A 72089-nucleotide genomic window follows, 5' to 3' on the forward strand; every position below is an offset into this window, starting at 1 on the left:
GTTTAGCCTTTGAGAAAACAAAATGTATTTTTTTTACTGCCACACTGAGGAACTGGTTATTTCTCTGCATCATGCTGTGATACTGCCTTCAGTCACATCACTCTGGAAAGCACCCATGTGTTTTTTCTCTATTATATTAAGACATAAGAAGATTAAAGTTATATATTTCATTTAAGGTGATGTTTAGTTTCAGATGTTCCCAATCCAGAGTGTTTATGCCCAATTAGATACTCAGGAGGGCTTATCTTTTAAAGCTCTTTCCACTGGCGTCAGAGGAGTAATGTTAATTTTTTAGAAGTAGCTAAAATTAAAGTCTAAGTCATTGCGAGCTGTTTGAACAGTGAATCACAATCTCCATGACTGGAAGTTTCCAGATGTACAAGTTCTGAGTTCTCCTTCGGAGCTTTCTGAAAGGAAGAGATGTGCATTTCATAGCTATATACAAGTCTGCATCAAAAATAGCCCGCAGTACAGGAACGGTAGTGAATGGTACTAGTATTCAGTGTGATGCCTTTGATCGAAATACATAAAAATAAATAAGCCATGCATCCAGATCTTCCCTAAATTAAGAACACAACTGATGCAACAGCATAATAATACTGTCATCTAAGCTGGCCTTTTGTCCACATAACACAGGATTTTCAAACAATATCTAAGGATAACTAAGTTGCAATAAATCCTAATACCTTTTAAAAAATACAAAATTCCATTCGTATTTCCTTTTCATTCTCTTAACTGTTTGGGGGATTGTTGATCTGAACTCATATGAGACATAATTGGCACTCTTTTGCATAAGTGTACAGCTTCTGCATCCTCTTTAAGATGTCTATCTTCCTTAACAATTTCAGTCACACTAAGGGCTGAACATACAAGAACCAATTTCTGAGACTTGGTAGGTGTTTGTGGATCTAAAGCTTATGAACTTATGAGACACATGACATTTTGCCTGGTCCTTGGTATCAGTGGGAGTTAGGGGCTGACTAGGATTCCTCTCTACTGGTTTGTTAATGCTTCCTCTGCTCTTTCCTACAATCCTGTGCAACATAACGAACAAGAGGAAGCCTAGGCCATAACAGTAACTCATTTAAATCCCTGGAGCTTCACATATGCTTTAACAAGACTCCTTTTCAACATAAGACAAACCAAGATCTGGACTCAAGGCAGGCAAGAACCACCCTTGGGTTCCAGAACACCATTTCAAGAGCATTGTCTTTAATCCCTGCTACCTCCTGTAGAGACTGGCGTCAGCATGAAGTCAAATCAGCTTTCCTTACGCCAAAACAGATGAGCATGTTGCATTACCTCTGTCTTACAGAAAGATTAAGTTTGTTGTAGTGAAAGCAGAGATTTGTGACACCCAGAATCCAAGAGTGCACTCCTTAGGGTATATAACGGGTCTGCTGGCAAGGTTTTGGTAGCGGGGGTGTTACAGGGGTGGCTTCTGTACAAAGCTGCTAGAAGTTTCCCCTGTGTCAGATACAGCCAATGCCAGCCGGCTTTAAGACGGACCCGCCGCTGGCCTAGTCTGAGCGAATCAGCGACAGCGTTTTTCGCCTCTGTGATAACGTATTTAAGAGAGTGAAAAAGTTGTTGCGCAGCAGTAATTGCAGCGAGTGAGAGGAGTGAGAATATGTGAGAGAAACATCCTGCAGACACCAAGGTCAGTGAAGAAGGAGGGGGAGGAGATGCTCCAGGCGCCAGAGCAGCGATTCCCCTGCGGCCTGTGGTGAAGACCACGGTGAGGCAGGCTGTCCCCCTGCAGCCCATGGGCGGTGGGGCAGATGACTGCCTACACCCTGTGGAGGGCCCCCACGCCGGAGTAGGTGGATCCCTTTGGAAGCTGTGACCCCGTGGGAAGCCTGCACCGGAGCAGGCTCCTGGCAGGACCTGTGGCCCGTGGAGAGAGAGAAGCCCACGCTGGAGCAGGTTTGCTGCTAGTGACCCCGTGAGGGGGGCTCACGCTGGAGCAGTCGGTTCCTGAAGGACTGCACCCCATGGAGGAGACCCACGCTGGAGCAGTTCATGAAGAACTGAACACGTGGGAAGGCTCACGCTGGAGAAGTCACAGAGGACTTTCTCCCGTGAGGGGGACCCCACATTGCAGCAGGGGAAACGTGTGAGGAGACCTCCCCCTGAGGAGGAAGGAGTGGCAGAAAACAACAGTGTGATGAATTGACCCTAACCCCCATTCCCTGTTTTCTCCCTGTGCCGCTGGGGGGAAGGAAGGAGGAAAAAAATCAGGATCAAAGTTAAGCCCAGGAAAGGAAGGAGGGGTCGGGGAAGGTGTTTTAAGATTTGGTTTTATTTCTCATTACTCCTCTCTGAGTTAATTGGTAATAAATTACATTTCCCTTCAATTGAGTCAGTTTTGCCCGTGACGGTAAATGCTGAGTGATCTCCCTGTCCTTACCTCAACCCCACAAGCCTGTTGTTATTTTTTTTCCTCTCCTCTCTCCTGTCCAGTTGAGGAGGGGGAGTGACCCATTTTGGCCAGGGTCAACCCACCACAGAGTATAACAAACATTAGCTTACCTTGAACCCAATATAAGCTTACTGAAAAGTGTAGCAAATAGCAGGATGTATTTTGTGCCATTGTAATAGCACAGCCACACAAAATGCATAAGCATTTTACATACATGTCTGAGCAATATGACCACCAACAGGGGAAACAAGTATAGATAGATATAACTGCACACAGGAAGCATCCAACCAAGGAAAGTTGCCAAAGCACAAGCTAAATACAAAAGGCTGCAGTAGGCAGGATATCCTGCTGCATACAAATGAAGGATGACTGACAAACCCAGAACCAAAGTAAGCCATAAGAGAAGCAGATGAGATCCCTCTTTCAGGAGGTGGGCAAAGAGCATATAAACATCAGGCAGGGAGAGGAAAGACAGAGAAGGAAGAGGACAGGCTTACATATGATCAGACTTCCCTTGTCAAGGAGCTCTCAAGTCTGATTGCCTCCACCTCCCTGACCAAGGCCACCAAGGAGACAGCCATCAGCCCTGACTTCATGGCATAAGCTTTGTGGTACCACACATACAGAGTTGATTTAGGATATCAGTGTTATGGACAAACAGCTTTACATATGTAGTGAAGATGATTAATATTGTGTAAGTACTAACTGTTAGTACAAAATGAGTTGTTAATGAATGAATTTAATAAAGGATTTTGAGTTTAAAATTGGCCTCCTTTATTAGTCTGCTAAAAACTCCGATCATAATGTTTTTTAATTCCCTATATGTAAACACATATTTAGTTGCAAGATTACCCTCTTTTTAGCTTTAATGATCACAAAGTATAAATGTGAACAATTATCTTTTACGGGTGCCAGGGTCCTTGACCATAAATTTTAACTCATCCTTGCTATGTGGGTACTGTGACTGAATCCTACCAGCACATGTGCCTCTTTCTCAGTGAAAAGAGTTAAATAGAGGCAATTCATACAGCAGTGTGAGCATCTTAATGATCAGAAAGTGCAAAGCTGACTGAAACTAGTGCTATAACTACTACAGTTAAGTGAACTTTTAACTTTTCAGTGTAATCTGACTGCTGAAATGTTTGCAGGACATGTTCTCTGGTGTAAATTGGCCAGCCTTCACGGCAGTCCATCAGATCCAGCCAAGATACTGGTTCCACCCATGAAAGGTACTGCTTTGCAATTTGATCACCTCTCAAATACTTGCTAGCAAAATGTACTTGCTGAAAATTTCAGTGACTAATCTGCCTGTGTCATTTTTAAGGTGTCACTGCTTATGTATATAGTATGGAATCTCCTGCTGCTGTCAACACATGTTCTACATAATTTTTCATCATCTCTAATTTTGCAAAAGCATACTCTTTAGCAACCCTATAATTTCACAGGAGATGTGTGCATCTTGCTGTCCTTCACTTTACAAGAATATAACTAGAATTTCACCTCCTCTTCCTGTTCTGTGGTATTTGCCTGAAGACCTTTTTTCTTTTAACTTCTGTTCATAAACTTCAAATGGAAGTAGTAGTGACTGATTTTATGTTTAACCAGCAGTGCTGCCCATTTGCCCAAAGCATTTGATTTGCATATTCTTCAGTTAGATGCCATGTCTTCTTCAATTTGATATCAGAAGGATATACCTTGCTAGTCTACATCAGATGCCACTGTTGTTATGTTTCTGCAGCTGATGCTGTAACTGAAAGCCTTCTCTGCCTGAATGCCGGGCTTACCATTTTTTTGTGTTTATCTGAAACATTGTTTAAGCATGCCTCTAACACTGCATACAATTGATAAGTTTTGTAATTTTCATTTCAAAAAATATAGAAATTAAAATTATACTCCACTAGGTATTACGACATTGGTAATATCTTAAAATATTTAATAGTGCACCAAAATTCAATTAGAAGTACCTCTGTGACTTTGCAGGCTGAAATAGAAGGACATTATAAAAGATCCCCCAATTGGGTTTCTATGAAGTAAAGATTAAAACTAGTTATGCAATACTAGGCAAAAGAGAGTTTGTTTGAGTTTATAAGCTGATTACACTGCTCCCTCACTCTGACTAAAGTGCCTTGGCTGTCCCACTTCAGAATGCACTGACAGTCCAGACAATTTTCAGTTCCTAAAATACATATTAGTATATGTAATGCCACCAGGAACGCACCTAACTTCTCTGAGCATGCATTAATCATAATTTCTGAGACTTGGTAGGTGTTTGTGGATCTAAAGCTTATGACTTTGTGAGACACATGACATTTTGCCTGGTCCTTGGTACCAGTGGGAGTTAGGGGCTGACTAGGATTCCTCCCTACTGGTTTGTTAATGCTTCCTCTGTTCTTTCCTACAATCCGGTGCAACGTAATGGACAAGAGGAAGCCTAGGCCATAACAGTAACTCATTTAAATCCCTGAGGCTTCACATATGCTCTTCCATATCTCATCACATGCCAGGGTAGCCAACTGAGTCCCTGTGAGGTACTTTCGCTCATTCCAGGGATAGCAGGTGTCAGACCAGCCCGCTCTGTTACCTACTACATTTACTGGGTTTTATACACATCGCTAAGATGGCTCATTTTTTTTAGTTTTTCAGATTTACCACACCACTGGCCCATATAAGAAATGCTTCACTTGTTAGATAGCTCATTTAAAATAGCCCTTAAAATGAGGTAGCTTGAAATGAAAGACAAAGTAGCATCATAACTTCTAACACAGCATCATTACAAATGTTCTTTAAAAAGTAAGCAATCAGAGTTGGGGCAGGCAGTTGTTAGAGTGGACACTGAATGTGTCTGCATCACGATCATAATTAGATTCCTTAAGTTTCAGGCTACATGCATTAGAGAAAACCTCCTGATGGAAGAGCTTCCTGCTCACAGCTAGCTCCATTAATTTCTTTGGGCATGGAAATGTCTTGTGACCGGACCACAAGACCTCCACTCTGTCTATGCAACTTTTTGACTCCTTGATGTCACGTAAAACTTCTTCCTCCCACCTGGGTGACTAAGGGTGCTGCTTTTGCGGAGTGAAGTGTCTTCAACTGTTGAGCATAATATCTAACATCATTTGCACACTAACAAAATACTCAACAGAAATATTTGAATGGGAAAATGCAAGTGGCTCATTACCAGCTCTTGACTGAGATTAGACATGACCATAATTAATCTCTGTGGGATGACTTTAAGCTTTGTGTGGCTGACCAACTCCACAATTTCTGAGAGAGTGTACAAAACGTAGGTAACAACATGGTGCGGCTCCCTGTCTTATCTGTGTTCTGCACCTTTAGTATTGTTTACAATTTCATATGATTTCTTCTATCAGCAAAATAACTTAACTCGCTTTTACATGTGCCCTGTTTTTATAAGATAATTTTCTCAGATTTGCATGTCAAGATTGGACTCATGCTTTACATGAAAATACCTGGACAACCTCCCATTAATACGGCTGTAGAACTTATGGAGCAAGTGTCATCAGAGTCAGGATGGTCAAGGATACTAATTATTCGATATACCACCCCTCACCATGAGAGATCAAATACAGCAATCTTCAGATCAACAGCATACAAAACTCTATTACACCTGAAGCTGTAAGCGGCAATCAAAGGACTGGTGAGTTCATATCATCCCCAAAGACGCCATTAACACACTGTAGCTGTAACACACTGGTAAGCACGCCAAGAGGGACCTACCTGACTTCATTCAACAACTTTCTGAATGTTACCATGTTGCAGAAATTCTTAGATTTTTTGAATCAACTCAAACAACTCTGCCTATTCCCTGTCAGATGTGTGGGGGTCAGGTAATATAGCAGGGGGTTTTTTGGTGTTTATTTTCAATATACACTCTGAAAGATGCTCTGGAAACTGAACTTGTACCTTCAGAAGAAGCTTAGCAATAAGCATGTCTCAACATTGTTTGAAATGTCATCTCATAGTGAAAGCTTGTAACTTGGTCACAGTCATGCATATTTAGGCTGCCGGCCGTAGATGCTGGTGTTTGACACCTAGCCATTGGAAAACCATGCTAGGCCACATGCGAGGCTAACAAAGCCACTTCACAGGCAGCACCAAAGGAGTAGATGAGAGCAAATGGAACACTCTTGGACTTTTTGCTGAGAGCCCTGAAGGTCAGTAGGACTCCACCTACTAACTGGAGACTGGAAATCTCTGCAGAGCAAATTACAGTGCCCCTTGTTCAGAGAGCCTGGCACTAGCCTCCTGTACTATAAAGGGCATATCAAACGAAACCACTGTGTTTCTTCTAAATGATCTTCTTGCCACAGACATCTCAAGCATATGAGAGCTGCTAAAGTACAAGTGCACTTTATAAAATTACATCAGTGGCTCCCAAGCACTTGGCTCACATATGAACTTCTGTGGCAGAGATGCTAGCTCTCCGCTGTCATTTGTTCTGCTGCATATAAGATCCCATGGCATCTGCCCAGTAATTACAAACACAGATTCAAACAATTGATAGTGGCAATGTTACTGAACATACCTTTGACTTCTGTGTATTCAAAAAGGCACTACAATTAAAAAGTGTCTGCTTATTTGAATGGAATTTGAGCAGCTAGGAAAGGTATGAGTCCTGGAAGCGCTGTGGGGCTTGCTAGCACAAAAAAATCCTAAACAATATTTTTTGTTCTTCCCTAGATGAAAAGCATGATGCAACCAACAGGTCAAAACACACTGTTCCCTACTTCTTTAGCTCACTGCAGTACAAGACAGAGTGCACTCAAATTCCCCAAGCCCTGAAACAAGCCTTTGAATGTCAGATACTAACTGTGCAGTGGGTTGACCCTGGCTGGATGCCAGGTGCCCACCAAAGCCACTCTATCACTCCCTTCCTCAACTGGACAGGGAAGAGAAAAAGTAATGAAAGGCTCCTGAGTTGAGATAAGGACAGGGAGATCACTCAGCAATTACTGTGACAGGCAAAACACAGACTCAACTTGGGAAGATTCCTTTATTACCAATCAAATCACAATAGGATAATGAGAAATAAAACCAAATCTTAAAAACACCTTCCCTCCACCCCTCCCTCCTTCCCGGGCTCAACTTCATTCCCAATTTCTCTCCCTCCTCCCCTGCAGCAGTGCAGAGGGATGGAGAATGGGGGTTGCAGTCAGTTCATCACACATTGTCTCTGCTGCTCCTTCCTCCTCAGGCGAAGGACTCCTCACACCCTTCCCCTGCTCCAGCGTGGGGTCCCTCCCATGGGAGACAGTCCTCCACAAACTTCTCCAACATGAGTCCTTTCCACAGGCTGCAGTCCCTCAGGAACAGACTGCTCCAGCATGGCTCCCCCACAGGGACACAAGTCCTGCCACCAAACCTGCTCCAGCGTGCCCTCCTCTCTCCACGGGTCCACAGGTCCTGCCAGAAGCCTCCTCCAGCATGGGCTTCCCATGGGGTCACATCCTCCGTCGGGCATCCAGCTGCTCCGATGTGGAGTCCTCCACGGACTGCAGGTGGATATCTGCTCCACCGCGGACCTCCAGAGGCTGCAGGGGACAGCCTGCCTCACCATGGTCTTCACCACAGGCCACAGGGGAATCGCTGCTCCCGTGCCTGGAGCATCTCCTCCCCCTCCTTCTTCATTGACCTGCAGATTTCACTTCCTTCTTTATCGTCTACAGACTTGTTGCTCTCACGTATTGTCATTCCTCTCTCCAGCTGCAGTTGTGCAGCTTATTTGCCCCTTCTTAAACTCGTTACCACAGAGGGACTACCACTGTCACTGATGGACTCGGCCTTGGCCAGCAGTGGATCTCTCTCGGAGCCAGCTGGCATTGGCTCTATAGGGCACGGGAGAAGCTTCTAGCAGCTTCTCACAGAAGCCACCCCTGTAGCTCCCCTGCTCCCTTGCCACGCAAACCCAATACTAACTGCCATAAAGTGCTGTCACTTACCCACCTCCCTTATGTATCCCTTAGCAGCCGAGCTGCTTTGAACTCATTAGTGAGAGGCATGTTATTTGCAAAGACTGTTAACTCCTGCTACAGATTCCGATCTCAAATATTTATTTCAATAAGAGATTAGCTTGTTCCTTGCCACTTTTGTTACATTTTCTGATAGAACACAGTAAACATATAAAAAGGTGTCTTCCACGAGTATTTGACTGCAGATTTAGCCTTGCAGTATGTTAAGTTTCTTGTAAACTGCATTATTAGAAAGGGGAAAAAAACACAGGGCAATTCTCCTGTCTCGCTTCAGTGGCCATGATGACTGATGGATTACTTACATCTGTCTGTGAACAGGAAAACAACTTTCAAGGTCCTTAATTTTCTTTTTTTTTAAAAAAAGCAGTTTCTGATCTTACATGGTGACTGATTTTGAATAACAAATGGAAATGACAGCCTTTTAATCCTTACTTCCAATATCAGTTTACTGCCTCTGCCGCTAATAAATCCAAAAAAAAATGAAGCAGTGTTGGGGAAAAAAATGCATTGCCTTTTCCTCATCAAATCAATGTTTCTTTTAGCATTTGTTATTATGACAATAAAAATGACTCTATATTCACTCATTACTTCTCTGAAATGTGTTTATTCATCAGCACCTAAACTTTCATTTCTCATATTTTAATATTTCTTATTTCTTTTACTCATTTTCGCCCAGGACACCAGCTACTTTGTCCTGCATTTCAGAAAGAAAACAATTATTAACCTCATCACTGAGAGTGCACAGGGCTTACACTTTGCTTGAAAATTTCAGTGACATACTGGACAACATTCTATGAAGTTAAGTGTTGCAGAAATGATAAATCCTTGTAACAAAGTGGCAAAGATGACTGCTCTTAGATCCATATTTCTAAGCCACGAATTTTATTGCTCCCTGGCTGCATTACTATTTTTAGACTAATCTACACTACTTACTTACTCAGGCAAAACTCCCTCTTGAAGTTCCACCATTCTGACAAAGCAGAAAGAATGAAGAGGAGCCCTGGTTTTGAGTCGTGTTTCTCTTTGCTTGTGAAGAGGAAACAAAAAACTATATGCACTTCATTGTTGCTATCTATCTGAGTATTTTGTTACATTTGATAAATATAAGCATTTGTTATACTGGATATAGTACCTCACTGCTATAATCAGTCCTTAGAAATTCAGAATTTTGTCTGAAACTGCTGATTATTTTCAGCATCATTTAAAAGTACAATTGCTTTTTGCAATGAGGCAATCACACATGACGCATTAGGCTACCCCCCTTGCATCAAGCCACACTGCAGAGTAGCTTTAAAATGCCTGACAGGACTTTAATCCCAAGCGGAAAATTAATAGCAAGGAAAATGGACAAGAAAGTAAGGATAAGATTCTTCAGTGACAAGACAAGAAACATTGAAAGCAGACCATAGGATAGTTTGTGTTCTTTAGATCTTTTCAAATGTTGATACAAGTAAATGTGGTGGACAAGAAATACCTTAGATTGTTAACATCAACAGGCAGGAGATAACCATAGGGGTGAGGAGGTCAACGTCCACAACTAAGCTTCTGAATTCTCAAGCACAGGTCTGCTATTTGCTAGCTACAGCCTGTGAGGGTTTGTTGTAAAATGTAGTAACACCTGGACTACACAGAGGTGACATACACTAAATCCTTCAATGAATAAAAAGGCACATGCCATAACATGAGGCAAAATCCTCAATTAAGAGGCAGATCACATGTGTTGCTATATACTGAATATTTAGATGGTGAAAAGGAGGTTTGCAAAATTGGAAAAGTCCCTGGAAATGGGGGAAGTTCCTTGGAAATGCACCTAAAACAGCCCAGGGATGCTTGGGGACTTGGTCACTGACACCTAAGATCAGTAACAGCAAGCACCAGAAAAGCACAAAACCAACACTCTCTCCCCAGCACTCCAGGACCGAATGCAATCTCCCCAGTGAGAAGGAAGTGACGACTAACTAAATGTGACTTTGAGAATGAGTGCCAGAGTGTGTTTGTGAAATTATCAAGGACGATAACAGTGCCAACACCACCAGTTCTTAAAACTGCATTATCAAAACACACTGTTTTCTCTGTCATGCTAATGACAGTAAGATGTGAAAATAAAGTAGAAATAAAACATCTAATAAAAATGTTACTAGGTTACATAGACAGAAGCTTCTGTAAGACATAAACCCACCATAAACCGCTGCAAGTTTAGCCAGTCAAACAACCACTAAAACAAATATTTGATGAATCATATTTTTTTGAGTATCATTCAGAAAGACTCTCTCATATTTGAACATACCAAACAAGATAATCAAGCCTGAAAGATGAGGACAGAGAAAATAAATATTGAAGTCAAGACAGAATGCCACAGACGTGAAGCGTGAGTCTGTGTGCAACACTTCACAGCAGGATCAAATGAAAGGAGGGGCAGAAAGCTACCAAACCTGTTCTCCACTGAAAATAATCATCCATGTTACAAGGCAGTGTTGAATTGTACCCACACCGTTGTTCTAAGGTAAAGCTGTTGTTGACAGCTGCAGTAAAAAACATCCTGTGCTGCCTCAAGGCTAGATTCTCCTTTTCTGGAAATCTAAAGGCAACTTTTGTCACTGATGCCAGTGGAAGTAAAATCAAATGCAGAGAAAGCAAAAAGATGCAGCAAAATAAGAACATCTTCCACACAGATTTATTCCTGAAGACCTCACTGATACTCAATATTTGCCTGTGTAACATGCCAGCATTTGGCTTAACTGTAAGAGATGAATGAGTATCTGTAATCATTTTAAGTATCATGAAATCCTATTTGTATTTCTAAACTGACATCATATACTGATCAGAATTCTTTACATGTATCTCAGAGGGCTTGCTGAATGCGTTTGACATGACTGCTAGCCAGCTGTGTGGTTGCTTGAAGAAACCTAGTCACCTTCAACAGTCCTAAAATCTATGCAGCCAGCGGCCCCCTCATCATGTGGTTACATACTTGGCTTGTACCTACTCATATTGACAGACACACACTCTCGTGTGGCTCCTTCCAGCTGATGATAAAGAGCTGAGCCGTATCTAGATTTTAAGTACTTTCCCATATAGAAAGGATATGAGACTTTGCAACTCCCGTGATCCTAACCCAACCATCGTTTTTCTTCACTGCCCAGTCCAACTGTCTATAGGACTGGCTCCTGAGTCACGTACAGCTCTGGGACATTCAAGTGCAGTATTTGTACCAGAGCTACAGCCAGTGATGGCAGCAAGGCAACAGAAGGACAGGGTTGCTGTGTGTTTAAAGGTCATTTGGATGTGGTGCTTGGAGATATGGTCTAGGGGTGTACTTGGCAGAGTAGGGTTGCTGTTTGCACTTGATGATCTCAAAGGTCTTTTCCAACCTGAATGATTCTATGATAACCCTGTGTCTGACTACAAGAGTGAGAAAGCTGGCAGGGGATGACAAAGGTGCCAGTTCTTCATGGCCTTGCTGTCTAGCTGAATATCCAGCTACCCCTCAATGAAGAACTACTTCCACTATCTGCTTGTAAATTTCTCCCAGAGCCGCTGCTTGGAGGTAGATGCCATGTGTCTCGAGGCTCTGGGAAGACTTGTAGTCTGGCTAATTGGAGTGGAACATACTTGTTTAGCTTTGGAGCTGTAGGAAAATAACTGTAGCAATTTTGTTCAGCTCAAGAGAAGGAACAAAGAAGTTTATGCACCTAGGAGTTGGCAAGAATGCTTTGCATAAAATTCAGCTGAGGTGTCTTCTGACACACATGGATGGAAAAGCAGCAGAAAGATAAGCATGCTGCTCTAACAACACATGAATTTTGGATATCAAAATATTTTTGTCAGAAGCAAAAAAATCAGATTCATCAACACCTGTAACTGCCATAATAATGGCAACAGAATTGTAACGTTGAGATTAAAATGATCTAGCAGTGAGACAATGACAATAACTACACAGGTTGGTAGACTAGCTCAACATTCAGAGCTCCATAAACTTCTGATCACCCTTCACCTGGTGCCATTTCAGGCACAGAACGCACCAGTGTCACTAAGACTTTTTCCAAGTATTTTCACAAAGTACTGCATGTTCAAAAGACTACCAGAGCACCAAAAAGACATTCTGTAGCTTGTAGGAAATGCCCCCTAACCCTTTTGAACAGGAAGTTCTGGTTACAGTTTATTTTCTAGTAGAACTAGGAGTTCTTAAATCAGTGACAGGCAGACAACCTGATCTGGCCATGCAGTATGGGTAACAGTAATGCTATCCCCAATTAGTTGTTGGATATTTAATACAGAATGCTATGTCAGGCATCTAGAAGGGAGCAGTGATCAGCACTGTACGTGTGGAAGTGTTTTCCACCTGGAAACCAAAGCCACCGTGTGTTTCATCCAAAATGCATGCCTGTCCTTGTTCCAAGGTTCCATGCTCTGGTTTTACTTTTAGAATGCATTTAAATGTCTGGCAAGTTACAAATACGCAAGCAGACAGGACAGAATTTGGCTTTTCCAGCTCCTCACCCTTTCAGCCACAAAACCATCTTTCTATGGTTAATTCGCTGCTCAGATTTCTGATAGCTAAAGACAGTCATTGTCGGGATGCCTGCGAGGCCCTTCTTCTTGTTCAAACAGTCAGATAACAAGAGCGGATCAGATAGATAGGGACATCAGCGCAACAGTGAATGGGACACCCAAAACTGTCTCAGGGTGCGTTTGTCCAATGCTGATAATGCTAAAGATGAAGATGACTATCAGATAGATTAAAAGGTAATCAGGCAATTAAGAAAGACTTTGGGAAAAAAAAAAAAAAAGAGTCAGGCTGAAAAGCAGTACAAAAGCAGCAGAAACACTTGCAGCAGTGGGGAAAATGTCCGAGTGCAGCAGAGCCAGAGCAGCCTTGGCACACACGGAGAGCTGATGGTGCTGGGGCCAACAGAGCAGCCTTGCTGCAGAGCACCGCTGGGCACCTGCACCCCATCAGTGTGACAGACGGAGAGATGGGAACCCCCGTTGGCATGTGCCTATGGGACCTTGCAGTGGGCTCCCTCAGTAGCACATGGGTCTGGGTTGCAGGGGTGGCACAAGCACAGGTACAGCTCGAGCACCGTCACACACAGCAGAACTCAAAAGAGGGGACAGGAGCTTGTGACCTACACACCAAATCATCCATTTAACTGGGGGGGTGGGGAGGCAGCATACATGGATGTCATTGTAACCTTTTGGGATTACAGACAGGTGTATAAAAATTTGTTAGTCACTATCCATGTTTTGCAAGCATTTAGTACCAGTTTATCCATTGTATTGCTGATGGCATACCAGCTGTGTACATGGCTTTAACATGTTGTAGAACTAAGAATATATAGATGTAGCCAAGGTAACAAGTGAAAAGCAAATGGTTTCTTATTGGAAAAACATTAAAAAGCAGCTGCGTAAGTCAGCGATTCAATCAAACTGACTGACTACAGGAAATTGCATATACAGAGAATTCAGCAGGAAGACTTCTGCTGTCTGCTGTTGGTGGCAGTTGCAACCTTGGCTGATCTCTGACCTAATTTGAGCACTGGGTCTCAAACTGGACAACAGTAGGAGGAATCTATGGGCTGCTTTCGAGTTTGGGTCTGACCTTGGATGACTCCTGAGGAAACTTGCTTGTCCTCAGAGACCTTTAGTTTACAAGAAGTCGTCTAGAAACTGCTTTTACTTATGGAGTAAAGTCCCTTGGTGACACTAAGTAGACCCAGTAAGGCTGCATCAAAACAGTGGTGATATCAGAATAACCCTGCTTTCCCTCAACACAGACCTTGACTTCAGAAAACCCCTAACATTTTCCCTGGAAAAGCTTGCACCAAACCTACGAGCATTGACCTCAGATACTACATGAGAAAAATTTTTACCCATTTTGGGCTCGTTACCCACCTCCCGACAAACTTCTGCTGACTCTGCAGCAAGTCTCTGACTCATTCCAAAGCTAAAATAGAAACTGGATGTTGTCATGCTACTTAGAGTGTGCGTTAATGTATCTTGAGAGAACATGATTGTAAACTTGTAAAAAGTTACATACTTCCTTCAGTAACAATAAGCACTCCCTACACCCATCACAGTATAGTAATACTTCTGACAGCAGTAAGGCAGATGCCTTTAAAATCAGTGATCCTTTTTCAAGAGGAAATGACATTGGAAATAATGGTGAAAACCAATGTTTTTAAAAAGTATGTACTTTAATATTCCGATAAAAGTGGAAGAAGTCCTTCAAGTACAGAAATACTGTGTCTCAAACGTTTTTGTGTCAGGGCTAACGAAAATGCTGTGTATCCATTGTACTGCAAAATACATGAAAATCTAAATTCAAAACTTAAACAAACTAAAGTCTCCATTTTAAGTTTTAGTATGAAAATCTTTGGACTTAAAAAAAAAAGAAAAAAGGATTATAAATTTTCTTTGCTGGCTTTCCTGATGTCCCTTCTCCAATGAATAAAAGTACCAGTATGGGAATAAACACTAGGGCACGGAAGTACCCATCAAACTTCTCACTTCCTGACTAATCCATTCAGCCTTGCGTGACTGAGAAGGGAACGCAATTCCTTAGCACAACCTGCTCGGTGATGGCAGGTACCTGGTCTGTTTTGCTGTCCAAAGTCCCAAGAGTTCCTTTCATTGCAGCTGGAAGGTTCCTCAGAGGGCTTTACACTCTTCTGGCTGTTAGTAGACAAAGCCTAATGCACTCATACAGATGATTTTAAAACATTTCCCAAACCTGCCTGTCCTAACGGAGTAGTACTGGGCCATTTTCATAAGCCTTAGAGGAAATGACAAGATTTCCTCTGTCTGAAAATCCTTTAAGATGTCCCAATTGCCAGCAACAAGCATGGCCATGGCAAACTGCAGGAGCTATCTATGGCTTTTAAAAACAGCAAGTTCCCACAGATGTTCATCAATACATCTGACAGTCTTCCCCAATAAGAGAAGTAAAACTCAATGGTAGAAGTGAAATTGCGGAAGAAATGGTTCACGTAACAGTCCTAACAAGAAGTGCTGCTATGCTGCTATCACAGGGTCAGATAGGAGCCCAGCACTTGTAAGAGTTGTCAATGTGTTTAAAAACAGACAAAAAAGTGAACCTTGAACTGCCCTTTTGGGATAAGGCGGGGGGGGGGGGGGGGGAGGGGAGAGAAAGAAAGAGAGAGGTAGTTTCAGTTTTTATTTATTCACCAACATCTAAGAGTTCTCCAGGGTCTCATGTCACTTGGACTTGACTTTGGGAAGTCTGTCTTACTACGATTTTTTTTTTCAGTTGTTTTCCTTTTGCATATTAAAAGATGAGATCAGCTGTGTTATGTATATAAATACATATATATTTTGCCACCACTCACTAGTAGGTAAAATTTTCATGTCAGAAAAAGGCTCTTCAAAGTTAAAAAAAAAAAATGAGGGGGAGAAATTCATATTTAAAACATATGATAGTGTTTGCTTTATTTAAAACATATAGTCCTTAAATTTGTGTGATCCAGTGAGACTAGATCTAAGTTTACTTTAGACAGAGCATTGGGTATGAAGTCGGGCAGCAGAACTGTTAAAAAATTAATAATACTACTACTACTACTATAGTTTCTCCTGCCTTTTTCATTTGTAACATGTATGGAAGAAAGCTTTTTGTTGAAGTTACTTTTCTAGCATCTTTCAGACTTGAAAATTTGCCAACATACATATCTCCTATTTTAAAATATGGTCTTGGGTTATGACCAATTTTGTTTTATTGTTACAAAGCTTAATATGACATAATGATATATATGCTTGCTTCTGTACAACATTATTCCCAAAGTCAGGTTTGCCTGCCTATCTACTGAAACAAAGAAGAAACTGGTTTTCAGACCAATGAGCCTGATCTGTTGTACAACCAGGTTGTATCATCACACAAATGTTGATATAAGCAGAAAAAGGAAAGCGGGAACACTTACCTGGGGTTGGGAAGAGAGACCAGACCAGACCAGCTGTTTTCAACAGCTCTGTGATTTAGATTTGACTTGTCAGCTGTGTAACTGTACCTGAACAATGCCTTTGAGTCTTAGAAAGACATCAAATACATCTAGCATAGTAACTTGGACCATGGAAACTAGCCTTAGCTAAGCTCTTACTGATACAAGAAATTTGGTTTTACAAAGCACATCTGAGAGAGAGACGCAAATCACAGGACATTATCTGTTATTCCTTGAAAGTGATGTACCTCCACACTCCAGCTAAATGCTACACGGATTGCTGTATGTCTGCTTTAACATCATTTATTATCTTATTGAGACAGTATCCTCCTTCAGTGCTGTTAGAATAAAACAACAGAGCTGGGTATACCTCAGTGGTGGACTGTCCTTGAGTTTTGCAATTTATTTATTTCTAATTGATGCCGCAGCAATGTGATGCAGACCCCACATTCCTACCATTTTGCCAAGTCAAAACTACTGCTTATTATAGCAGATCCAGTCTCGCTGCATCTGGAAAAGAACGCTGGAATCAACAAAAAACTCAGAGCTCACACAACCACTGTTCCATCATAAATAAAACAGTATCACCTTTGGAATTTTTTGTTATAAGCATTTCTAATCAATGTTAGGCACATCTTTAAAGACACTGAATTTGGTTTTCCATTTTTTAAATTTGTGGCAGCTTAAGAGAAACTGACAGTGTAATTTCAGCAGCCAAGCAAGAGTTAATTGTTTTTACTGCCTAAATCCAGTCTGTCTATCCAACCTGTAAAAACCTGAACTGCTGTTGTGTAAAACCTAGTGGCATCTGCCCAGACAGAGGAAGCCCATGTTGCTCGAGCTCCAAAGCAGCTATTGTCTGAAAACCCTTTAGCCATGTATATTCTGCCTCCCACCACCCATCTACATAGATCTTTTGTTGGAATTTTTTGTCGTAGGCCTGAAAAGATAGAACACTTTTCTTTAAGAGATCAGAGCATCCTTTCCATGTATAAAAGGATCATTAATGCAAAAGAAAAGTCATGGGAGCCCTCTTAGGATAAAATATCTCAGCACTCAAAAATTGTGGATCCTTAACTTCCATCTGAAAATTGTTAACTTCCACTAGCGCGGCTCTAAAATTGCAGGCTGCTTTCTGTCACAGTAGTGATCTGTAAAGTGTTAACACGACAATGACAGCAGCCTGGGTTAGCATCATTCAGGTACAAACTCGTGGGATGCAGCTCGAATCAATACTAGAAGTTGTGTGAAATTAATTTATGTTCACAGGTCAAGCTCAAATTTGCATGGGCCCTAGCACTTACTAAAGCCAGTGTTTATAAAAACCAAGTTAAAGCTAGTAAAAAGAAACTCCACAAACATGACACTGACAGTGCAAGCATACTTCACAGGTTTTAACATGGATGTGAAACTATAGCCTTGAACCATAAACCCGAGATACTGTGGAAAGTTCCACCTTTCCCCTTTTGTAGAAATTAATAGCTGGGGATAGGAGTGCAAACTCTGTTTTTGGTGGAGCTAAACTTGGCTTTATGTAGCTTATATGTGCATAAAGCATAATCTCAGCACTGATTTCTGCACCACCACCACCAAGTGTTCCTGCTTCTTGCAACCTCAACCAGCCTTTCCCATTTGCTCTCTTTTATCTTGTGTATTAATTTTGTGGGAGTCTTACCTGGCTGGAAAACAGTAATTTTATCACCATGAAATTAGCCTTCTCCAAGATCAGTTTTTTGCAGTGGTGCAAACTCACGCTGGCCTGAGTGCACACACGATTTCAGTGCAGCAGAGTAGCTAGGTAATACCTTGTGTTTTCACAGCCTTTCTCCACCAAGCTGAGCAGCTGAATTCCACTATATTTTGTTTCATCTCGTTCCCTTTTTGCCTGTGTAATCCTTTATTTTAAAGTATGACATCAGTTACAGTGATGATTCAGGATGCCATACAAAAACATAAATAAATAAAATTGAAAAGTGGTTTTGCTTGAGCTCAGAGCCTGAGCTCGTTTTTCTCTTCTCTGTGTTCCAGACTCTAATTAAATTTCTTTGCAGATGCGCAGCATTAGGCTTCATAGCCAGATGTATTCTCTGTCAGGAGAAAAAAAAAAAAAATCTGCTTATGCTGCAGCCTGTCACCACTTCTCTGATGTGTCCACAAAAGGCACCTGCAGAAACACTGTTAGTCTCTTCAAATCATGTGCAATAGGATTGTTACTCTCTCCTCTGCCTAAAGGGACTATGAAAAACCTAAGGAAAAAAAAAAAGAAAAAAAGACAATGATCAATACTGCTACAACAGGCAGAAAGTTCACTGCCAATAACACCACTGCGGCAATTACAGAGACTCATTACTGCACGAAAATAGAACAGATTTTTAATTCACACTAACATTTCTTTGCATGTAACATGGTTATTTGGTTTTACATGTAGAACTCTCAAAGCAGTTTCTAACAGGAAAGCTGATGTAGCAATACCAAGTGTCTTATGAAAGCCTACACGACCATTTGGTAACAAAATAAATCCTACTTCCCATCCCTGGAGCCCACCTGTCCTACACCCTTACTTACCTAAGATCAATGCACTTTTCTTACCACAAAGCTTAGCATCTGCAACTACATGAGAAGCAGTTTACAGTCATTTATCTTCACTGTTCGAATGTAAACTACATGCACAAAACCTGCTTTTTTACAAACTGCATAATTTACATTTAGACAAGAGATAAGTAGTGAAATTCCACTGACTTTGATGCCTAAACTTTGAACTCAGCAAATCAAGTATCAGCAACTTTTAAATCTAGAGTTTAATTCTGCTGTTCCTCCAAACTCTTGTATAATTGTAACATAAATTTTGTGTCGTTTACTTTTATTGGAGCTCTGCTTCTTAGAAGCTAGAATTACAATCCAATACAGAGATGTAAGTCATTTTAAGTTCAGTGTTTGTTTTAAACATCGTTAGTAAAAGAAAACTAAAAGGCAAATTTTAGCTGGCTGAAAATTACATTATTCGATGTGATGCCTAACATCAAAGGCTTTTTGAGGAGGGTGATTTTTGTGGTTAAATTGGGGGGGGGGGGGTATGACGAAAAAAAAAAAAAAAAAAAAAAAAAAGGCACACTTCAGGTCTGTTGTGCCCTGTTAAGAATTCCTACGTGGGCCTGCTGAAGCTGTGTAAGATACAACTCCTCAGGGTACAGCAGAGGTGAGGGGGCCTTCGTGACTAGAGCTCTCTCATCACATCAGTGGAGTCTTTTTTAGGCTGTACATTAATGCCTCTTACATGCAAGTGACTACGGCGATTTTCATCCAGACTAGTTTGCCGAAGTAACAGGATGTAAACGTACTTACCACATACCTGTAAAACTAAATGAAGCTCTAACAAGAGCATCTTCACTGTTTTGCATACAGCATGTTTGGATACTAACCTAATTCTGTCGTTATGAACGTCCTTTTAAGCTTAAAAGCCCCTCCATAAAAAGATGCACCTGGCGCAACGCAGTTTCCCCAGCTACCTGCAGCCCGGGCTTCTTCTGGCTTCCTTCATAAGCTGCACTGGGTTTTCGTGCCAGCCCGCGGGGGTGGTTTAGGGTCGCTCACTCCCATTCCCACTCCCGCAGAATGACGTACACTACGTGCACCACTCTTCCCAGGCCGCTCCAGCACCGCTCTGCCCGCCGCCGCGGCGGAGGCAGCTTTCCCTGCAGGCCGTGCCGCCCGCCGCCATTTTGGGTGCGCGGCCCGTGAGATAACACCGCCTCCCTCCTGCTGCTGCTGCTGCCGCCGCCGCCGCCGCCGCCATCAGCCAACGCAGCCCTTCCCCGCCGCGCCGGCAGCCGCTGGGGCACCTCCGCTCCCTGCTCGGGCAGCGCCAGCCGCCGGCACCGCCCGCTCCCGCCTCCCTCCCGCCGACGAAGCGCGTCGCCGCGCCTGCGCGGGAGCGCTGCCGAGGCCCGCCGCCGTCTGGGCAGACGGGAAGGCGGTGGGCGCATGCACGGGGCCGTGGCTGGCGCGCAGGTGAGGCGGGAGCGGGGCTGGGTTGTTGCGCTTTCCGCCCCGGGGGCCGCCGTCGTCCCCTCCGGTTTGCGGAGGGAAGGAGCTGGGCCTCGTCGTAGCCTCCCAACCGCCTCCCCGGAAGGTGGGTCCTCACCGAAGTTCAGACCAGATCTGGAAGGTGCGAAACGGGCCTGATCCAGGCTGTGAGCGCGGTGGTTCAGCCTCCGGGCGGTCGCCGTGTGCCGCCGCTGCCGTGGCGGGCCGGCGGCTGGCTCTTCTGGAAAGGCTGCGGTGGGAGGGCGTCTCTCGTCAGCCCATGAGCGGAGGGAGGCAGGGGTGGCTGACGCTCTCGTCTTCCCTGAAAGCCGCGAAGTCACATTTAGAGCCTCAGACGGCCTCAGCGTCTCCGCTGCCGTCCGGGCTGGTCACCGGCTAGCGGGGGAAGGCCTGGTGGTGTTCAGTCGGGCCTAAGAAGTAGCCGGAGAGACAGGTGCTTCAGCCTCCTGCTGTGAGGAAATGCACCTGGACGATCGTGCTAGGGACACGCGCAAGAAAAAAAATGGTTGAGGTACAGAGGTCTGGCGAGTTACAGCTGTGTCAGTGAGATGGGTGTTCCTACTCCTTTGATACTGGGGGGGGGGTCCTGTCTGCTATCTTGGAGTGTTGCAGGCAGAGAGGAAAAGAGAACTGAGTTACGGTCATGTGAGGTTTTGTCATTTTATAGCTTTTATAGTTTTCCATCTGAGGTTGAATTTGTTTGCAAAACTTACTTATTGTTTTCCTGTGACTCTAGCATAACTTTAAGGGAATGTGAAACTTCCTGTTAATCTTCTGCAGCGTCATCAAATGGGGAATCTGTAGAGTTGTTGGAAACTGCTGGGGAAAATGTTTAAAGATTTGTGTCTACGCAGTATGAAAAGTTTTCCATTAATACATTCTATGAAGTGCTGAGCATTTGTCTTGTAGTGCAACACCCTGCACGTTACCATGATGTGAAGGATATATTTATCGTATGTCAGTTTTCTTACACGAGCTGAATGTTGTGCAGGCTCATCATGCTTGTATAGTGAGTAAAGGGTATTTGAGGTGTGACTGACTAACATTTATTTGTATAGCGTACCCCTTCATTATGTGGTAGGTATGCATATACACTTGCTTCTTGAATGAAGTCTACAATGGAGTCTCAGGTGTAGAAGTCAGGTTGTCTCTTGAGGTGTTATTAGGAAACAAAAGAAAATGAGGTAATAATGAGTGCTGCTCTAATTTTTTTTTTCTGTGAAAACTGTTTTTTTAGATAATGTAAGCATTTCAATTACACATGAGAGAGGAAGCAGGCATGTCAGCTCTTTGTCCACCACCGTCTCCTGCAGTTGCTAAAACAGAGATATCTTTGAATGGAGAGTCACCTTTATTAGCTGCCACTTTTGCTTACTGGGACAATATTCTTGGCCCCCGAGTGCGGCATATCTGGGCCCCAAAGACAGAACAGGTACTTCTCAGTGATGGTGAAATAACTTTTCTTGCTAACCACACCCTGAATGGAGAAATACTTCGGAATGCAGAAAGCGGTGCAATAGATGTGAAGTTTTTCGTCTTGGCAGAAAAAAGGGTAATCATTGTGTCATTAATCTTTGATGGAAACTGGAATGGAGACAGAAGCACATATGGACTATCAATTATACTTCCACAAAGTGAACTTGGCTTCTACCTGCCGCTTCACAGAGTATGCGTGGATAGATTAACACATATTATAAGAAAAGGAAGAATATGGATGCATAAGGTAGGTTTATTGTGCTTTACTAAAAACAGTTGTCCAAGTTGACTCTAGCAAAAGCAAGAGTTAAGATTCTTGAGACCTGTTATGTAGAAATCCGGGCACAAAATCTCCAATGAGGCTGACCACTCTACAGGTATACAATCTTGAAGGTTAAAAGTTACCAGTATGTCAGCAAATTCAAGGCTGTGCTTTTTAGCTACATGATTCATCCTGGTAATATTACGTAACCCATACCAGGCTATCTAGGTGAAATAGGTATTCTGTACAGTTTCTCGTATCTCTGAATCTGATATAGATTGTTGCTTTTAACTGTGTTAATTAATATGTTTAAACTAGGTAGAATTTTAAATGTACTGTGTTTCAAATAATTTTTTCCACTGTTGAGGTCCAGAAAAGGGAACTGGTACAATTAATGTTGTCATAGTGGTTACAGTTCTATTTTTTCAAAAGAAAGGGTACCAACGAAGAGTTTGGCAGGTGTCAAAGTAATGGGAGGACCACAAAAATACATCTACTTTAGTGCAAATATATCTACTTTTGAAATGCAAGAAAGGAAAATATGCTAAATTTTTCTGAAAAGTTGCAGCTCTCACCTTTGGGTACGTTATGGGTATTTCCTTATTAAGTGAAAATTGTTACGTATTATTGTTTAAAATAAATAACTTTCTAATAATAAAACTTAAAATTTCTGTTGTCTTCATGGAGTAACAGTTGGCCTAGAGCAGCAAGTTGCATGTCAGTTGCAATACGTGTGATGATGCATGTCTGTCTGATAAAGTTTTTGTTCCTCTTCTGTTTTGTTCCTCTTCTGACCTCTAGTCAACGTACATTTAACTTCCTATTTGAGTGCTCTTATCTGAACTAATTAAGAATCCGGAAATAATAAGCTGATGTTAATTTTTGTGGTGGTGTTTCCTTTTTGCTACACGAACAAACTGTTTGCTGTATTGCCTGGTGATGGCTGGCAGAGTTTTCCCTCACATTGGCTCTTGATACTTCTGATGTTTATTTTTCAGAGGAAGGATAGGATGTAAAGTTCATTTTCAATATAGTAGAAACACAAATATTTCAGTCCTAATGTAGACTTTTAAAAGCCTGCTGGCTGTTTGTGCTTTTGACATAAGTGAATGCTATTTCATGTTCTTGATTACATTGCTTCTCTGTCATTTAGTGTCCTCTGTACTGACTTTTAATGTGAGTGGTCAAATAAGAATTGTCTTATCATTCTTCACTACAGTATATCTCCTCTCTTTTTGGACATCAATCCATATCAGTATGTTACCACAGTTTAAATACCCTTCAAATGGCATTGAGAATGACAAAAAAATGTTTTCGACTAGTTTCCTCAGAAATTATCATCAAGTTCTGAATTCTTTTTCAGCTGTTCTTGAAGCAGATAGGTCACTTGTGTTAGCTGAGACAGTGATGCATTTTGAAATATGCATTTATTGTCTTTCTTTTCTTTTTTCTTCTCTTGGAGGAAGATCAAAGATCCCTGCATATATCTGCAGTTCTGCAGCCTTACCTAGAAGACAGAAAACTGCTTTGAAAATGTAGATTAAAATTTAGGCATGGGTGGTAGAATGATAATACTGAATTAAAACAGGCTCATTTTGTAGTTTTCTCTTTGAGGCGGTTCAGCAACTATGGCTACAACAGAACAAAAAATGTTGGAAGTCATATCTGAAAGTAACCGTGCATCTGTATCTGTTCTGAAATTTCTAATGGTTGTGGTTATCAGCTCTCATGAGTTGTATGTGGAACCAGACAACAGTTCCAGCTAGACTTCAGAAGAGAAGAAACCTTCTGGACTCAAGGACTAGGACAAACATGGGACAATGTTCAAACTGGCAAAGAAAGACAAGCAACTCCAAGCAAGTCATATATATAGGATTAGAAACCCCTTTTATCTACTTCAATTTTATGTTCCAGATGTTTGTCTAATAATTTTGAACAGTTATATTTCTAAAAAGAAGTGGCTTGCACCGTTTGTTCAGCCTTATCTTCATCGAGACTGGCTTCTTTTAAAGCAAAGGATCTTCATTGTCAAGGATGTCTTACTTCACTGACACCTACTCGAGGACGGAGGTGCCCCAAAGGAATCTGCCTCGTTCCAGTATTGTTTTTCACAGATGCTTCTTTTAGATGGTTAGACAAGTTTTATTACTGTTTTAGGGCTGTAGCCTGTCACCTGTTCATCTGCCCAAAAAGAGTTATGTAACTCTTTTCCCACTTGAAGTTAATCAGCTTTGAGTAGTTCAGTCACAGGAAACTAATGAGTAACCAATAAACATACAATAACCTGTCAGCATCTAGCAAAAGATATCGTCAGTTTTTGCAGCATCTTCCAATTTTTGTGTATTGTATTGATTGTTCCAGTGATTAATGCCAAATTCTCTTTGTGAATAATAACTTGATTCTGTTGTAAGTTGCATTTTGAATGCGGTTTGCTACTCAGCTGCTGCTGAGACTGTTTTGAGAACTTTGTCCAGTCTCTTGTACATTGTGTTTTGTGTATTTTGAGGTTTCATGTCTCCTGTACTTGGTTATAAACAATATTTTGAAGACTTGTCAGTGTCTCAAGATGTGGAAAACAAAAAGTCCTGTTTTTCCAAACCTCCCCAGGCAAATGATTTTTCTCATTCTGAGATCTCATTTTTCTCATGCTGCATCAGGAACCATCAGTCTGTACCTTATCCATTTGAAAATAAAAATCCATACGTAAAGTGGAATTCTGTACCATAATCTGATCATTTGGCATTTTCTTGATCTGTAATGAAGAAACGTAATGTTTTGTCATGGTCATCACACCCTTGCTTTCCTGCCCAAGCATGTGAGAGGTTTGGTGGGGGGCAGAGCAGGGAGCATTGATCTGTTTAAAACGACATCACTTCCTGCTAATGTCGACTCTAAAAGAAAAAAAGACTTGATCATCAAAATTTGAATCTAAGAAGCCTGACTCCACAGGGAAGAAACTGTACCATTTGACTGTTGTGTGCATACATATAAAAACAAATACCAGAGCGTTTATATCTAACTGCTTCTCTTGCTCAGGAGAGGCAAGAACATTTCCAGAAGATTGTCATGGAAGGCACGGAGAGAATGGAGGATCAGGTAAGGGACATCTGGTTGATGCATATGGCACAACATCACAAAACTATTTGACTGCATCTGGTGACTGTAGAAGTGGTGCTGCTTCTTATTTTGGGGATCAGGAAGATACTTTGGAGTGGCTGGTGATTTGCCATGCGCAGGAGGCAAAATTTCTGAAGATAGGATGATGGAAGCCATGAACAAGTTGAAGGAAAATACATTTCATCACTGTGGGTAAAGTGGAAATCTATGAAGAATATTACCTTTCAGAAAAGGAAAGTCATTTGCTTGAACTTGAAGCTCTGTAAAGGTAGTAGCTTCCATAGATTCATGCTCGCCTCCTGTCAAGGATGGTTTTTCACTAGGTCATTACCTTTTCGAGTTACAGAGACGTATGAAGTCTGTCATGTTGGAATGTGGTATGGATAAGACTGTGAAAAGGATTTGACTTCTGAAACTGTAAATATGAAATTGTGACTTCAGTTTCTTGTGATAGATAAATCAGATAAGTAATTTTGTATATTAATAACTAATATGCCTTGTTTTGGTTTTCTGTCATTAAAACATCAGACTTGACTCTAAAATGCTTAATGGTAGTTGCATGTAGTATGGTATGATCAAATTATCTCACTCCAAATGCTTCTTGTCTAGGCCAACAAAACTGATTGCAAAAATTAGCATAGGACCCTGGAAATACATTTTAGACATGATGTTGAGAAGCAAAATGTATGTTTCTGGTTCATGATTATTGATGAGCAAAGCCCAAGTCTATGCATCAATTTCTACTCATACCATATTTCCAAACAATAGGAAGTTAAGGACGTTTAGTATGTAATGTTGCAATGTGAGTAGTAATTTCTAATAATGCACAATGGGCTTTTACTTCAAGCATTTTATTTATTGTGCAGGGCCAGAGCATCATTCCAATGCTGACAGGAGAAGTCATTCCTGTAATGGAACTCCTTTCATCTATGAAATCACACAGTGTTCCAGAAGAAATAGATGTAAGTCTATTTGTGTGTTCTTTGCATTATGATTAAAAAAGTGTCTTTGCCACTCTGATTTGGTACTCTTTTTGGCAGACAAAACTCCACAGTTATCATAAATTGTTGTACACTTCAGTTGTTGCGCATCAGGTTCTCCTAAGTGGTGTAGCAGTTCAACTCAACTGTCTAAGTTCAGTAAATATAACAGTACAAGCAGTGGCTTTTATGGTTAGCACTTAGCAAAATCAACTGTGTAGTATGATACTGTTTTTAACAGTGGAGTGGAAAAGCTATTTGATGCAAAACAAAATGAATGGGGAGATAAATGGTTTTAATATTGATAACATGGTTTAATGTTCTCGTGGAGGAAGTAAAGTGATCTCACATGCACTAATTTAAACTGTTCTGGACAAGGTTATAGAAGACAACACTGGGAGGAATCTAACTTCGTACTGGTGAAGAACGTTTAGTAATCAAGTGACTTTCTCATTTTTAAAATGCTTTGGCTGAAGTCAGGTCTTTTTAAGGTCGTGCTTTTTTCGGCCATCTTACAACTTAGCTTAGATAGTTCCCAAAAAGTTACCACCTATCATTAAAAATAAAAAGCAATTAATTGGAAGATGGGTGTTGCAGATCCTTGTCTAACCTTTCTTTATATTTACTTGCATTTCAGATAAGTGACACAGTGCTAAATGATGATGACATTGGAGATAGTTGCCATGAAGGCTTTGTCCTCAAGTATGACTTTCAGTTTTGATTTGTGCTGTAGTAAAGTGGTTTAAACTTGTGTGTGCGCATCTATCTATCTATTTCTGTATGTGCATGTGAACATGTATTAGATTCATTTTCTTTATAGGAGGGGGAGGATGACATGTACTTGGATTTTTTATCTATAAAATGCTGTAGAAGTTGCTCTCTTTTTAGAAGAATGGCTCTGGGCTAATAGCTGCGTGTCTATAGACTGTATTGTCGCAGAGTCATTTGCTTGATAATAGAATTCCTATCAAATGTAACTTTTCTTTGATACTTGCATTCAATTTTATGAGGATATAAGTCAAAGTCTTACATTTTTATGAAACAAAAAAGCCTGGATGTTGTTTACTGCATAAACTGAATAAGTAATAGTATGGCATATAGAATGGTTATTATTATGTATTTCTCTTTTTTCACATTTTTAATGTGTAAGTGAAAGTAGTTGCACTCAAGAGCAACTTGGTCTCTTCCTGTGGGGAAGCATGTTTCATGAATTTAGACTGATGTTCTGTTAGATTTCAAAATGTCTCCGGTGTAACTGCAATCATTAATGTAGTGCTTGGTGCTGTCTATTTATACAGCGTCACGTACACTTTCACTACTACAGAAATTCATGTGTTCAATTAACTAATTCTTCACAATAATGTAGTGTTTAGTTCCATAGAGAATTTGGCAAATAATGAACTGAATATCACGGAATGGATTATTGTCAACAACTAGAGCCATTGATCCTACAATGATGAGCTATTCTCATACCAGGTGGAGTTTTATTGGGCAAGTAGTAGACTGTTATTTCTTCTTGCTACTTCTCCCTGGAAATTCTGTCCTGAAAAGAAAACAATAAATTGGCCATTCGTGTGAAAAGTCCAAATGTCTGGTTTTTAGCTTATCTGCAAAACTTCGCAGCTCATCTAGGTTTGAATTTCGAGTCTTAAATATAGCATTGTATGGATTTACACATCATTGAATAAAAAGTGGATTAAACTAAATAAACTGCTATATCAACAATACCAATCTCTAAAATAAGCAGTCATGCTTTCCTAGTAACTTGTAAAGGAAACTGAACATCTATTTCTGCTCCAACGAAAGAATTCATAAGTATTCAGATGGCCTTACATTTAACTCCTAGAATATACTTGATAAGACAAATAGTAGAAGGTCCACTATAAAGTCCATCTGTAGGATTTCAGAGTCTGAGCCCTTACCTATTAGGTAAGGAATAGTCCTGAGATATTATAGTCCTTATCAATTAGAAGTGTTTATTAGAACCGGTTAATCACATAGAAGGCATCCTTCAGTAAGTTAGCATAAATACAGTTTTGTATATTCACAGATATTGGTTAAAAATTTGTAATAGTGTCTAGACTTTCTAGGGTATCTAGGCTTTTTGAAGCTGTGGGCCAGGTGTTGGTCTGAGAAAGTGCAGGGAGAAAGGGAGGATGAGAATAAGAAACCTCAACAGAAGTTTCCTAAGGGCAAGTTAAGAGTTGTCAAGGTTAGTCCAGGTATATTTACTGCAGCCTCCAAACTTAAGATAAACTAAATCAGATCTGTGCTGCTGGCAGCTCACAAGATCACTCAGCTTCCAGCATGCCTGTGGGTATTCTGAATGACTCAAGCTTGTGATGGCTCTTGCCCATGCAGTTACCAAGAGTAGAACAGTTTACCTGCCAGGTCTCCCAGAACTGGCTTCTGATCCACAGTTTGAGAAAATGAGGACAACCATGGAATAGATCTTCTGTCAAGAGGCTCTCAAATCCTTCATTATTAATATGTCTTCTGTTACTTTAGATGAACTATTTTATACAGCTTCTGTAATACGGTTAGATAGTAGCAGTAGACAGTTCTTGTTTGCTCTTTAACTGGTGTTTGGAGGTTCTGAGTGGCAGTCTTTTTGTTCATCAAAATGAAAATGTAGATGCTGTCAAACTTTTGGATTTCAGTAGTAAACACATAGCTATGTGAGGCCCTATGGGTATAGGCCTATAGGTTTAGGCCTGTATTTACACTAAGAGCACTTCATTGTTCTTGTGAAGATGATAATTGTTTTATTTGAAAAATCTGATTAAATGTGTTAAGCTATGTTTATTTTTATTTGCAGTGCAATTAGTTCACACCTGCAGACCTGTGGTTGTTCTGTAGTTGTAGGAAGCAGCGCAGAAAAAGTTAATAAGGTAATGCACTTTCTAATAAACCAAACTTAAATGCTGATTATTAAGAGCATTAGTGTGTTATTGGAACAAGGTTTATCTATAAACATACTTGAAGTTGAAGGGAATACTGTTGCCTAGTTTTCTGACTTCAGCTGATTGGTCTAGCAGTTGATAATTCTGCCTGAAAATTGCCTTATCAGTTGTATTCTGGCAACTGTAAGAAAACGAGTGTATTTAATTTAATTGATATTGTATATAAACAAGTAGTAAATGAGTCTGAGCTTTTGAAGTTAGATTTGTTAGCTAAAATATACAAATTGAAGAGGTCTGATGTGGCTTGCCCTGTTCAGCTATGTCAATGGGTATTATATGTCTACTCTTCAGAAATTGATTTCTGCATAATTTCTCTTACACTGGGGAATAAGTGTACTTCTGCACGATGAGCTGCTTGTGTTTCGTGGAACCTCAGAGCTGTTGAGTCCATAGTCACACACACTGTTCAAATAGGCAAGCTTACTAGGACCTTAAACCATTCCAGCATTTTTTTCTTCATAGTTGTGTTTGTGTTGACTCCATCTTCAGTCTGTTTAAAACTTAATTGGTAAGTAAGTGTACAGTTTAACTGGTAGATGTTAAATTAGGTTTGATTCAGCTTTCCAGAAGAACCAGAAAGAGGCAAAGTACAGATATAAACCCCTAAATCTGAGTCCTGTAACAACAAAACACTCGGTGTGTCATAGTTCCTGGAGCACATCAGTAGGGATGGTGTTTGGGAGCTTTCAAGTCTAGAAAAAATAAGCAGCGTTGGCTGTACCTCTTAATGGGGAAAAGTATATGCACCATTATTGTCTATTTGGGAGGGAAAAAAGTCACTCTTGGAATCTGTCATTTCAGAACAAGAAAATTACATTTTTTTTCCCATGCTGTTTTTATTTTTAACTCTCTTGTAAGCTGTTGCAAAATACTTAATTTGAACCAATATGAAACTGTCACCTGTACTGCTTTTCTTCTAATGTTTTGGTGTAAAAGGAGAGTTTATTGATGCTTATTTTAAGGATGTGAAGGGAAATTCAAATGAGGATATTTACTTGTCCAGAATTCTTTGAGTATTTTTTTTGTTGACAGCTTTTTGATCATACCAAAATGCTAGTTTCAGAAGCAATTGAAAGCAGTGTCTGGAAGAGATACACATGTGTTTGTTGTCCATTGAAATATTTCTTAAAGCGTGTTTCTTTTCAGTGTAATGCAGTGTATCAGCGTTTTATTCAGAGAGATTGCCCTTGAACTTGTATTTAATTAGGATGTTACTTCACTGAAGTTAATTTTCAGTTAGGATATTCAGAGACAAATCATGAAGAAAATGTTGTTTTCTTTGTGAGAAAATTTATTTCGCTGAATCAATTGCCTCTCTACATTCACAGCTGAGACATCTGATTCAGAACATCCCTGCAAATGAGAATTAAAAGAAGGGTTTCATAAAAGTGTACAGTCCTAGAGCCTTCAGGTATTAGGCTTTGGGCACTGCACTTAATGAGTATACGAATACTGCTGTGAGGATACGGTTCTGTGTAGTCATGCAGCATAGTAAGTTTTCAATTTACACTGGGGCCGCTGGGCTATACAGTAGCAATAATCCTGTGTCCTAAGACCATGACAAAGTCCGCAGTGGTACATGTGGAGAAGCAGTATATTCAGATCACTGAATAGGGAATGTTTGTCTATATTGGGCCTTTCTGCCTGATTATGTTTTTAATTGTGATGTACTTATTATCGAGCTCTGGTTTATTTTGTGAGACTAAAACCTTCCTTTGAGGAAAAATTAATTTTAATTCTTGCAGTTGATCCCCTTTTGAATATGTATGTGAATGTATCTGTGTGTATTGCTTCAATGTGAAGTAAAAGTGAAAAACAGCCTGTTGAATATATTATATATTAATTGTAGACTATACATACTGTATTTTATGTATTTTGTAGTACTTATGGCTCCTTGCTGCAGTGAAATATAATTATCATCTTTTTAAAAAATTCCAGGCACCTTTCATAAACCTATGTTTTGAAATAAGCAGTTCATGATGCTTTATAAAAATTGGAGGGGGGAATGGATTGTTCCATGTGGATTGGCAGTGATGGTAAAGCACCTCTGTTCAAATCAACAGTAAATGCTGATACTCAAATTAAAAATAATCATGAGCAACAGGGGAACCATAGAAAATAAAATTCTCTGTTCTTAGCTGAAATCAGCTAACCACAGTTAATATGTGTTGTTTCAGGGATATAAGATTTGCACATGATTAAGTTAGCGTGATAGAGGAAATGCTAAAGACCCAAGTAGTTATAAAAAGTTTATAGTTCCTAAAATAATGAATTAAAAGTCTTTCAGGTCTAAATGGAAGGAAATTATGAGTACGTAAAATAATGTATTGATAAGCTAGATGCTATAGGAAAAAATAAAACAGTCTAGAAGAATGTGAGTCTCAAGATACATCTAGGGTAAATTTAGTAAATTCTACACAGGTTCTTGCCAGCAGCGTGCTCTTTGTGTCATGATGCAACTGTTCTGAAGTAATTGCTTTCTTTATGGCCTACTTTCCTTAAAGTAGAAAAACACCTATTGCATCTTGCTGAAGTGGCGAAAAGCATTAGTTAGAAACTAGATTGTCATTCGTTTAGGTACTGCATAAACATATTTTGCAAGGATAGAGCCTTCTCAAACACTTTACAGACACAGATAGGACACCACAGGTTAAGACTGAAAGATGAGCAGAATGGAATACATGTTTGTATTTGGAGGTGATTATTTGTAGCTGTTGCAGCATAGGAGTTAGAAAATGGATAATGAAGTACCTTTCTTGCTTTTAATGGAGAGTTTGAGGAAATTACTGAGGAAATAAGCATGGATACTTATTTAGGAAATTGACTGTGCCTGATTGGAGACAATAGCTGCTGTTTCAATATGGAATAAAGAAAATAAGAGGCTTAAAAGGCTAGGAAAGTAATCACGGTAATTCATGTTTATATAATAGAAAGAGGTATCAGAAGGCAGAAGTGATGCATTCTACATAGTTGGATAAAAAAAACCAAACCACACTTTACCAGAAAGTGTTGGATTTTTTCCTTCATTTGACAGGCTGGATCAATGTGGCCTACGGCTTAATAATTCGAGTGTGTCACTGTTCTGTGACCTTGGTAAAGTTTTGGCTTTTCTAAAAAGCATATGGACTTTTTTATTCATGATTTGAAATGGCTTATACATTCTAGTTAGAAGCTGCTTTTGAAGATCAGTTAATTCCTTACATTTTCATGTTTTTCAAAACTGTTCTTTTTAATGCAGATTGTGAGAACGTTGTGTCTGTTTCTTACGCCGTCAGAGCGAAAGTGTTCCAGACTCTGTAGAAATGAATCTTCTTTCAAATACGAGTCAGGACTTTTTGTTCAAGGCTTACTCAAAGTAAGTACGCGTAGGAAAGTTCTGTTCTTCTGTAGTTTAAGAACATTCTTCAATTTATGTAATACACACATTCATGTTCAAAGAAATGTGTCATCTTCTCTTGATTCCTTTCTAGTGCTATAGCTTTCGTTGTATGTTAAAATTCCAAGCCAGTCTTTTGACTGACACATCTACTTCTTGAGTATTGTCCAGAATTGTTCCTATACTTTGAGGTACAATAATAATACTCTTTTGCCTACTTGAGGCTAGAATCCCAAAAGGCATTAAGTTTTTGTTTTATACCAAACCCAAAAAAGAACAGTCCACCAGTCCTACAGTTTCCAAGTATTTTAAAAGAGCTGTAGCAAAGAGGTGAAGGTTAATAGAAAAATAATGCTTCTTGCTATAGGGAGCAGTCTAAACTTACCAGATAAATACAATATTGTAATGTTAATGGGCTCTCAAACCAGATGATGCAATACTGTAATACACAGGTTACCTCAGTACCTGTTTTCACTGTTCTATTAATGGAATCGTCCCGTATGAAGGACTGTTCACTGGGCTACAACCACCAGTTCTCTCAAATATGTCTAAACAAATGGGATTTAAAATTTAGGCATGATACTTTAACATTGTTTTCTTCCAATATAGCTTGTTTGTTTTTTTAAAAGTAACTAGAAGAATAATTTTTTTTTCACTGAAACAGGATGCAACAGGAAGCTTTGTGTTGCCCTTCCGTCAAGTAATGTATGCCCCATATCCTACTACACATATAGATGTAGATGTAAATACAGTGAAGCAGATGCCCCCTTGTCATGAGCACATCTATAACCAACGACGGTATATGAGATCTGAGCTGACAGCATTTTGGAGAGCTAATTCAGATGAAGAAATGTCTCAAGATCATATTATCCACACAGATGAGAGTTTCACACCTGATTTGTATGTACTCCTCTCTCATATCTCTCAAAGTTACTTGATTTGGGACAAGAGGGTAAAGTAGTACAAAGTATACTTTCCAATAAAGTACATGAGTTTTTTTTTCTTTTAAGAAGCTCCTTTGGCGCTGGTAGTTGTATTCATTTTGGAGAATTTAGCAGTTCCATCAGTACATTTGTTGCATTAAATATTACTGAAACTCATTTTCAGTGATACTTCAGACTGTGTTATGTTAATTTTGTTGCCTGTTTTAATTAGGATTATAACAGAGCTAAGTGTATTTGACAGGGCCCAGTGACTTTCCTGGGTTTAGTTAATTTCATCTGAAAGTTTTGCTTTAAAATTCTATATTAGTTTTAAAACTAGCAGGATTATAATTCACTAAAATTTTAAATTCAGTTTTCATTTCTGCAAGATTGTAAACAATAATGCTATTGCTGTGCACAACTGCTAGACAGTTAGTGTCCCTTCATGGCATGACCTCACATGTTTGCTTTCTTTCCTATAGAAATGTCTTTCAAGATATCCTGCATCGAGATACATTAGTAAAAGCCTTCCTGGATCAGGTAATTGTTGCTTTTTCAGAAAGAACAAGACCTAAATGAGCCCTAGTAACAGATAACATGAATAGATAATTTGTTGGCTTGGTAGCCCTTTTTCAAACTAGTGCTATAATATTCTCTGCATAACTAGAGAGAAAAATATTTGGATTATTTGTAGTATTAGTATAATACTGAAACTCCTTCTTACTTATGAAAAACAATGCGTATTTCCTATTGCTGTGCAACAGTGTCTACAGTTACAGTACGGAGAAAGCTACCTGGCTGGAACTAATGTCAGATCGTTTTAAAAAGGAAAATAATGCTTTGTCCAAACAGACTTGTAAAACAGCTTAGTTTATTGCGTCTTAGCAGCTAGAAAGCAAAAACTGTTGAGTATACATACAAATCTGCTGTTAATGTGCTTGCTTTGCTATAATCACGGATATAGTATATGTGTATGCAATGTTTCCCTGTATTCCACATTCTTAAAATTATTCTTGACTTTCCATGTCTGCTTAATTTTCTGGTATAATTTTTAACAGATCTTTCATCTGAAGCCTGGCTTGTCTCTAAGGAATACTTTTCTTGCACAATTTCTGCTAGTCCTTCACAGAAAGGCCTTAACTTTAATAAAATACATAGAGGATGACACGTAAGTGAACTGATAATACAAAGCAGGCTTTGAGAAACTTCCTCTCTTCTTTTTTACAAGACCTTTTTTTATTTTCTTGCAGGCAAAAAGGAAAAAAACCTTTTAAGTCTCTTCGTAGCTTAAAGATAGATCTTGACTTAACAGCAGAGGGCGATCTTAACATAATAATGGCTTTGGCTGAGAAGATTAAACCAGGTCTACATTCCTTTATCTTTGGGAGGCCGTTCTACACTAGTGTGCAAGAACGTGATATGCTCATGACGTTTTAAAGTTCTCCACTGCTAACGTGTAATATTGCAGTCTTGCATGTCACGAAAAGAAATCTGTGAGTGTGACCACCACACTTACAACAATCGTTGACTTGATGGAGGATGGAGCATTAAGAGCACAGTAACACTACCGTCTGTCCAAAGCAGGAGAGGGTCTTGCTAGAGGGAATATCAGCTTAGCTAGACAAGCATGATTTTAATTAATCCATCTCTTACGTGCACTTCTTTTTAACAGTAAAAGTAAATGTTACCAGAGGTTCCTTTGCCATGTGGACTTAGGTAAATTTGAACATGTATTGGTGTACGATAAAGGGAAGCGTTTTAATTTTCTTTCTCCAGAGACTTCCTTCAGGTGTGTGTCCATTTTTCCCTGTTCTGCTGTGTCGGTATTTTTAGTGTTTTTACAGAAAACAATACATATGTCCTCTCTAATCATGGAGGCTGCAGAATAGCAGCCTTCCAAGAGTTTCAAAGAGTTTTTAAAAGTGTTTGTTCTTATGTATGTGGTACAAATCTGAAATATGTCTTCCCTTATCTCCCTTTTTAACACTACTGGATCCTGCATTCAAATTATTTTTAATGTACTACTAAGTGCTGTTCTTGTGTGCGAACTGTTCACTATTAGCACCTTAAATAGCAGCACTCTGCACGTGGGAACTGGGTCATTATCTAAGCAGCTTTGTGCATGTGAGTGCCAACAAGGATACTCTGTCACAGATTGTTGGGCTATCCTGCAGTGAAAAGTGTTCAGTGATCCAGCATAATTGAGCTGTTTTAAAACGCAAAATGGAAAACTTGTGGCGTTCAGCAGCAGTTGTCAGCCTTCCTGTCTGTAAACTGCTGCTGGATTTTCCATTGTCCGTTAGAATAAGCTTCAGATTAAAGTATTAGGCCTTCCCAAAGAACACCAAGATGATAGCCAAACTGAAAGGTAAAACGATAATTTTTTTTTTTTTTTACATTGCCATTAATGTATTTAGTAACCCTTAATTCAGAGATGAGCACAGCTATAAGCTCATGTGATTAGCATTTTACTAAGTGAATTCTAGTTAATAATCTTGTCAGTCTTCTCAGTTCATCTTAGGACATCTCCAACTTTGCTTTACTTGAAAATAAAACCACGTTTTCTATTTGTATGCCTCAACCTATCTTTCTCAGTAGTATGTTGAGCAGTGTGGTGTCAGGTTAACCCAGACCCATTTTTTTGAGTTTTGACATGTGGTTGGTGTGTGTTACATTGAAATCTGTGGTACATCTGTCTGCATGTTGTTGTATTTCTTCTCTTTTTGGACAAAAACAGGAATATATTTGTGTCATGTTTTAGTGTAACCTCATAATTGAATATTCATTTGCACTTGTGATTGGAGAAGCCATGGTTGCTTTATTGCTTAAATTGTTTATAACACTTCTTGGTGAACAGGTTTCTGTTTTCAAGATAGCTTTTTAGTGTCTCTTTCATGCAGCAAGGCATAAAAGTTAACAAAAGTTAGATTCACAACTTTTCCTGAAGTGTCCAATACCCAAATTTTAAAGGGAATACACTCCCTTATTTAGATGTCCAGAATTCCCTTACATTTTGTGAAATCACAATTGAGTATTTAAAGCTTCTGAAAGATGTGGAATTGAGCCTCAGTTGCAAACCATTTTTGTGAATGAACATCATCAGTGTTACCTGGTTGAATAAGTAATTACATTTTGTGGAGCTGTGTTTTTTCTGTACATGTGTGTAGGACTCTTGCAATGAGCTCAGCACTTCATCAAAAGGACTTCTCAGAATTATGCTGACATAAGTTACTTCTGCCAAGGTTCTGTTTGTCTTCCTACCATTATTTCCTTCTGTGTTTTTAGTCAGTTGATACATTAGAAAAGAGCCTGATTGTGCTAAGTTTTTACTGTCACATGTAAAATTGTGAAAAAAAAAATGTAATAAACACAGCTGAAACTTCCAGCGTAGAAGTTGTGTTGAAGAAGTCTAAAGAGCTTTAAATGCACTGCTGAAACTAATCACTTCAGCTTGATCGGCACTGGAAACATTGACACTACTAACAGTAAAGCTCTGTTTACTGAAGATGCTGTCACTTTTTGAAATCACTTCAAGCTGGAAACTTTCTCAGTTGCTACTTTTGTTGCACAACTGGCACAAGTGCACTGGCACAAGTGCAAGAATGTATAGCAAAGTAAATTATTAAATGCATCTGCATGTTGTGTTGTAAATCTTTCTCAGGAAACAAAGTATTCTAATAAAATTCATGCACAATTTTTTACTTTAATTGCTGCTGATTTTTTCATAGAATTTTTGTTCTGTATCTGATAGAATCAATATCTTTTGTCCTTTGAAATAAAGAAGAAAACTTTTTCCTTCTTGGTAAATTAAAAGTTATGCTGAGATGGTGAATCATAGACTGGCATTCATAGAAAGTCATATGTTACTTGGTTTCTTCGTTTCTGTTAAGGTCTTCAAGCTGAGACCAGTGAGACTTGCTATGCCTCTGATGTGCTCAAATAAGAATTTAGCCTCTACTTTTAAAAAGTTGTAATCACATATGTGAGACTTAAGAGATGTTTTAAGTTCACTTATATCTAGCAGTCTGAATACCTTTCTTCGGGCTTCTAGTTCCTTATAGTTGAAAGAAGAGGGCAAGTTTATTTCTTCCAGTTGTGTATGAAAGGGGAGTAGCATTTTAGAGCATTTTTAGTAGCACATTTTCCTTGATCTTGATTGTTGGTCTTTGCATACCTATAAAGGTAGCACAGAAAGACATCCACTGGCATGCCTTATGTGTTAGGGCCACAGGGGATATTCCCAGTCTATATACCAGTACATCATAACATCAGTTTTATTCCAGAGCAAAAGGGGTATTTTGGTAATGTTCTTACCCCTGAGCCACCAGTATGATACACCAATACAGAGTGCCAGGACTTCTACACTCTTCTCTGCTGGGAAGAGGTGTTAGAAAGATTTCTCTTCCTGTTCTCAGATCTGTGAAGACAAAGGAAAGTGGTCCAAAATATGAGGGCTGTGTCATACAGGCATGTCACTCACCTCTGTAGTTTAATCAGAGCCTACAAAGAATGTACTTTTGTCCTTTCTTCTACAGTAAAGAGGCATGAACTACACACATTGGTATGTAGAGTAGTTTTTCACACATTAATAGAACATGATTCTGTCATTCACCTCTGTCCTGGCACAGAGCTACTTTAACTGTTACGCCTCCTACTTGGGCAAAACACCAAGGAAACTCCATGGCAGCATGTCCTTATTTACAAGTTGTTCATGTGATACTTCGGTTAGAGGAAGTAATTATCTCTTTTCTCAAAGCCATGCTTTTTGTATACATGTCTAGAGGTTTCAAACACAGAAAACTGCAATTAAAGTTCAGAAGTGTGAAAAAAGGGCACAATCCTGACAATGACCACCAAATAAGTCCAACTTCCGTTCTAACTAAACTAATAGAGCTACCCTGCAAGAACTTTCAACCTTCAATGAGCATGCAGCAGCTTTTCAAAGCAAAAGATCAGTGGAAAGAGAAGTTTATACTTAAATGGCATGAAGTGGCAACTCGTAATATTTCCCAGATCACAGAATCACACAGAATGTTAGGGGTTGGAAGGGACCTTGAAAGATCATCTAGTCCAAACCCCCCTGCCAAAGCAGGACCGCCTAGAGTAGATCACACAGGAACGTGTCCAGGTGGGTTTTGAATGTCTCCAGAGAAGGAGACTCCACAATCTCTCTGGGCAGCCTGTTCCAGGGCTCTGCCACCCTCACAGGGAAAAAGTTTTTCCTTATGTTAATGTAGAACCTCCTGTGCTCCAGCTTGCACCTGTTGCCCCTTGTCCTGTAATTGGCCATCACCGAGAAGAGCCCAGCTCCATCCCCCTGACAATCGCCCTTTACCTATTTATACACATTGATGAGGTCACCCCTCAGTCTCCCCCAAGCTCAAGAGACCCAGCTCCCTCAGCCTTTCATCAAAGGGAGATGTTCCACCCCCTTAATCACCTTTGTGGCTCTGCACTGGGCTCTTTCAAGCCGTTCCCTGTCCTTCTTGAACTGAGGGGCCCAGAACTGAACACAATATTCCAGATGTTCCTATCTTTATCGTCATGTACATGGGAGAGGTCCCTGGCAACTGGAAATTGGCCAAATGATAATCTAGGGAACTGCAGGTTGAACAGTTTAATTTGGGTACCTGGGCCTGCATCCTCTTGGAGCATGTGTCTTGCCATATGAGGGAAAAGGTGGTGATGGAGACCTGTCAACATGCCTTGACCAAATGTGAGTAATGCTTCGCCCACCTCATTGCTTTCTGTGATAAAAAGACTGGATTTGTGGACATGTGGAAAATAGGGGATATCATTTAGGATGACTTCAGTAAGGCTTCCAGCACTCTCCCACAATGTCCTTGTAGCGAAGCTGGATGTTAGGGTCTGGGTGGGTGCCCCACCAAGGGGGTAAATACGTGGTTGGGCAGTCAGGCTCAGAGGTGGTGGTCACCAGGTTGTATCTGCCTGGAGGCTGGTGCCCCACAGGGTCCCACAAGGTCTGCCCTGGGGCCTGTCCTATTCAACATCTCTGTCCGTGACCTGGGAAGGTGACCAAGTGCACCCTGTCACATTTGCAGATGGCACCAAACTGAGAGGCACCAGTTGATATGCACAAGGGCAAGGTGGCCTTCCAGAGGGACCTGGACCAGTGAGAGGAAAGGACAGGGACCCCATGCACATGGGGCAGTAGCAAATGTTAGCCCTGCCCCAGGCAGGCAGAGCACCAGCAGCAATGCCAGTGAGACCAGGGACAGCGCTGGGGAGAAGGCCCTGGCAGGCAGTGAGCTGGCAGGGTCGGAGAGGCTGGAGGTAAGGGAAAGTTTTTTCCCCACAAGGACAGCTGGCCAAGGCTAGGCCCAGGGAAGTGGTGCCATCTCCCTCCTTGGAAGCTTTCCAGCCCCCACAGGATAAAGCCCTGAGCAACCTGGTCTGGCCCCACGGCTGAGCCTGCTTTGGGCAGGGGTCAGACCAGAAACCTCCTGAGGTCCCTGCCAGCCCACACTGATCTGCAGTGCTACGGTCTGGCAGGCAGGTTGCAATCACTGTTGCTTAGAACCAAAGAACAGCTGAGGTGGGCAGTGACCTCTGGAGGGCAGTGGATCCAACCCCCTGCTCGGACCAGGCCAACTTGCATTGACGTTGCTCAAGACATTGTCTGGTCAGTTCTGAGTGTCTCCAATGGCACAGATAAAATCAGGGGCTGAATCAACTCCACTGTGAGAGCACAGGTGTGCAAAAGCTTAAAGGTGGCCTTTGATTCACCACTGAAGTGGTGTGTGGGCTAACATGTGAATCCCAAAGAGAAAAGTTTAGGTATCATGAATACGCTACATACAGGGTCTAGCACATGTGTTAAAGTTAGCAGCAGCATAGCCTTTATTTGCAACATGAGGGCTAATCAGGACTTTTTGTAGAAATGTCTATCTGTAGCAAGGAAGCAAAGACTTTGAAGAGAGAGATGAATGTAGACATATAAGCAAGGGTAATTACGTAAAATTACTTAATGTATTTTTGGCTGAGTGTCAAAGTTTGATGCTGTGAAGCGGTGATGTCTCTAAGGCAAATGTCTGAAGCTTCAGCCCTAACCTGTATCTAACAAGCCAAAATGTTTGAAAATGTACAACAGCCAAAAGTCATTTATGAAACTTTAAATTCAATGCCAGCTTCTCTTCCACTTAGAAAATTGTCTCATTATAGTACAACAGAGTGTCTTTTCCAGCTTCAGTTAAATATGACTAACGGTTGCCAGACTTTTGGTTTTTGGTAGAAGCAACAACATAAGGAATTACAGGTCAGGGAATACTGAAATTTAGTACTGCAGCCTATACATACAGTAAGTCAGTATTTCTGCCAAAATGTTCAGTAATGTAGCTGACTGATGAAACTGCAGTTTCAGCCTTCCACACTCATGCATAATGATGCAAAGCAGTTTGTCCTTGCTGAGAATTCTATCTCAGGCTGCCTTTTCACTGAAGATTAATATTGTAATACTGCATCACTTCGTCTCCTGCTGGCATTCCCTGCCCTGTCTCTGTGACAGCAGTATTTGGAAGATAACACAAATTCTGGAGGAAAGATCTTCTGACATTTGGGGTTTTTTTTAGTAGCCAAGGGCAGCTGTACAGACAAAACACACAGAGTACAAAGGACCTGGAGGATAAGTGATGACTAATTAACTGATTAACATGTTTGTTACTTAATGATCATGCTAGGAGGAAATGGGTAGGACAGCAAAATTCTCAGTGATCTAGGCAATCAGATATACCAGCTTGTAATTAAATAACAGTGCAAAATATTAGGCTGGACTATGAAAGAGTTAAATATAGATTTGAAGTCCAGTGAAACACATAAACACATAATTGCCATCAGATTACAATTCTTTTAGTATGGAAGTGTAAGGAGAGTCCTTCCAGCATCCCGGTGGGCTGGGACACTCAGGCCAACATCCTGCTGTCTGCAGGCATTACTGCTCATGCTGCTGGAGGATCCACCTTCCTTTTTTGTCTGCCTGATTTCATATCTTACTCCCTATTTTTTCTTATTTTAAGCAGACTTTTTTGCCATCCTTGCCTGTTCCTTCCCTCACCAAGCTCCTCTCAGCACCCCATACCTGATTGCTTCTCCCCATTGGTCCTAGTTTTGCTACATCTGCACCCAAATTTGATATTTCTGATACTGACACTTAGGCAACATTGGGCATATGTGGCTTTGCCAACAGTAAAGTTTATTTGCACCCCAAACTTCCCCTACCATTGTTCACTTCAGCCTGGTTGGACTTACTCAATTCCTAGACATAATTACTTTACTTTAGTCTCCATTCCCCTGCCTAGCTCCTGTTAAGCACGAGTAGTTTCTTACCATAAGGCCTGGCTGTTTACATACCAGGGCAACAGAGTTGATAGGGCTAAGACTTAAACCTAGGTAAAAGCATGTTTCTTGCCGGGTTTTTGCATTAAAGCAGGTACCTGACATGAAATATTTCTTCTTTCTCTTGCCCTGATGATAGAGCTAAGATTTCCTTGTATTTACCATGTTAACCCTGGTTGTTTTAAACTATGTAGTTTAGTCTTTTAGAACCATTTGATCTTATACCCTCTGTCTGTAGTTTACATTGTTTGCTAGAGAATAATATTTTTACCACTTAAGATACAGGGAACTTAATCATGTGTCTGTGTCAAAGAAGAACAGTTTGTGTGATCTTTGCTGTCTGGAAGGTACAGACATACCAACATACATAAATAACAGGAACTTGGAATAACACCCAAGTAATGAGACCAGAGGACGCAAAAAATATTCAAAGGACAATCGAGCATGCGCACAGGTTGGGGTTAAAGAAAGGACCACGTGTGGAAGACTATGGATGACCACCAGAGGGAGAAGAGACTTACCATAATTTAACTGTGCATGTTCCAAACTTATTAGCATAAAGCCATGAGTTCTAGGCAAGTAATGAATATTATAATTTGTCCTGAGAAATGTAATGAATATGCACAATTAAACTGTACTTAAGCTACTTTGTGAGACCGCTCCGGCGGAACACTCGTGGTGGAGCGATCCCCAGTGCTGCCCAGCGCTGCAATAAAGAACTCCTGCTTAATAACACCCTGCTGTTATTATTATCTCAGAATCCTTACCCAGCCGCACCTAGCCTCCCACCTCGGTGAGGAGTGTTAGAAAGCAAGGGGGTTTGGAAGCTCCAAATCTTGTTTCAGAGTAACTTGTTTTTCACACTTTTGCTGTGGGCTGTCACAGGTCCCCCATAGCACCTTGGCTGCTGTGGGGCCACATGCCCCACTGGACCTTCGGTATGTTGAGGCCAAGGGGGTTGTGAGCTCTGGAATGCTGAATGAAGCCGTGAGGCACCTTTTGATGCCAGGACCTCCAGGATGGGCAAACAGAGGCACTTACACAGTGTCTTATAGGTTGCAGGAACACAGGGTAGTGGCACAGAACCTCACCAGACAAGCTTGTGGTTACAGTTCGGGGATTCACAATGCTAGCATGTCTTGACTGCAGTGCACTGTTGATGTTTGATTTCCTGGGACTCCATCAAACAAAGTAGCTCTTTGATGCCAGCTGGTAGTTGTCATGGTGGCTTTGCAAAATGTGAATCGTACCTTACACCCTTTCACCATCCCTCAAGATCTCCACAAAAAGGCAGCTATATTTCTGAAAGTGTTTTAGGATAGTTGCAGCCCACATGATTGTAGCACCTGGCTGAGCTGTATTTACAGCTATCTGTATTTCAGGGAAAATTTTCACACAGATCTAAAACATATACAAATAAAAGATAAACCATGAAGATGTGACAAAAATATAATAAAGCATTCCAGTCACCTTTCTGATAATGCATTTAAGAAAAAAAAATCACCCACATAAAAAATTACAAAAATAAAAAATTTCAAGCTAATAGACTCCATTAACTTTTAGAATGTTTCTTTTCAGTCTAATCACCCAGTTTTCATTCCCATTTTCCCATGATTCAATAGATTTCTTTGTCCGTTAGTGAACAAACCTACCACTCTTACATGTGAAAATAAATGTCTGTTTGTTTGACTGGTCTTACGGATGTGGTGACAATGTGATGTCTTTAATCAGTTCTAGAGAAGTGCCAGCTTGTAAGTGTACTTACTACAGAAAAAAAGTAATCTATAGGACTAGCTTTACACATTAGTGTCAGGGTGTACCTATTCTTTTAATTGTGGAGTTTTGTTAAACAAGAAAGTGTACACATAAAAAAATTGTGCAGTGTGTGAGCAGATGGTTGTGTTGGTGGGTGCTGCGTTAAATGTTCCAGCATTTGTTATGCTTTCTCTGCTGGTAATTTTATTTGAGAGCGCAAATTCACAAACTGAAGAGCAGAGGTGCCTTTCACTTTGCTAAAAACTGTAATTTTTCAGTCCCCTCATTTTTTTTAACTTCTGATACTTAGCAATGACACATATTACAAAACCAATGCATTTGGATAGATGCCAAAAGGTATGTGTGTTGGATTAAGCACACCCTTTTACAAAGGATAATATTTGGAAGTTGCGGTAATTTTCAGGCAAGTCTTGGGCAGCCAAGAGATACGAGAGTGATGCTGAAGCCGCAGGCTGCAATCAAGGAGAAACCTGATAGCAAGTTTCCAAACTTTTCCAAACAGAGCTTCAGCCCCATTTCTGAAAGCTGCAAGCCGGTCCTTGTCAGTGCGAGGAGGCAGGTGCTCCTGACGGTCTCAGATGTTTAGCTTAAAAAAAAAAAAAAAAAAAAAAAAAAAAGATGCCGAAGCCTTGCACAGAGGAAGAGAGATTAACTTACTTTGCAGGAGAAAAGAAAGAACCCAAGTCTGGTGTTCTGAGCCCCTCGCCCAAATGTGGCTTACTGGGGGAAGAGGAGCAGGACAGGAACCCAGATTGCCTCCCACCAGCCCCTGTTGTTTGAATTCTGCCTTTTGGCTCTACAGCTCGGTGACAGAGAGGTTTTCCTATGGAGGGGGAAATAGCCCCATAGCCTTGCAACAGTTTCAATGGGGAAGAATAAAGTGTTTTTCACTTGAGGCCATTTGTCTGGACTCTAAAAAGCCTGATTGTGCAGAGACTGAAAACATTTTCACTTTCAAACCCAAACAGGGCTACTTCTTTCCTGAAACACAAGCCAGCGTTATTCTGCTGTGCAATGAAAGATCCATTTTTCAGGCTGTGAAAAGGAGGCTTTTAGAGAACTTGGGTGCCAGAGGTTACAAAGCCATTCTCTGCCCCGCTCAGAGCACAGAGACCTCCTATCTATGTGTGGGCAGCTGCTGGAAACAGCCTTGCTGCAGTGAGTGGAGATTGTGACTGAACCGATCCAGGACCAGCTGGTGGGATTTCAAATGCTTTCTGTTTGCAAAGAGAATTCACAGAATATTTTGAAGAAGAAGCTGGGAAGAACAGCACAATGACACAGCAAAACCAAACTGCGTAGTTATGGCTGTGCTGACAGGGCAACATTTAGTCCAGTGCAAACAAAGGATTTGGGTGGAGGGAGGAGGACTTGGGAGTGGTTAGGCATGAAATTATGGGGAAGGTTAGGGAAGGTAAAAAAAAAAAAAAGAAAGATCTGTCCATGGAGGTCAGTGAAACTGAGCCAAAGCCTTCTTGGAACAGGAGGAGAAGAATGACAGGATGCTGGGAAGGGCAGAGCAGTGAGAGAAAGGAATACCAACAGGCCTTTTATCTGTTTTGAGATCTCTACCTCTGGTTAGAAAAATGGTCTGGTTTTATCATAAATGCATTTGAATTTTCAGCATTAAAAAAAATCTGAATGGCAGAAATCAAATAGGTATGAGAATGATCATATTTTTGTGTCTCTAGTTTTTTCCACACATCTGGTTTGGATTAATATACTTACTACACTTTTCTTTCTAGTGGTAGAAGATTGTTGAAATGCATTTATCTGATTCCTTCCTCCCTTCTCCTCCCTCCCAGATAATCACTGAATGCAGGCAACATTTTTGTTTGTAGCAGAAAGTTCATGTAGCATGCATCAAAAAAAGCAGGCAGAAACATGCATCAGCAAATATTTCTGGATGTGCTTTATTATGAGAAGAATTTTTAAAACTATTGTAATATATCTAAATGCTTGTAAAGACATTTTGCTTGATCAGAGGCTATTGAAGTGGACTGAAAAACATCTATTGATATCAGCCATGGGATGAGGTTGTGGAAAAACTTAGTATGTTTAAGTTTTTCACAACTTGTTTGAAACAGGCTATTACTATGTTCATTGCTGTAGGTTCCTGTGTTTCCAATGCAGCCTGATTTAACTCCAGTTCCACCTAGTTTTACGGAGTTCCTCTCCAAGAGCTTTTCGTGCTGCAGCATCTCCAGTTTTCACAAGTTTGGCTTCTCCTTAGAAAACTCTTGCAGTACAGAGAAGCAAGGCATCTTGGAGCCATCTCACACTTGCTTGTGGGCAGAAAATGTGGAATGTTGACTATTCTGCATGTCAAATCTTGCCAAAGGCTGGAGAAAAATAAAGCCATTATTACAAACAGCGTTGTTGTTTTTTTTCCAACAAAAGCAAGACCCATCTGGTTCTTATACTGTTTGAGACCACGTCTATAAGTTTAAGCAGTGCAGACTTTGGGACTTAAGGACAGACTTCAAAACCAGGATATTTTTAGTGTTTCATGTTTGAAATCTGCTTGGCTTGGGGCAGGGGGAAGGCTGTAGGTGAGGGGAAGAAAGAGAACCAAGGGCAAGATCTATGTGTGTCTGATTCCTGAGGCAGGAAAGAGCTGAATGCCATCCACCACAAGCTGGAAGAATGTAGCTCACATCGTGGCAGCATCTCAGGTTTTCAGCTTGGTCTGCTGAGCATGTCTGAAAAACTGTACAGTCACCTGGATAGTGTGGGGTTTAGACAGCTTTTTGATACTCTGGGTTGTTAGCCTTACTTTTCCTGTTAAAAGATTGCTTTGATGAGTACAAATGACTCTACAGGCAGGCGGCTACAGAGATAAAAGGTGATGAGGTTTATACCTCATTAATCAGTGTTAAGTGATTGTGGTGAGCCACTTGAAGTCAGCTAAAGATGGTCCAGAGCAAGAATTATTCAAGGTCTGCTATGTTTTAACAGTGCTTTGCTTTAATAAGTGATTTCTCTGAAGGAGACATTTAATTTGCTGTTAAGTTTTCTTGGGAGCATATGATAACTGTTACTAATAGTGCTTGGGGTTAAAGGGTGGCAGAAAAAGCTCTTGAAAGAAGAAAATTTTAGTTAACGAAACAGCTGGTTTTTGTCCCAAGTGCAGACATGTCCCAAAGCCAGTTTGAGACAAAGCATGGCTTGTCAGTAACAAAGATAGGCTTTGTTCTAGAAGGCGTTTCTACAGCACAGTATTTCATAGCCTTGAGGATGCAAACGTGTCATTAATGATCAGTTCATGATAGGATCACTCATTTGGACACCCAAAACCAGCAATGAAACCCCGTGGTGTTTCCATAACGCTGATCTTTATTCAGTTAGTGGGGGCAAAAAAAGACCAGTCCTTCCCTTTCCTGTCCTTCTCCCTTGCAGTTAAGCCCCTCTGTTAAGCACAGAGCCTTGTTGGCTGCATAGCAAAAGTGCTCACACAGTCACTCTTGAATCTTTCTGATGTGAGGTGACATGTATATTTCTGATGTCCAGCTTCTCTGCTCTCTTTTCTGGCCATAGTGGTTTTCAGGGGGAAGGGGAGAGGAAACAGAAGCAGAAGTGGAAGCAGAAGGCAAAGGAGGGAGTAAACACGGATCTTACTAATGACCTTCCTGGAAATCTGCCATATAACTAGTTCTCATTAAGGCACTTAAAAACAGTGAGATGAGAACCATAAATCATTGTAACAGTTTTTGTAAAACAATTACAAAATTAAAAAAAAAAAATCAGCATGTGAACAAAAAGAAAAGGAATACAACAGAATTCTGGTGGTTTTGAGTGATTCAGTTGCCTCTATATGCAACAAAACCAGAAAAACAATTACTTGTAAAAGCTGTTTCAGTTGAGATTACTTTGTTTGCCCTTCATTATCTATACAGCAAGTGCTGAAAGTTGTAATTGAAGTAACTTCTCTTAAGCTTTTTACTCTTTCATTTCAAAATTTGCAAGGATATTTTTGACACTCTGTGTTATCTGGTTTTTACAAGGAGTGTTACGGCCCGTGGAAGTGGCAGTCTCACTTGCTGAAGAGCCAAACTGACAAACTGAAATTTCTCTGTTCTTTAGTCTCAGGCATTTTGAATCCTTGCATGTTTCTGCATGCAGTTTACTATACCCTTGAACCTCATTCAGATACAACAATCTGGACCCAGAAGATTCAGAAAGGCTCAGGGGATGATGCATGAATCTGAAAATCATGATGGAACTTTGTGAGCAAAAACAGTGGTCCCACACTGACTTCCTAGAAACAAAAACTCTTAAGATCATAATCCATGATGACAGGAACAGGAGCATCTTGCATCAGTTTAGTGAAAAATGGCAATAGATGCATGTGTGATTAAAAATGTGTAAGGAATTTATACATAAAGAGACTCTGGGGCTGACACTGATGTTTTTTCTCTTTGGTTTCAAGTCTTTTTTCAAGAGTATAAAGTTTCTGACTCAGAGGTCACTGGGGTTTCCAGTACCAGAAAGGACTATCTTTTTAATGTCATGTGCCTATGGATGGAAGGAATTAAAGCATTACCGCATTCTCTACCCTTCTGTGAATGCACTGCACGGTCAGCAAGGTCAGAGTAGCGTGGACAGAGCTTTCTTAGTCAAGGTGCAAAAAGGCACTGGGAACAGCAACTTGAGTTTTGTTCTTCCCTTTCCTTTTGTGTTCAGTGTGATTTGAAGTCCTTCCCATCAGACTGATGTAAAAGGTTATTTGGCCATCTGGATATGGACAACCAGTGATTAGTTTCTGTAGTCTGGGAATGCATTTACATAAACATTGGTAATTTAGTCACTATGAACCAAACTGAAGTGTCTGGAGCAGGGCTTTATGCTCAGGTCTGTAGAATCCCGCTGGAGTTACACAAAGAGGATTTCTGCATGCAGGCAGGGCCCACTTATGCACATATAATTTCATTTATTCAAAGCCCCCCGCTTTTCCTTAGAGAATTATATTTCCTAGGAAAATTGTACCACTGCAGGTTATCCACAGGGGTGTCTAGACTAGCTCTTTACTTTGAAATGCATTCCCCACTCCCTGACATTAGTCCTTTTCACCAGCTGGAATGCACAGTCTTATCTTGTGATGGATGAGCCTGCATTTTCATATCTCAGGGAGATGAAGAGGTGTGCTGCTACCTGCTCTTTAATGAATAAGTACATCGTATTTTACGGTTATGAAATTTGTGCTCTGAGAGATAAGACTATTATTAAAGCAAGTAACTAAATTTTAAAAAGGAAGTTATGTGATTTAAGATAAGATTTTAGACTATGTATACTGCCTCTATTATCAAGTCAGTCTTTGATGTTGTTTGAAGGAAACAGTCACCTTGGAAAATGTAAGCCTTGCGGTTTAACTGTGTTTTGGAGCTCAATTTACCCAATTCCTTTAGTTTATGAAGGAGCATCTTGTGTTCTTTGGAAAGCAGTACTGGGCCCTTGTCTTTCCTTCAACTGCTGTGGTAGGAATAACTTTGCAAATCTTGTAGGACCCAGGCAATATTGCTGTATGTGCAATGAAGAGTTATTGTGTTCTTATGGACGTTCCTATAGATCCACTCAGTGAAACAGAGCACAGGCAGAAAAAAACGACTCTGCCCTGCTAGCCAGTGCATGTAAGGTTAGCCAACACATCCCTGCGGAAAGCTGAAATGCACTGAGGCTGCAGCCTTCAAGGTGAAAGAGACAACCAGGTGACAAGCAAAGAACGAACTTTAATACTTTCTGCTCCCACTGCATGGGTCTGAGCCCTTCTTGGGGGCATCAGCCCGCTTGTCTTGGTGCCTGCTGTTCAAGCAAGTGCAGCTCTTTCACTGAACTGGCACTTTGTCCATGCTTTGGTCTGTAAGGCAACCTTCCTTGTGTGGAAGACGGTAGTGTTATTTTTAGATGAAAGAGTGAATTAAGGGTACAGTAACTTCTTTTTTTTTAAAAGGGAAACACATGACAGTGTGCTCCGTGGTCTGACTTGTCATAACAGCCTGAATTCAAATTTATTTAGTGTTCTGGATTTGTTGAGTTCTCAGAGAATAACTTGCAAGAGTATATTTTATTTAGGTATGTTTTATTAGATATAAACACCAAAAATGTTTTTCCAAGGATTGAGTAGTCTTTCTAATTTATAATGATGTTCAAAATAACAGAATTTTGTCATCCAGATATTCTACCAGCTGATGCTACTACACTCAGCACCTGAACTAATTATATGCTGCAAAGAGCTTCTCCTAACTTTCCTTCTCCCAGTTGTCAGCCTGGAAAATAGGCTTTAATAACACATCTGGGAGTTCAATCTGGGGAGAAACAGACCTGAATATCCGAGTGCTCTTGCCACACACTTCTCTTTTCTATCAAGGCTTCTCAAAGTTGAGTGCCTTTTCTCCTGATAAAACAACCCAGATCCAAACCAATTAGAACCTTGAAAGCTTTGAATTTTCCCTGGAGACTCCCAGGCAGCCAGTGCAGCTGTCTCAGCAGCAGTGTAATGCTCTCCTGTCGCCAAGTCCCACTTAATAAGTGGGCTGCCAGGTTCCAAATTAGCTTTGGAGTACAAATGGTGTCATTAAACAGAAGTAGAGATTAGGGCTAGACAGGGAGTAGGCCAGCCTGGATCTGAAACAACAGCTTTTGCAGTTGCATATACATCTTTCTAAAAAGTGCTAAAGTGCTGTGTCAAGACTCGAGAGGTAAGAATAAGTGCCAAGCAAAAATATTTATCACTGTGTGTATGTGAGTCTTTTAAAGTGTATATTCATACCCAAGCTGTTCTGATGTGTCACCTATAACACATGGTATCCAAGAGATACCATGAACTTCTCTGTACCCCATATATGTTTAGTGACAAAGCATGGCAGACATTGATTCATGGTGGATCTCTCTTCTATATTTAAAGAGTAGTGAAATTCTGCACACTTTCAATTTTTTTCTTTCTTTCCTAAGGTATTTGCCCGATAATGGCAGGCCAAGCTAATACAGCAGGGACATACTAGGTTTTACATGAAGCACAATTCAGAGTGTGTTCAAAAAGGGGTATAACTTCTCTACTAAATACTGGGACCTCTGGGAACTTGTGCAAAGAGGGAAGTTTGCAGGACTTTGCATATGGTTCTTTGATGATCTTGATGATCCTCCACTCCAAGCACAGGTGGAGGCGGGATCATGGTAGCTTTAAGCAGGAGCTAGGAAGCTCCAAGGGGAACCTCTAAGAGTAGAGGGAAATAGACCAGGAGAAAACTTGGAGACAGATCTAGTAGCAACCACAATTAGGGGAGTATTTTAAGTAGCTCTTGTACAGCAGGAAGGGGTTAAGCTGGATTCTGAGTATGAGTGATGCTCCTCTTGCCTCTTTCCATAGCATTGTAGCTATACCTTTCTTACATCCCTGTGTGTCCTGTGCTAAAAAGAACATGTCTCTTTCTCATTTCCTACTGCAGCAAATGCTGGTGGGTAGGTTGGGCCTAGGTGGGAATATAAGCTTGTCTGATGGTTGATGTTACTTGGAGATCTCCTTGCTTCCTCTCCTGAAAACGTTGTTGTGCATTGCGTCCTCTCGTAAAACACTGCCAGCAAGAACTGAAAGAGAGGGCTCCACTTTGCAGGGCTTGGGTCATTAGTTCAGCTGACACCCTCGGATTAACCAGTATCCACCCCGTCCTGTCTGGTGCTCTGAAGGCTGTAATGGTTTTCACCTGTTGGAGAAATCACAATTCTACCCTTTAGCTACATGGGATCATTGGGGAGAGCTAGTTTTAGCCGTGCTTTTTCTGTAATGTGACTTGAATATTCAAAACAAAATCCTCAATCAAATAGCTCTTAATGGAGTCAGGAAACTGAATCAATGTGTGCTTTGTGGAGCTGACAGAGTGCCTTCATGTTATATTAATGTTATAGCAATCCCAGGAGGAGATATAATTTTGCCCCTAGTTCCAGGAAAGCATTCTTTCTGCTGTTTATAGGGGAGAGGAAGCAAGGATTCAAAAAAAATAAAAGGAGGGGACCTCTGTTTTGTCAAAATGTAGTAAGATGATAGCACTTTCTGATCCACACATTTTTGGCAAATAATTCCTAAAGAGATGTCGCAATTATATAAGCAGAATTAAGTTCAGAGAGCAGCTTGAATACAACCATTGTCCTGAGAGAAGCCTCAAGCAATGTTTGAGTTAGAGGAAACAGTAATTGGATTTTGCTGTTTACTTTTGCTGGGTAGGAATGGCAAACAATAATCTCAAAGGGACAACGGGCACTAAGTTCCACTTTTGGTCACCTTCATATAAATGTATCATCTCTTCATTACTAGGAGTGGATGATTTTCTCGGTTTATGCTGCTAAAATTGGGCAAAACTTGTTTCCATGTACTTCAAGATAAAATCTGGAAGGCATTACCTAATGCCAGCAGAGGGGTTATATTTTCTGTTAGGGAGTTCTAGAAAAGACTTCTTAATGCAGATGCAAGGCCAACAATTTGGTCACATGCCACCTTTTTCCTCTAGGTACTGTGTTTCCTCTTTAATTTTAACATCACTCACGCTGCTTAGCGAACACCAAAGAGATTGTGTTACCTCAGAAATACACAAGTTCCTGCCTCTCCCCATCAGCTGTCAGCCACAGAAACCTGTGAGAATATTCCACAGGAGAGCAGAAACAGACAGGCAGCAGAGGTCGATGAGATGATTCATGCAGGTCTCTTGACCTCAGCAGTGTTTCTCTTTCCCTTCTGAAACCACTAGCAAATTTAGTCCACTGGCATTCAGCTGCTCTCCAAACAAAACAGGACTCCTTCTGTGAGACAGTCGCGTGGGTTTTGACGGCAATAACTGCGTCTGAGTACCCTATCCACAGGTTATAGCATCAGACCTCAGTTAAATATGTGTTATTGCCTTTTGCCCCCTCACCAAATTTTCAGCCCAGACACCATGCTCTTGAGGCAGTTATGACACAGCTGGAGTAAAGGCAGGCAAGCAATGGTAAGTATGTACCAAACCATGCTCAGGCCTCTGGCACCACAACAAGGCCACCAAATGTTCTTGATGATGTCATTCAGCTGCTGGAAATGAATTGTTCTACAGGCAACTATAATTATCAGGACAATCAGCAGAGGGAATAGCTGTCTTTCTGAATCACCGAATCAGAAAATAGGCTTTTGACAGGATCATCATAATCTCTAGCCAACATCAACAAAAGAGGATTCCAGCCCTAATGAAGCTGCTATGGGACCATCCAATGCCTTTATTCAGAGTTCTTGTACCTTCCCTTCTCGTGTCCTGCCGCTCAGCAGGTCTGGGAATGGTGAGCTCTGGTTGCAAGTAGTAGCCATTACGCAGGAGCTGGTTGTGGATGCTCTGTGAGAAGGACAAACCTAGTCTTACAGTGATTTTTATATCACTATATTCACTGCTGCTGCTTGCCACCACACTGCATATGCTGGAACATCTCCAAACTGCAGAAAGCCATCTCAAGTTAAAAAAAAATAAAAAAATAAAAATAAGTCAATATATGAAAAAGCTTATTCTGTGTCCACTCATGATAACAAGGACATTGAAATCCCATCTGCCAAACCATGTTCTTTTACCAGGTTATCAGTGGGAGATTTCCAGGGTGTGATGCTTTGGAATAAGTGAAAAATCAGGCCTAGTGGCACAGTTCCTAAATATAACAGAGGGAAGATTTACTGCTGTAATATTTCTTCTTAACGCAAACGACTTTGATGTGTGTTCACCGTATTTAAAAAAAAAACAACACAGTAACATGTGAGTCTACGGATTTTGTTTAGACTTTCTATTAAGAATATTTACAGCATCTGGAAGCACATTAGATGTATCGCCATATTGAAAAAAAAAAAAAAGAAAAAATTCTATATAATTTTTAATGGGAAAGAAGCAGGTTCTTTATAATTTTAATCACTGGTGTGCATGTGTATTGTGTGGAGCGTAAGTTGTCTACCTGTCCCACATGGGAGCAGAGAGGAGACCACACTTTTGGTTCTGAGTTGTTCTGGCCATATAAAGTAGGTAGCTAGGGAGTAGAAATAAAGCTAGGAATACAGGCGTGGAAGAGATGCCTTTGTTTGCATCAGCAGGTGCAAGCCCTATAGTGGTGGCACCTGCTCCTGAGAGAGCACTTCTGCTCTCACTGCACTTAGACTCTCCCTCAGCAACACTAGCATCAGCTTCCCTTCAACACAGGCGCAGACATCTCAGCAGTGCAGCCACAGCTGTTTGCAGTCCAAGCCAGTACAGGCCAACCTCCTGCCTGTCGTGGCCTTGCCTAGGTTGGTGAATACTCTATGTTGCCAGAACTATTTGAGAAGCAACTGCTAGACCTGTACCACACATAGGAATGTCAAGGAGATTGTATGGTGTGAAAGAGGATTACTGCGTTGAATTTGTATTCATTGCAGCAGGCTTTTACTGTGCAGTACTTTGGGGTTAAGCCAGAACTTAATGCTTCGTACTGTGCAGAGCATGGTTATGCTGTGAACAATGAAGAGCTGTTAAAATCAGGAGCCAGTCATGATGGATACTGACATGAATTACTTTACAGGCTACCAGGTGAAAGGAGTACAGGGAGATACAATCCTGTAAGAAAGTGTATTTAATTTTGCATGCATTATGCCTTTAACTTATTCAGAATTTCACTGATTGATTCTCTGTATGTGTTGATCTTTTTGTTTGTTTTTATTTTTTTGCTATATCATTTTTCTATAGATGGCACAGGATAGCCCAGTCATGCTCGGAAAACTCTTTTAAAGGTGACCATAGAGGAGGATCTTCTCTACAGATATGAAGTGTACATAGTGTTCTCTTCCTTCTGACAAGATACTCTGCTGTAAAAACACATCCAAGTCAGTGAGCCAAAAATGGTAAAAAGATAGGCATATTCTATTACGGTACTTTGCTGTAATCTCTTTTCCCTCCTTCCTCACATCACAAGGCACCCTTTGTACACTGGGGATTAGTTTCAACAGCTGGAAAAAAAAAAAACACTTTTTTTTTTCTTTTTAAAAAAGTGTTTTATAATTTACTTGTTTGAGAAGTTTCAAACACAGTACCTCTGACAGCAGCTTTGTTACATGTCACTGGCTATATGCTCCGAGGGTGTAGTATGGCATAGTCCTGTGATTTCAGTAAAGGTCTGTAACTTACAGCCAGTACTAAGGCCAGTCTAATATACACAGAATCGGGTGCTGGTAAAGACACAAAAACACTTACTTCAAAACCAAACTGAGCTGTTTAAGTTACATTTCCAGGGTTTTTTTAGTCACACTATTTTGAAGCTTCACATGCACATGCTTACAGCCCCTGACATGAGAGCCTGCTATAATCTACTTCAATGCAAAATCAGGTGGACTGAACTGCCATTGAGGGTGGCTGAGCTAAAAGAAGATGTTTTATTTTTCGGTAAAGTGGACTCAGCTTTGGAGGTGTTAATTGTCACCAAATGGGAGGCAATAAGCTGCTGCAAACAATAACTTCTTAAATGTCCCAGTTGATTCTGCTATCCGGTATTTAGCAACAGCCTCCTTTGTCTTGGTTTAAGCTGATTCAAGGTCTTGACATAAAACTAAATCAGTAAGAATAGAGAAAAAATTATCTCCGTGTTTAAATTTGGTTTAACAAAGCCATAATTTCTTGCAGCCTCAAATCAAAACCATAAGCTAGCCTCTTGAAAGAGGAAAGAGGATGAGGGAGGCTTTAACATTATCCTGCTTTCCCAAGAAAACAGTGTTTATGATAGCATCTTGGTTACATATATTTTTCTATTCTTCCCACTGTCCCCAAATCAATTTTCCTAGCCAGCTTTGTAAAATTCATTAAGGGATAAAAGTCTCAAAGATAGTATGTTCCAGCAACTCCCATGCAAATTCATGTCAGAGTAGACAAACAGATGTACACAAACTTCACGAACTACAAAGGAGGCAAAGTGAATTTAGTCATATTGGGCACAAAAACCAAACCAAAACAAAAAACTGACAGAAAAGAACCACAGGAAAATAACCCTTGTAAGCTCCACTTGCAAGATCTTGGTTCTTTCAGAGCATCCAAGCACAACTAGCACCAAACAGACCAACATCACAACAGGTTGTTCCTGTTAGTTTAAATGGTTTGCATCACTGTGATCTGTCCCACCTGTGTCCTTCTCCATTCTGGATTCCCAACAGTGGAAAAAAGTCAACAGTCCTCAACCATTTGATGATGCATTAATTGCATTTCAGTTTGCTCATACTGAAAACAATTAATCTGAAGACCTGCTCTTTCTTTTTTTTTCCTTTTTTTTTTTTTTTTTTTTTTTTCCCCTTAGGCTGTGTATTTTGTGTGGTTGGAAGAGGAAAGACCTTCAGCAACTTTGCTCTATGTGCTTAGAATAATAGGGCATTCATGACTAAATCGATTCCTGGTAATTCTGCTGAAGTAAATTGACTGATTTGGTTCACAGTCCTGGTCTCTGTCTTCTCTCCCAGCAGCAAAAGAGCAACTCCCATTGAATGAGCTGCTGAATGTGGCTGTGGTAATGAACCCATGAACAACATGACTACAAAGAAGGGAGGTGCATGCATCTTCCTGTTCGGAAAGTCAGCTGTCTTTGATGTGCTTTTAAGCCTTTGTCCCTTTCACCTCTTGCTCTTGCTGGAGTACACTAACATCTCTAGCAATTTGTGACGGTTAGAAAAGAAAGAGGTTGTGGACTGAAGTTGAGGAAAAGAATTATGTCTGTAGTTTGTGCTTTCAGGGCTCTAGTTTGTTACCAAAAATAAATTCTGCCTGGGCAAAGCTGGCAGGTTCTTGATACACTTTAATGATTAAGAATTACAGAAAACAGAATGCTGTCCTCAGACACTGTCTACCATTGGTCGACTATGTATAACAAAATGGATTTTGTCAACCACACCTACTGCATTTTTAAAACATCTTTCCATACAGCGTTTAGAGGGATGCCAACTTTAAACTTTTGGGAGTACTGGGACAATGTAGCTTGCGTAGGTCATTCCATTGTTTTTAATAGGGAACTTGTCTGAAAAATGGTTTACTGTCCTGCTGGGTTTGGACTTGGCATTGTCCCAATATTATATTCAAGTCTTTCCAAATACTTCACAAGATTTTGAGTGTGGCATTTTCTCTTTTTTACCTACTCCTTCTTAGGGGCCTGATCCCACAAACTCTCTGTACACATTTTACTGTCTTCAATTTCCTACATAGGGATATGGCATACAGTGATGGCAATGTCAAACCAGGCTGCAGCTCAGGAAACAGAAAGTACTGACTGCCTGAAAGCAGGGAACGGGTAATGAGACAAAAAAGCAGTTCTACCAGTGACTTAAAGCTGCTCATTCTGTTATCAGAAAGATTATTTCTACTGCTATTTGTTCGGATAGCTGTGTGAGAAATACCTCATGGCTGCCACACTAAACCTTAAAGAGTTGTTTGAAAAAGGGTCACTTCTCAGGCTGTTCTTGCTGTGTTTGTGAAGGTACAAGGGTTGCTTCCACTATCTTTATTTACACATGTTTGGAAGGAACAGTCAATAAGTCATGATATGGTATTTCCTCCAAGCAACTCAATCTCCTGCCCGGTCACAAACTGCTGGCATCTTCTTAGTGTCCATTCACCTTTCCATCTCTGTTTTGGCAGCCAATAGTTCCTAAGCCAAGCTCTCACCTGAGAGGCCACAGATCCAGCCTTCCCCTCAGGCCAGTTGAAGTTCTGCTTTGCCTCTGCCACATGAGAGCTGCTGCCCCATTCCATCTCCCATTTGAAGAGACACAGAAGTTGGGCTCCTCTGTGATGCTACAGTTGGGGTCCATAGCAGGGAAAAAGAAGCCACCTTCCTTTGCCTTTCACAGTGAGAAAGGAAGCAGCGCCAGTCTTCAACAAACCTTCTTGATTTGTTGCAAACTTCTGCAAAACTGTGAAGTGGGCAGCCCTCTCCCCCATGCCTTCTGAGATACAATTCCTCCAGAGGAGAGACTGACCAGCCCCCAGGGACATTTATTAGTGCTTGCCATGCTGCTCTTGTTCAAAGAAGGCCTTGAATTTTGCATGGTTCTTCGTCTTGCAACTTTGTTAGGCTGTATGATTCCTCACAGGTTTCTGCTGCTTGAAAAGTGGGCATTTAGGTTTTGTTCACTCAGTTCCCAAACTCATTCTCTCAGTCAGTGTTGTTGTTGGGTTTGAAATTTTTACACTTAAGAATAAAGATTGGCACACAGACATTTTATTTTAAGTTAGGTGGCACTGAAATGGGAGTCTGCTGTTCATCTCTCTCTTCCCTCCACCTGCCCTTCATTTTTTTCTGCCAGTGGAAAAGGGGGGTCAGATGGGAAGGTGTAAGACCCTGAAGTCTTTATGGGCATGAAGATGTATGAGCTTTTTGCCCAAGCTGTGTGTATGTATACATATATATATATATATACATATATATATATATATACACACACACTCAGCTGGGAGAATGTGGTTTTGTTTTTTTTTTTCCCCTACCGAGACAATCAAATCAACTGCAAAGGTGGATTTAGCTATACAAACGGTTGTGCATCAGCCTCCTCCCATAAACACCATGGATTAGATAAACTGAAAGTCCCTTTGGCCGGTAAAACAGCAACACAAATACGGTTATCTTTCCCTCCAACCCTGAGGGAAGGGGCCGTGTTCGCTCTATGGTGATGCAGCAAAGCAATACCACAGTGGAGAGCATCGTGTCTACAAGGAGCCCTGTGAAAGGTCGTGAGGGCTGCGATTTCCCTGCTGCTTGTTACAGGCTCCACGACAGGTCAAAGTTCCGCATTTGTTGCCGAGGTAAGTTTTCCACGAAGCTCTGCGAATTGCGGTGCACGATTAGGCCTCGTCCCGGTAGCCGCGGCAAAGACGGCTGCCCCTCAGCCGGGGCCGCAGGGTAGGGGAGTTGCCGCGGCGCGGGCGCCCTGGGAGCTGAGGGAGCCGCCGTCCCCCCGCCAGGCAGCGTGGTCCCCTGAGGGCGGGCACCGGTGCCGCCGCGGCGGGGCTGGCCGGCAGGCGCGAGGGCAGCGCCGCCATTTCGGCCGCTCCCGCCGCTCCGCACCCACCAGGGGGCGGCCTCCGCCCAGGGCCGCGCCGAGCGTGTGCAGCCGCGCGGCAGGAGTGCGGGGCCGGCAGCGCTGTGCCGCCGCCGGGAGCCGTGGTACGCCGGGGCGCCGCGCCGGGCTGCCGCGTCCTTTCCCTGGCCACCTGGGCGGGCGGCGGTACTCGGAAGGGTGGAGGTAAGGCGGGGGCGGCTGCGGGGCTGACGGGTCGGTGCATGGGATGGGAGATGTCGGTCTGTCTGAAGGGGCGGCTCCGTCCCTGTGAGGGGAGACGTCGGTTCCGCCGCCCCACAAACTTCCCGCTGTTTAGGGGGACGCGTTCGCGGCGCTCCGCCCGCCCGCCCACTCCCCATCCCGCTCAGCCCAAATGGAGATGCCCCTCACCCCTGTCCCCCCAGCTCCTCCCAACCCTGCGGAGAAGCTTAGCGCACACCTGCCAAACGCGGGGGCTCGGTTGGTGCCCGCCCCGCCGGAGAGCGTCTCCCGCTCCCCCGCGGCCGACGTGGCCCGCTGGCCCGGGGCCTCCTCCTTCGGAAGGTGGCGGGGGGGGGGGGGGGGGGGACACCCCCCGCCCCCCCGTCCCGTCCCGGCCGAAACGGCAGGTGGGCATCGTGTGACAGGACGGGACGGTCTCTGTGAGGGGCACGTGGCTCCCCAGTGACTGGCACTGTGTAGGTACAGCAGCCGACTGGTCGAGCCCGTGGAAAGGTGCTTTTTCCTAAGGGCTTTGTTATCTTTTTTTTTTTTTTTTTTTTTTCCCCTCAGTCTCTCCTCCCTAGCCCGTTTCCGAAAGGTAGGTCTCTGCGTGCTTTCCTCCAGAGCTCCGGGGCTGTGCTCGGTCTTGCTCAGGGAGCTGCTGGCTCTGCCGACCTGTTGCCGCACGGTGGGCGCCTGGAAGCGGGCGGGATTCAGCCGCACCTGGGCAGGGCGCGGGGGGCTCCTGCCGCCCCCGCCGTGTCAGGCATCGGGCGGGCGTTTTTGCACGCAGATTAAGGAGAGAAAGGAGGAGGCAAGCAGCCGTAAGACTTGCGTTTGGATTGTCCTTCCCCATCCTTATTTATTTGAAGCCAGTATGGCGTCCCCCTCCCAGCCCACTCGTCCTGCAGCCTTTCTGCACTGTACTTTGACGCGGGGAGGTGAGATCCAGAGCCCTGCCTGCTGGTCCTGTTGTACTCGCGTTGAGCAAAGGGATGGGAGCCTCAGCACCACAGGCGAGGAGTTTGTCTTCTGGCATGGTGAATGCTGAGGCACAGCCCGTTACAAACAGCAATTTTGCAGCAGTTCTTTCAATGTTAGGGATGAAGTTAGTGTCTCAAGAAACCTGCCACGTGCCTGATTTGCCAGGTCTTTTAGTTGTGGAGAGATAAGCTCAGGGTGCTAGATTTTACTTTTAGTTTGCAAGGTTGCTCAATGAAAATGTTTGTGTTAAACTCCTTGTTCACTAGTGGAACACAGGATTTGAAATCTCTGCAAGTCTTTGCAGCATCATGATGTGACAACCTGACAGCTGGTGTCTCAGAGGCTGACGCGGGCTTGTTATGGAGAAATGAGTAATTGCTGGTGTGAGGACCAGCAAACCCTAGCGGTACCCACTGCTGGCTTAAATCAGATCAGCTGCAATGCAAACACAGAGCAGTCCTGGTTAGCAGGGGCTCCTGGAAAGCACTGCTTGCAGCTCATTGACCCTGTAGATCATCTGTCTGTCTTCTGGCAAGATTGCTGTCAACTGGCGTTTGAAGACGTAGAGGCCTTCTTGCTCCCACTTGATGGTCAGATCAGTCTGTTCTGGGGCTAGTTGTGGGCAGCTCTAATAAACAAAATGTTCTGATTGACTCAGGGGTGTGTCCTAAATCAAGTTAGTGCAAGAACAGGTTACCTGTATGATTATCAGACAGATATGAGTGTTTAAGGATCCTTCCCACTCCTGCTTAGATAGCAAAGATTTCTTATATAGACAATAGGATTGTTTCTGTTCTCCAAGCCATTTAATTGTGATTTTACACACAAATATGATTTTTATATAATGAGAAAATCTTCTGGACGTTCTTCTCAGACTGGAGAGTTTATGGGCCAGATGCTCTGCAGGAGGTAGATGGAGGCCTCTTTCCCTCTGTTCCACCATAGCAAAACGTGTTAGGCTAAGATTTGCAGGCTTTTCTGAGTGGACCAACATTTGTGGCAGTTTTGTTTCTCTACTTTGTGGGGCAGAGAAAAGACCATTCCTGGCACAAAAAAAAAAACCCAAACAAACAAACAAAAAAAAAACCCACAAAAAAGGAGTAAAGTGTTGTCAACATTCTCAAAGAGGTGGGTAGGGTAGAAAGAAGAGGAAAGAAGGTGGACAGGATAAGTCAAGCAATACTGAGTTCCAGAAAGTGCTAAAGAGCAAAAGGAGATGGGTGCAGAATAGCGTGATGTCTGGCATCAAGCAGCTTGGAATGATGATTTAATGCTGTTTGCTGCAGTGCTGGTGTAGTAGCTGGTGCTGCTTAGAGTGCATTAGTGAGTGCATGATGTGAAACTTGGGATAGGACCAAATCACTTCAGCTCCTTTGCTGATATTTCTCTCGCGATAAATGTTTCTTTATCAACTGCCAGCGAAGTACTCAGCATCATTTTTGATCCCTGAGGAAGGTACTCATGTTCTGGAACAGAAACTAAGAGAAAGGGAGAGGACCAAGTGCCCTGGGAACATAGATCATGGAGTCATTTGGAATGGCAGTTGTTTAAAAATGCTACAGGAAAAATGTAGACTGTTCTTTGTTTTTGTCATGAGTCAGGTAAACTGAGATCTCAGGTGGAGTAGTTTATAGAAAAACACAATGTTATTTTCATTTTTCTGTTTTAGGATATTATCTCAAGATTAGATGCTTCAGTAGGACCTTTGACCGACATGAGTCCTGTGATCCACTTCTGAGCCAGGGACTTAGGCCTGTGCAGGTAAGATGGAGACAGAAAGCTGAAATGAGTAAGATGTAAGTGGAATTTTAATGCTAGCTACTGTATTATTAAATTTAGATCCAGAGAAATTAGCAGCTTACTACTGCAGTAAGCTTCTTTGGTGATGGGTAATGAGCACATTAGTATATCAAAGGAAAAAGGCTTAGGAGGGGTGAACTGTTGGTATGCTGAAGGCCTACTAGTCGTAGGCAGAGTAACTGAGAGGCTCTTTTAAAGGAGTTTGGACCAGGTAACAGCAGAAGAGGAGGTTTTACTCACTGTTCTCCTGTGGTTGTTATTCAGGTCTTGCTGCCCACTCTCCTTTCTCTTTTGTGCTTGTCCTCATATGGAGTGGGCATTCTTCCCTGCTTTACTTTATGTCTTTACCTTGGAACAAATGAATTTTGTTTGTTTGTTTTGTTTGGGTAATTTCCTGGTTTTCATGAGTTCAGGAAAAGGTTCAACAAGTATTAGAGCAGGACAAGAATGTGGGATTGAAAAGTGGGGAAGGGAGGAAGTGAGGGTGTAAAATTGGGTCATCCTGTCTTGTGAACCATAGCTTTAGTTTGCTTTACTTGAAAAAGATAAAAAGGGACTGAGTCTAATCAAATAGCTTTGTGGGAACATGCTATTTAAGATCAGGGCGTTCTACAGTCAAGACTTTCCAAGGTCTGTTTCATCTGGGAAATCTGTGTTCAGATTTAATTTAAAATATCTCCCACTTTTGCTGTTGAAGGCGTTTCCTTGCCATACCAGTACAATCAGAAAAAAAGGATTTCCTGGTTTTGTGTGAAGATTGAACATACCCTCATGCTATCAAAAGATGCAGGTTTTTACTCCAGAAAGACTGTAGCAAATTCTGTGGGTAGTAACATGTGTTATGTCCAGTAACTTAGTAATAGAGGACCTCTGCCATCTTAAAAACAAGTCTTTCCCCACTGTAGTGAGCATTTGGTTTGGATTTTTGTTTTTGTAATTTTACACTTATTTTACAGTTACATTTGGGTGTACAAAAAAAAAAGAAAATATATCTATTGTAATGATGCAGCTCTGAAGTTTTAAAACAGATGCTAGCAGATAGATGGGTGCAGTTTCTAAATCAGGGACTGGATGGAGGTCTGAGCAGGCATTTAAAACATCTTGGGGAGGCTTGAGACCAGCCCTTGACTGGATGGTACTCTCAGTGTTCTGAAACCAAAGAAGTGTGGCTGAGGGCTGTAAGAAACGAAGTTCCATTTTATTTCTCACCCTTTGGTCATGCATTCTTTACTCCAGCTCTAAATCTTGGGAGAGCTGCACTTTGTCTTTTCCATCTCACAACTCTATATTTCAAACTTTCCATTGACCAGTACCACATGGTACAAATGCTAGCCCTGAACATTTCAGATGTCACTTCCCTGAAAAATAAGGACTTCCTCTTTTTCTTCTTTTACCCAGGAAAATAGTCAAGAATCTGTCCAGTTAGAGGATCTTGAAATGTAGTAAATTTTTTTTCTTAAAAGAAATTTTAAGTGAATTTGAATGTCTGTACTAATTCTAAGAGTCTTAGAATGCCATTTTTACTTTCTCATCCTAGTTTATTTTTCCCCTTTGTTCTTGTATGGAAGTACCCATTGACATGGTAATGGTCATAAGGTAGGCATGGAAGTGGTGTGTATCCACAGTGGTATCAAAAACAAATGTAAAAAAACTTGAACAAATAGACATGTTCTTGTTTCTTTGTGTCTCCAGTTACAGCATCATAAAAAGTTGCAAAATCTCCAAAAAGTTGAATTGTTGAAGTTACATGGAACAACAGTAGTCTAGAATTTTTCATAGAAAAGTGCAGTACTTCATTTCTAAATACTTATGTAAGGGAAAAGGTCAAGATTTAAAGTTATTTGACTTCAAATAATAGAAGGCCATATTCAGTCTCAGACAGTGCAGCTCTTTCCACAGGAATAGGAAGTTGCATGTGTATCCTGGTTGAAGGTTAACACTGAACTCCAGTCGGGAAATGTGAAAATAGTGTTATTTACAGTAACTTCTTTTTACTTCTATAAGATACAATTAACTTTAACTTGTAAAAGGAAATTTTTTTTTTTTTCAGAAAGCTGGCACAAGCAGTTCTTAAACACCTGTTCCCTATAAATTCTTGGCTGACACCGCTCAGTTAAGCTCGCCTGGATATGCCAAATTATCGCCTAATAACTGTATGGCTTTACAACCTTTCTATTTCCCCCTTTCAAAAAAAAACCAAACTCAGCATCTAGTCACAATTGACAGTAAAGCGTGCATGAGTTAATGGGCATATCTGCTTTAGATTCTTGAAAGTACCTACCCAGAAAAGCAGATGAAGGAAGTGAATGTTTCCACAGTGTCCAGGTATGGACTTTTGCTCATGGTGCTGTCATTACCTAACCAAAATACGCTGTGTGCCCATGAAGAATTGATGGAATCTAGTAGGATGTGTAAGGTTGTGTCCAGTCATATCTGCTGAAGTCTGTGCTGACTCTTGGCTTTTCAGAGACTGAAATCCAAGTGCAGATTTGAGCAAAGAGAAGTACGTCCAGCATAGATACAGGTACAACTTGACATCGTCTTGCATGATGAATTATGCACAGGGAAAACGCAAGTTCATGGGCTTCAGTTCAGGAACTTCCTGAAGTTGGTTATCCAAAATTGGGCTATATTAATTCCCCACAGTAACCATACATTAAAAACAGGAAAAAAAAAATTAGAATTAAATAAACATGTTTTGCTGCTGTCAAACATCACTATGGTGTCAGCATAGTTGCAAAGTGTTTAAATTAACAAAACAGATCTTCCAGCCTGAGATTGATTAATGAGGTTGTTGAGAATTTAATTCTGTGCCAAACTGATCTTACACTCCCTATACAACCAGTTAAAGAACTGAGCTCTGGCGTTAGTCGGTGAAAGTAGACCTATATTCAGGAGTCTGAAACCTATTCTCTCCTCCCCCTGTTTCTGTAAAGTAAGAGCATGTGAGTGAAGTGGATGGGCCTGGCCTCCATGGCTCAAGGTCTAATTTAGATGCCTAAAATTAGGCAGTTGTATCCTGTTGTTGCAGGGATCCTGTTGTTGTATCCTGAGGTAAGGAATAATAATACCCTTCCATTAAGATTGCTACGTGCAGAATTAGATTTCTTTTTTTTTTTTTTTTCCTTTCCCCAAAGTGGGAAGGAGTTTTGAAATATATATTCAATTTAAATAAAGGAAAGATATGGGACTAAAGTTGCTGTCCATTCCTCCAACTTCTTAGGCAAAATGTTGAGATTCTGTCCTCAGGTAATGGTAACAGCATATTGAATTTTTTCTTTTCAGAATATTTGCTTTTTCTTCCCCAGTCCCATATAGTCACAGAAATATTTTAATCCTTTTCATCTTACATTCCAATTCAACACATTCCAGTTATGATAAATTCTAGGAATCAGATATGCTTAGAAATCTGAGGTGGGAAAAAATGCATGTCAGAACTTTTCCAGTCTTCTAATATGTAGAGAGTGGTACTGAGACCCAGGGCATTCAAGGTCTTTTGAGCAGAAGTTAAACTGCTGAAGATGATGACATGAAGCACTGCTTGGCTCTGCCTGCATGAGGGAAAGAAAGGTGGGAGAGGAGTGGAAGAAATTTGCTTGCAGCTGTTTCTGTATAATAAATATTTCCAGATTAATCTTGTCTGCTTGTGAACTCAAAGCAGATAAGACAGATAAATAGTTTATATAGCACTGTGAATCAACATGTCCTAAAAATCCATGCTGGAGTTACTGAATATGCTGTATAGAAAGATGGGGTTTATATCCCCATAGGATATAGATATAAGTCTACTTGCAAAATCAGAATCAAAGCTGGAAGTTTGACTTTTCTAGCTGAGAAGGTCTACCCATCATTATTTTTGAGTTTAAAGAGGTTGAAGTCATGTTAAATTCTCGTCTGTTAGATGAGAAATGTCCAAATGCAAGAGTTTCAGGTCATAAAACAATTGGCATATTCTGGGGAAAGACTGCAAAATTCTTTAATCCTTTTATAGTGCAAAGAGAGAATACAGAGGAATAATATCCACTTGTTTTTTAAAGATCTTATCTTCTATGGAAGTGGTGATACCAAGTGCCCCTTCACTTGAGTACTCTACATGTTTAACTTAGAGCACTGAATGCTTTTTGAAAACAAGCCCCAATTATCAATTTGAAAATTATTAAAATATGGAAATTAAAAACTTATAAGGGGCCAATTACCAGATTCTTACAGAGAATCCAAAAATAGAAGATCTTACCTCTTTATGACGTGTGTTTTTTCATAAGACTGTCAAAAATTATAAGGCATGTTCTCAATTCCATTCGAACTGCTTCCCAGGAACAGTGGCTGTATTGCTTATCTTTTAGGAAACTGGTGATTCTTTGGAAGTACTTTTTCACACTGAGTGTAGTGCTTTTTAGGATCCGTGTTCGAAAGCTGTTTCTTGCTTTTGATCGCTCTTCTGACAAACATATCTCTAATTCTTCAATTTGCTGGTGAATTCCATTTTGGAATTTCTCAGTCTTGCTTGTATTCCAAGCACCAACAGGAAGATTTTTGCTAAATAGTTGGAAGATCTGTTGGAGGAACTCATAGATGATCATTGTGACATTCTTCTGTGTGACCTTGGTAATCTCCTTGGGGAATCTGAAATCATTTGTTTCGCTGAGACATTGCTGAGAAAAATAGCCACCCATTTTGCCCAGAAAGTTCAAGTTGTGGTAATTCGCTTTGATTCCTTGGAAACGGCAAACTGGATGTGAGGTTTTGATGTACAATGCCAATGTAATGCAAACTTGCAGTAAATTTCTCTGAAGCAAGATGGTCATGCTGATAAAGTAGTCAGCCCTATTTTCATTGCCTTTTTGCAGATCCATAAGCTTGCAGTTTCTTGGTTGTCTTGTCTGTGTTCAAATGCTTCTCTTTCATGTCTCTGAATTTATTTCCTCTGTGCGATATGCTGGCTATTACTCATTTTGTAGGAATTGCTTTTTTGTCAACTGTGATCCTGCCAAGGTTTACTCATTATTTCAAACAGTTGCAAAGGTTTGCTCATTTCTGCTTTGACTGTATTTAATTGAAAAAAAGAGTAAGTGAATATATCTGCTCAGTCAGAGGACATGGACAGATTAGCAGGTTAGAATCTGGTAAGGGCATTTTGTCTTCTCATATTCTTATGCTGAGATTTATTCTCATGCATGTATTTGTGCTGAGAAATTTTACTTTTATGCCTAAGTTGGCGAAGACTGTGAAAAAGAATCACATCCCCAGATACGCAGATATGTGCTCTAAGCAAGATGTAATTTTATTGATTTAAAAACAAATGTCTCTTTTTGGTAGGACAGATTGTTTTGTTTGGGGAGTGGCTTAAATTTTATGAGCAAAATAACCCTATTGTTTACAGAAGCATAGAGTCTTTAGGGGCATATGTTGTTATCAGTACATTGGCAAAAAAAGAAGTATATACAACTCTAAAGAGATGCCTTTTTCTCCAAAATCTCTGACAGTTTGCTGCCGGAGAAGCTTTCTTCTACTTCATCACTTGATGAATCAGCCTAAAGTTTTAGACTGTAGAGGAAAGCATGCTTTTGTATAAAGAATAGGAATTCCTTACATTTCAGAGTGGGAAAACTTGTGTTCTGAAGCCTCCTCCTGTGAAGCCAAGCTCTCAAGGAGACTGAATTTACTTGTGTTCGTAGAAAATGTCGTATCATCAGGCCACCCCAGCCAGCGTAATGCTGGAATGTGTCTCCCAGTGTCTGGCCAGTGTACTTCTCTGAATATCAAGTCTTTGGGCTGTCTTGTAGTAGGACTGCAGTTAGCCACCAAAACAGTCTCAGACTTTTGTGATGACAGTTCTGAGATGGTGCTACATAAGCACTGTGGCTTGAAACAAAAGTGCTTAGTTGGTTCCTGAATATGCACTAGTCAAGTACTATGTTTCTAGGTACTGCTGGCTCCTAGTGCAGTACCAACCCTTTTAACTGGTTTCTGTAATCACAATATGAGAACTTACTGGTGACTAAAAAGGAAAACTGGGTTGAATATTAAGATAAGCAAAAGTTATGAGGCATTTAGCAGGCAGATTTGCTTCCCTTCTTGTGGGAATCTTTAAGGATTGCTAAATCTATATGTGAACCAAACTGATCTGGTCACTGAAGTGTACAGTTAGAAAGCCGGGGGACATGCACTTATGTAACTCAGCCTGAGTAATTACAAGGACATTTGAAAAAGAATATGGAAAATATTGAAGCTCAGGAATGTTTAATGTAAGCAGCAAAGGAACTCCTGGAGGCTCTTGACATTAGAAAGTATTTTGTCAAAAGAAAAAATAAATCCTGTTGATACTTGGGAGGACCTGTTACAGTGTGACAGACTGACAGTCTGATAAGGCTAGGCATTTTCTTTAGCAAGCCACAGGATGACTTCAGCAGTTATGCAGTACAACCCTACTAATATATTAACGTTCCTGTGGTTATTCTTCTTGTTTTTCTACTGCTGATGCAAATGTAGTAATATTTGGTATTGTCATAATTTATCAACACCCAGAGATCTTCAGAGAAGTTAATTTATGAATGAAATTGTGGGGAGGATGATTTTGTATTTGAAAGACTGGACAGAGAATCAAGACGGCTATGACAGGTTTAATACATGGATTTGTCACAGTTATGTTTTGGTGAGACGTTGAATTGCTTTCAGTTCTTAGCTTTTTTTAAAGACAGGATTATTACGTTTCCCTTGCTTTTTGTTTGCTGTATCTGTTTACAGCACGTTTAAGGTATGTGTGACTTCCAGTATGAACGGGATCTAAACTTAGTTGGAGGTCCTGCCTTTGTTATAAATTTTAAAAATTTTTTTAAGCCTGTGCACATATTGAAATGATTTAAGCTAAACTGTAATTAGCATGCAGTGTTAACATGTAGTGTTAGGAAGATCAGGCTACCTAATTGAAATATAGTGTAATAAAAGGTTACTGAAGCTTACGCTAGAGGGATAACTATGTGTTTTCCTGAAATCAGATCCATTGCAAAAGATCCCAGGACACGGAATGCATTTATTAGTCATTACACACAGTCTAAAGCAGCAGCAGGTGTGTTTATGACTTTTTTTTTTTTTATATATATTTTATTTTGTGCTAACACACAGTTTGTGTTTAGTTAACACAAAGTTAGTGCTAAAAAAGGCAGAAGAGCATTTCTTTTTAAACTGAGAAGGTTACAGTGTCAGAAAATTCTGGCTTTAATGGACTTGACTGAGTAAAATGAAATTAAGTAACGGACTGAATCAGATCTTGATGCATGGCTGGAAGCATATAGTGAGAGATTAGTTATGTATGCCGAGCTGAAACAGGTTCAATCAAGGCATCATATGTGAATAAATCACATCAGATTCATGTCTAGGTTATGGCTACAATAATCACATCAAGAATGTCTATACAGTAATGCTTGAGAGATCAGAGTCTAATCCAAAAGCTTTACCATCATGAACATGTTTTTAATGTCTGGTCACAGTTTTGACAGTTCAGTTCAGAACTAAATGCTCATTCATCTTGCCTCTAATTTGGTTCACTCTTTGCAGTAAAATTGTCAGTACAGAATATCAATTGGGTGTACATATGCATGGCTCTGTTGCATTAAATGGAATGACATCGATTTTAAATCAGCTGAGGACCAGTCCTTCATCTGCTAAAGCAATATGACAAACAGCTTAGTGCTGCATGGCAAAGCTGGATGTGATTCACTGTTAAACAGTTTTATTGTGTTTACACACTGGAGAGCAGAGTTGCATTTGCAGTCATGCCTTGTTTTCCTTCCATTGTGATTTCGTAGGTGATCCATGACCTATTTGAATGTTGTGGAAAAAAATACTAAAATTTCAAGGGGAGATTAAGAAATAATTGATAGTCTTTTAGTTGTTATTGGAGAAACTGAAGAAATTTTCTTTTCTCAGAAAAGGCAACAGGGGAAAATGCATTCACAGTCAGTTCTAGATGAATTGTAGAGCTGATTGTAAGTGGGGAAGGAGATATTTATGCAGGAACCTTTTGGCCATGATTAGAGATCAGAGCCCTGTTGACTTTGTGCTGCTTGTTGTATTGGGTTTGCATGGATAAGTTTTGGTAGCGGGGGGGTTACAGGGGTGAGTTCTGTGAGAAGCTGCTGGAAGTTTCCCCTGTGTCCGATACAGCCAATGCCACCTGGCTTCAAGACAGACCTACTGCTGGCCAAACCCATCAGCGACAGTGGTAGTGCCTCTGTGATAATGTATTTAAGAAGGGGTAAAAGATGTGCACAACAGCAGATGCAGAGAGGAGTGAGGATGCGTGAGAGGAACAACTCTGCAGACACCAAGGTCAGTGAAGAAGGAGGGAGAGGAGGTGCTTCAGGCACTGGAGCAGAGGTTCCCCTGCAACCTGTGGTGAAGGTGACAGTGACGCAGGCTATCCCCCTCTAGCCCATGGAGGTCCACAATGGAGCAGATATCCACATGCAGCCCATGGAGGACCCAATGCCAGAGCAGATGGATACCTGAAGGAGGCTGTGACCCTGTGGGACGCCAATGTTGGAGCAGGCTCCTGGCAGGACCTGTGGCCCTATGGAGAGAGGAGCCCGCACTGAAGCAGGTTTGGTGGCAGGACTTGTGACCCCGTGGGAGACCCACGCTGGAGCAGTCTGTTCCTGAGGGACTGCAGCCTGTGGAAGTGACCCATGCTGGAGCAGTTCATGAACTGGAACCTGTGGGAAGGACTCATGTTGGAGAAGTTGGTGGAGGACTGTCTCCCATGGGAGGGACCCCACGCTGGAGCAGGGGAAAGAGTGTGAAGAGTCCTTTCCCTGAGGAGGAAGGAGCAGCAGAGACGTGTGATGAACTGACCACAACCCCCATTCCCCATCCCCTGTGCTGCTGTGAGGGAGGAGGTAGAGAAATTGAGAGTGAAGTTGAGCCCATGAAAAAAGGAGGGATGGAGGGAAGGTGTTTTATAAGATTTGGTTTTATTTCTCATTACCCTATTGTGATTTGATTGGTAATAAAGGAATCTTCCCAAGTCAAGTCTGTGTTTTGCCTGTCACAGTAATTGCTGAGTGATCTCCCTTATCTCGACTCAGCAGCCTTTTATTACTTTTTCCCTTCCCTGTCCAGCTGAGGAGGGGAGTGATAGAGTGGCTTTGGTGGGCACCTGGCATCCAGCCACGGTTCAAGCCACCACACTTATCTAGGGACAAATAAAGTTGATTGCTTCCCAGGGAAGCTGAGTGATCTGTAGCAGCACTGTGTGTAACTTCCATACTTTGAGGTCACAAGTTTTATGCACGTGAAGATTACCTTTTCTAAATTGAAACTCTCCTTCCCTGAAAACATGGAGAGGAAGAAGAGATATACATGTTTTAACCTTGTAGTGCAAACCATCCACCCTTAGACCAGTCTCCTCACACTGACACTTTCTTGGTCATTTTCTCATTGCTGACTGTTCCTGCAAACATGGAAATACTTGCCCTATGTGAATGAGAAGAATGGTGTGAGCGAGCAAATTGGGAGCTATGAATCTATGCTTTTGTTTCAGTGCTTCAGGTTTTTCTAAGCTTTATATTACATTTTTTTCTCTTAAACACCACTCTGGAGTTTAGTCTAGCGACATAGAATTGCTGGAAGTAGCATTTTTTTTCTCTAGTGAGATAAAATATGTGTGTTGGTTTGTTTGTTTGTTTTTTAAATAATAGTAATTAGAAAACTGCGCCTTTATGGATTTTGTATGTCTGTGACAAGTGTGAGCATCAAAATATCTTTTTGTGTACTCACATAGGCTGTCATGCTTCAGTGAAGGCTAAAGAACTTTTCTTGTACTGTTGATCCCATTTTGTGGCTCAAGTAGGAGATGAAAACAAAATTCAGAGGCTAAAGCTGAAGCAACAGGTCTAGTGCAAAGGACTAGGAGTCAGCTGAATGGAACTGAGATCCCAGATTTGAATTCACCTAGGGGATGCCTAGGTTCTAAGTGTCTTTTAGTCTTCTTGTGTTTTAACTGCATATTTACAAGATAGATATATCTAGTTAGCACATGCCTTGGGAGTGCTATACAGCTTTACCCAGGGTCTATGTCAGGGTTGTCTAGTGGAAGTGTTGTGACAAGTGCTGAAAAAAAAGAAAAAAAAAAATGACTGAGGCCTGATAAATGCAGTTTTGAATCCACATGACCCTGGTTTCTGAGACAGGCTACTTTAATTTCTGGATTGTCTTTCTTTCACTCGGTATTGCCCTGGGAGAGAGTCAAGTTGATTCAATGCTGGAGTACCTTACGAACTTCCTGGGGGGTTGCTGCCTAGGGATGGGGGACATATTATGAGATGCAGAGAAAGAGCATTTCAGGATTATACAGGACCTGTTATGGGATGTTGAGGGGAGGAACCAAAGGTAGGGAAAGGGATGGATTTGGGGGTTTTG

The 72089-nt window shown here is 41.1% G+C and overlaps 2 protein-coding genes across 2 annotated transcripts; one reads left to right on the top strand and one right to left on the bottom strand.

Annotated features, from left to right (window-relative positions):
- The first annotated feature begins 20395 nt into the window (after window positions 1-20395).
- Window positions 20396-37212, top strand: C9orf72 (C9orf72-SMCR8 complex subunit). The gene is made up of 11 exons (XM_086479193.1): window positions 20396-20529; window positions 21646-22131; window positions 25183-25242; window positions 26130-26225; window positions 26881-26945; window positions 29062-29134; window positions 32445-32561; window positions 33247-33482; window positions 33988-34045; window positions 34564-34673; window positions 34756-37212. The coding sequence occupies exons 2-11, from the start codon at window positions 21670-21672 to the stop codon at window positions 34940-34942; spliced, it is 1464 nt and encodes a 487-aa protein (XP_086335319.1). The 5' UTR covers window positions 20396-20529; window positions 21646-21669; the 3' UTR covers window positions 34943-37212.
- Window positions 37213-65911: 28699 nt separating this feature from the next.
- On the bottom strand, window positions 65912-66346 carry LOC104352179 (interferon beta-like). The gene has a single exon (XM_009958449.1). It carries the CDS (start codon window positions 66344-66346, stop codon window positions 65912-65914), a length of 435 nt encoding a protein of 144 aa, XP_009956751.1.
- Between the last annotated feature and the right edge of the window lie 5743 nt (window positions 66347-72089).

This window comes from Leptosomus discolor, chromosome Z, assembly GCF_034619465.1.
Source record: "Leptosomus discolor isolate bLepDis1 chromosome Z, bLepDis1.hap2, whole genome shotgun sequence".
Taxonomy (NCBI): domain Eukaryota; kingdom Metazoa; phylum Chordata; class Aves; order Leptosomiformes; family Leptosomidae; genus Leptosomus; species Leptosomus discolor.

What these genes read in the sequence shown, in the direction of transcription:
- LOC104352179 (XM_009958449.1), bottom strand. Translation starts at nt 66,346, where the DNA reads ATGGGTGGCTATTTTTCTCAGCAATGTCTCAGCGAAACAAATGATTTC.
- C9orf72 (XM_086479193.1), top strand. Translation starts at nt 21,670, where the DNA reads ATGAGAGAGGAAGCAGGCATGTCAGCTCTTTGTCCACCACCGTCTCCT. An exon ending in GAAGAATATGGATGCATAAG is followed by an intron (nt 22,132 to 25,182) that starts GTAGGTTTATTG and finishes TCTCTTGCTCAG; the next exon opens with GAGAGGCAAGAACATTTCCA. An exon ending in GTGTTCCAGAAGAAATAGAT is followed by an intron (nt 26,226 to 26,880) that starts GTAAGTCTATTT and finishes CTTGCATTTCAG; the next exon opens with ATAAGTGACACAGTGCTAAA.